At 35.3% G+C, this 60342-nt stretch overlaps 8 protein-coding genes across 12 annotated transcripts; 6 read left to right on the forward strand and 2 right to left on the reverse strand.

Annotated features, from left to right (window-relative positions):
* The first annotated feature begins 2579 nt into the window (after positions 1-2579).
* On the forward strand, positions 2580-8805 carry LOC111805001 (uncharacterized). The gene is made up of 16 exons (XM_023689857.2): positions 2580-2728; positions 2834-2862; positions 3012-3123; positions 3254-3351; positions 4005-4101; positions 4180-4269; positions 4365-4427; positions 4525-4599; positions 4676-4741; positions 4837-4914; positions 5607-5717; positions 5797-5874; positions 5955-6074; positions 6997-7037; positions 7110-7156; positions 8595-8805. The coding sequence occupies exons 1-15, from the start codon at positions 2627-2629 to the stop codon at positions 7138-7140; spliced, it is 1191 nt and encodes a 396-aa protein (XP_023545625.1). The 5' UTR covers positions 2580-2626; the 3' UTR covers positions 7141-7156; positions 8595-8805.
* A 130-nt stretch (positions 8806-8935) lies between these two features.
* LOC111805512 (uncharacterized) lies at positions 8936-10985 on the forward strand. Its single transcript, XM_087128093.1, has 2 exons — positions 8936-9540; positions 10332-10985. Exon 2 carries the CDS (start codon positions 10348-10350, stop codon positions 10894-10896), a length of 549 nt encoding a protein of 182 aa, XP_086984219.1. The 5' UTR covers positions 8936-9540; positions 10332-10347; the 3' UTR covers positions 10897-10985.
* Positions 10986-11982: 997 nt separating this feature from the next.
* Positions 11983-14502, forward strand: LOC111806063 (small ribosomal subunit protein eS8). Of its 2 annotated transcripts, none has more exons than XM_087128063.1 (6): positions 11983-12096; positions 12883-12931; positions 13022-13094; positions 13411-13741; positions 13918-14087; positions 14217-14502. In XM_087128063.1, exons 2-6 carry the CDS (start codon positions 12928-12930, stop codon positions 14296-14298), a joined length of 660 nt encoding a protein of 219 aa, XP_086984189.1. In that variant the 5' UTR covers positions 11983-12096; positions 12883-12927; the 3' UTR covers positions 14299-14502. The 2 variants fall into 2 exon arrangements, with proteins under 2 accessions (XP_086984189.1, XP_086984190.1); XM_087128064.1 differs by having other exon boundaries at positions 12059-12143.
* A 2212-nt stretch (positions 14503-16714) lies between these two features.
* LOC111805504 (VIN3-like protein 2) lies at positions 16715-20254 on the forward strand. 2 transcript variants are annotated; one of them, XM_023690607.2, is made up of 5 exons: positions 16715-16903; positions 17056-17133; positions 17761-18421; positions 18501-18820; positions 18893-20254. In XM_023690607.2, exons 2-5 carry the CDS (start codon positions 17109-17111, stop codon positions 20080-20082), a joined length of 2196 nt encoding a protein of 731 aa, XP_023546375.1. In that variant the 5' UTR covers positions 16715-16903; positions 17056-17108; the 3' UTR covers positions 20083-20254. The 2 variants fall into 2 exon arrangements, with proteins under 2 accessions (XP_023546375.1, XP_023546376.1); XM_023690608.2 differs by having other exon boundaries at positions 16715-16890.
* Positions 20255-21062: 808 nt separating this feature from the next.
* Positions 21063-33255, reverse strand: LOC111806100 (adagio protein 1). Its single transcript, XM_023691456.2, has 2 exons — positions 32434-33255; positions 21063-23320 (listed from the first exon to the last, which is right to left on the reverse strand). Exons 1-2 carry the CDS (start codon positions 32658-32660, stop codon positions 21712-21714), a joined length of 1836 nt encoding a protein of 611 aa, XP_023547224.1. The 5' UTR covers positions 32661-33255; the 3' UTR covers positions 21063-21711.
* Positions 33256-34074: 819 nt separating this feature from the next.
* On the reverse strand, positions 34075-37159 carry LOC111806099 (uncharacterized). Its single transcript, XM_023691455.2, has one exon. The coding sequence runs from the start codon at positions 37011-37013 to the stop codon at positions 34485-34487; it is 2529 nt and encodes an 842-aa protein (XP_023547223.1). The 5' UTR covers positions 37014-37159; the 3' UTR covers positions 34075-34484.
* Positions 37160-38692: 1533 nt separating this feature from the next.
* LOC111806101 (homogentisate phytyltransferase 1, chloroplastic) lies at positions 38693-50981 on the forward strand. 2 transcript variants are annotated; one of them, XM_087128407.1, is made up of 13 exons: positions 38693-38920; positions 39202-39258; positions 43072-43346; positions 43527-43610; positions 43701-43775; positions 44190-44273; positions 44886-44975; positions 46616-46717; positions 48209-48304; positions 48571-48642; positions 48733-48828; positions 49466-49570; positions 50718-50981. In XM_087128407.1, exons 1-13 carry the CDS (start codon positions 38881-38883, stop codon positions 50757-50759), a joined length of 1218 nt encoding a protein of 405 aa, XP_086984533.1. In that variant the 5' UTR covers positions 38693-38880; the 3' UTR covers positions 50760-50981. The 2 variants fall into 2 exon arrangements, with proteins under 2 accessions (XP_086984533.1, XP_086984534.1); XM_087128408.1 differs by having other exon boundaries at positions 39205-39258.
* A 1494-nt stretch (positions 50982-52475) lies between these two features.
* LOC111805814 (lysine--tRNA ligase, cytoplasmic) lies at positions 52476-59684 on the forward strand. 2 transcript variants are annotated; one of them, XM_087128717.1, is made up of 17 exons: positions 52476-52777; positions 53015-53096; positions 53357-53413; positions 53509-53674; positions 53767-53860; positions 54978-55063; positions 55330-55448; positions 55519-55581; positions 57290-57415; positions 57515-57797; positions 57923-58019; positions 58121-58277; positions 58456-58599; positions 58710-58778; positions 58885-59028; positions 59153-59207; positions 59408-59684. In XM_087128717.1, the coding sequence occupies exons 1-17, from the start codon at positions 52659-52661 to the stop codon at positions 59518-59520; spliced, it is 1974 nt and encodes a 657-aa protein (XP_086984843.1). In that variant the 5' UTR covers positions 52476-52658; the 3' UTR covers positions 59521-59684. The 2 variants fall into 2 exon arrangements, with proteins under 2 accessions (XP_086984843.1, XP_023546816.1); XM_023691048.2 differs by having other exon boundaries at positions 52478-52777; positions 59485-59684.
* The last annotated feature ends 658 nt before the right edge of the window (positions 59685-60342 follow it).

Below are 60342 nucleotides of genomic sequence, written 5' to 3' on the forward strand. Positions count from 1 at the left end.
CTAAGCATCCCAAACGCCCAACCGCGAAATTAGGAATTGTGGTGATGAAATAAGGAAAACGAGTGTTTCCAATACAAACGTGCTGACACTTTCAAGGCCACAAATTCTTCACCCAATCCCCCACCTTCGCCTGCCCTCCTGTCCTCCTCAAGTCAACCACCTTTTCAAAACATTATTCTCCCGACCTTATTCTTGTGAACTCAAATTATTTGACTCAAAACGGTAAAAATTGGATTCAATTGTAATTTTGAAAAATTAAAAATTTAAATTAGTTTGTGTATTTATGTTTTCTTAGTTGAGCGTTAGACTCAACCTGTTACTACTTTTAAAATTATTATGAAAATTAATAATTTTTTACATTTGTAAATGACACGTGAATGTTTGATATTTGTAAAAATAAAAAAAAAAATTTATACCGACACAAATTTCTAGTTAGTTTGAAAATTTTTGTCGGTGTGGGATGCGTTTACACTGACACAAATTTCTAGTTAGTCTGAAAATTTTTGCCGATGTGGGATGCATTATGACACGTGAATGTTTGATATTTGTAAAAAAAAAAAAAATTGACACGGACACAAATTTTTAGTTAGTCTGAAATTTTTTGTAGATGTGGAACTATTTTTTTTTTTTTGTTGGACTTTTATTTGTAATAAAAAAAAACAAAAAAATTTACACCGACACAAGTTTCTAGTTAGTTTGAATTTTTTTTTTGTGGACGTCGGACTATTTTTTGTGGGACTTTCATCATCCAAAACAAAAAAAAAAAAAAAAAAAAAAAAAAAAAAAAAAATTACACGGACACAAATTTTTAGTTAGTCTGAAATTTTTTGTCGATGTGGGACTATTTTTTGGGACTTTCATCATCCGACACCTCCCCTCGAACAAAGTGCGCAGTCTCTTTTTCTTTTGGAGTCATTTGTGAGGATTTACCAATCTATTGGCACGACTAAGTTTAGGGCATGACTATGATATCATGTTAGATGAACACGACTCTTCACAATGGTAACTCTCGTGGTTTTGCTTTAAGCTTCCCTAAAAGGCCTCAAAACAATGGTGAGAGTATTCATTGATTATAAACCCATGATCATTCCCTAAATTAGCGAATGTGGGACTTTCATCATCCAAAACGTATTTTGCTGCCCAATTCTTCGTGATTTCAATCCATAACTAATGGTTTTAATTTAGTTTAAGAGTATTTTATTAATTTAGTCATTATTTCTTTTTCTATTAACATGGATAATAAATCGATCTATTTTGATGTAGTGAGATTTTGTTAGAGGACGTGTATGATATCAATCATAATATAGTAATTTTTTTTAGTTCAATGACATGTGAGATTGGGACGATTCAAATCTCTAACTTCTTATATTTATGATACACTTATAAACTAATTGACAACTTTTTAGAATATTAACAAATCCAATTAATTAATTTTGTTTGAATAATCAAATTATTACCAAATAAAGAAAAAACAAGGTAAAAATCAATAAATAATAATGAAAAAGTGAATTATGAATTATGATCTCAATTAATTAATCACTCAAATTCTATAGGTCAAAAAATTTACAACACAAATCCGGAATTAAAGGGACTAAAAATATAGTTTAACACGCTTACTTAAACAAACAATATTAATTTGTTAATTAATTTGACTTTTAAGCATAAGCCATTATTTAATTCATTGGTTTTTTTAGGCATAAGACTTCAAATATAAAATAATTAATTATTTTTAGTACTCTTTGTTTTTGGACTTTATTTGAAAGATCGTGTTTAATAAGAAAATTATGTGGTCAAATATTATTGTAAATGGAATGATTCTAACGTGGATCCTTTTCTCACCTAACCAAAATATATTATGTCACTAAATGTTAGAAATGATTGCAATTAAAACTTTAAATTAATAACTTATCAATTTAAATCCTAAATTTGTTGTTAGCTGGGAGGAGCAGCCCTGGCATCACCATTCATGAGACATGTTGGTTGTATCCACTTGGCAGAGTTACCCATCTCTTTTTTATTTTATTTATTTTAAATATCTTGTTGTTTTAAAAATACCTTACATTTATTTGAATTTTCAATTTAAAAATAAGTGTTTAAAAAATACCCTTTCAAAAGTTTTATTAATATTCTTAATTTTTTTTAATAAAAATTAAAAAATACTCTTGAATTTAGAAAATAATAATAAAAAATTTGAATATAATTTGTGAGGGTATATCCGTTACCGTAAGAATTTTTCGAACTTTTTTTTTAATAAAGGTAAAATGTGTTAATATTATTTTAAAAATTTTAGTAGTATTTTTTAAATATATTACAATGTAAAAGTATTTTTGATAAATTAAAAATATTAATGAACTTTTTTCTACACTAATAAAATTTTAAAATATATATATATTTTGTAAGATAAGAGTTTTATTGAAATTTTTTAATAAATTAAAAAAAAAATTCTTTTATTGATCTACTATTTTTTACAAAAATAAATCCATTAATACTTGTCACTCGAACTCCAAGTTTCAGTCATATAAATTTCGTACAAATGAAACGACGTCGTTAGTGGAAAATTTTACTAGTTCTCTTCCAGCTCCAAAGTTCGTTGTACTTTTCTTTTAAATTTCTTCACCGCTCCGCCATGGATCTATCCCACCTGATCCGTCCTTCTTCCAACTCCTCCTCCTCCTCCTCCTTCAACGTTCCAACAATGGCAGCAACCAAAACAGACTTTGATCTCAGTGTAAGATCCCTTACGAGCTCTCACACTGCAATACACCGGTTCATTGCTTTTCGTTTTTCTCTGACACTGTTTTGGTTTCTCTGTCTTTTGTTTCTTTCTTTGCAGCCATCTCCGCAGTCTATCTACTCGGTCGGGTCAGTTTCCTCTGCATTTTAGGGCTGTCACTCCTGTTTTTGTTGTTGCCGAGCTTTGTCTGTCTACATTTGCATTTTTTGTATGGTAGCTGGTGTGGCGAGTGTATAGGCGAAATGTGTTGATGCTTTGAGGTTTTGTGTGTTTTCAGTGACTATACATTTGCGGATGTCACTAACTTGGACCATTGCGCTAAGTATTTGAACCAGACGCTTATCACATTTGGATTTCCGGCTTCGCTCGATCTTTTCTCGAATGATCCGGTTGGTTTTTTACCTTTTAGTCAATAAGCTGGTTTCTTCCTTTCTTTTTAATATACATATGCATATATAATTTTATTTTGTTTGCTTATGGAAAATGTTCGAAGTTTGATATGTCTACTGAAATATGTAGGTGTCTATCGCGAGGACGTGCAATTGTATATATTTCCTGCTTCAACAGAGGCAGCGTGACATTGACTTTAGGGAATCTGCTAATGAACAGAGACAAAGGTAACGGCATTTTTTAGGATTGATTGATGATATGGCGCCTGACATCACCGAATGCATCAATTGTGAATTAATTTATACGACTGTGCTAAGACATTCTTCAAAAGATGTTCTGTTTGGTTATGGTATCGATGTTTATCTTTTTTTATTTATTTATTTATTTATTTATTTTATTTTTTATGTTCATAACGGAAACGATTTCATTAATAATTGAAATTGAATCATCAGCCTTCAAATCAAAGGAGTTACAAAAGATTCCTCCAATTGTCACATTTCAGAGATTGCTCATAATTACCGAAAGGTTTACCTAGCAAAACCCTAGAAGAGAAAGTTGAACTACAATACTCTTTAACAGTCAACACGTCTCTTACTTTATCAAGTCATTTGAAGTGCTCTAGAAAACTTTCTATGTGTGCAAATGTAAATCTTTTTTCCTGGATTTGAAGTGCTCAGCTCTTCATTGTTCTATATTTTGGAAGATATTCACACCTTTGCATCTAATCTATAGCTTGACTTTGTTCTTAAATTTTGATGATATTTCTGTTCATTTATATGATGGAATGACTTATTCTAGTTCACATCATGTCTCCTTGAAATACTATCATGTCAATTTATCTTTCTATTTGTCCACATTTCCCTTTATTTTCTTGTGGTAGACTACTTTTAGACATATCAAGATTGGAGACTAAAGTTGAGAGGCTGGAGTCAGTAATACAAGCTAAAGATAGGGAGATTGCAACAATTACACGAACAGTACAATCTCAAGACTTCTCTAAATTCTATAATTTCTCTATCTTATTTGTATTGAACAAGGAAATATTTTCCCATTAGGAAGCCAAAGCTAAGGCAGCTTTCAAAGCCCAAATTGATAAGCTTCAGCAGGAAAAGGATGAGTTTCAAAGAATGGTTATTGGCAATCAGGTTAGGGTAGTTGGATGCTGCGTGATAGATAATTGTTTCTATGTGATAATGTAAGTGTTGATGATGAAATATACTTTCTGTTTATGTGACCAAAGCAAGTAAGAACTCAACAAATGCATGAGATGAAGAAGAAAGAAAAGGAGTATATCAAATTGCAGGTGGGATATCTTTGAGATGTTTTTCAGCCCTAGAGTAGAGTCCAACTCTGTTGGAGAAGATCAATATTTACAAAGAGATGCTGTTGTATATCTGCAGGAAAGGCTAAACCAAGTTTTAATGGAGAAAAAGAAAGAATCTAGATCAGGAATGGAGATAATGAATTTGCTACAGGTATATTGTAACCATTTTAATGTTGTATAGATAATGGATCATTCCAGTCATTTAATGGCTTTTATGATATGAGCAGAAAGAAGGGCGACAACGTGGAACTTGGAATGGCAAGAAGACTGATAATGATTTCTATAAAAAGATAGTATGTGAACAAGTTACTTATAAAAATATTTGTGAGTGAGTACTCTTCAGTGATTTTTGGTGGTTAAAATATTCTTGCAAATATTCCGCGGTCAGGTGGATACTTATGAAGTAAAAAATCAAGAATTGATGTCGGAGAATGCTGATTTGAAGGCATTGTTGCGATCAATGCAGGTTTGCAACCATTTTATAACTATCTGCACTATTAGTTTACTGAAATTGTTGTCCTATAAATTTCTGAATGGTGAGCATGCAATAAAATTAGGTCTCTGAATACGTCTACAATCTGTTATGGTGGATTCTGTGATACCGAGGTTTTCTGTCATTCTTTTATTAAATTATTTTTAATTTTTAATTTTGAAGTTCATTATTTTATTGGTTTATTTCATTATTTTGTGAAAGTATTTCTCTCTTATATTGTAAATATTAATTTATTGTTGGATTTTATTTTTTCAGAGCTCTAACTTTTAAGTTGGAGTTTCGGAAGTAATTTTCTTATTTATTAGCTTTTACAATGGTTGTGCCGATTGTCTACAAGAGTGTTGATTTGTTCCAAAGAGCTCCAATAGTTCACCAAGTAGGGATTTTCTCCTTCCGAACTTCATTAGTTTAATTATACGATGTTTGAACCTGTTCTTTATGATTATGATAGTCGTTTGTGTGTGTGCTCCACTTACTTCTCAACAAGTTGGATTTCCTTTCACCTTCTCATTAAAAGTGGTCTGTGACTTGTTTCTTGAATCCTTGAATTGTTGATCTACATCTCTTTAGTAGCTTAAACTCATATATAGTCTGTTTTGTTGTAAGCGTTTGAGTTATGCGTTTGTGACTCTCATCTGTACTTATGACATCTATGCGGTTTGCAGGTTGATATGAGGGATTTCCTAAATGCTCCAAATGGACTGCCTAAGCAACCCCTTGCAGTTAATGAAAGAGTTGAAAGTGAAGGTGCACGGTTTTCCTTTGGTGGGAGGACGGTATGGACCAAACTATTCTCATGTGGTCACCCGATTGATACATTGGTAACATGACTTATTATTTTTATTTTTTTTGCAGGATGTTTTTGACCTTCCGTTTCATATGGCTAGAGATAAGATTGAAGAGAGCCTTCGGAATAAGATGGCTTCTATAAAGGTGAATTGTTTTTCATACTACATCACTTTCTTCTAGACAGAGATGGATATTTATTACTGATAGTATCTTGAAATTTGAAGGAGCGGATGGGTGAGCTGCAAGATGCTCAGAAAGAATCTGAAGTTACTTCTGAAGCTACCGAGAGGGAATTTGAGTTAGAAGCACAACTTGTAGAGGCAAGGAGCATAATCCAGGAGCAGGTACTCTACTTTTCTTGCTCAGCCAATTAAAATCTGTGTCATATCTTCAATTTCAACGAGCTTCTCTTATCTCAAGTTTCCAATTTGCTCAGCAAGTCAAACTACAGGGTTGGGTCTAAAATGTCCCTAAACCCAATCCACTAACACCCCTAGACCTAACTACTTAAAGATTGGCTGGGCTGCTGGGTTTAAAAATAATATGGGTTGCCAGTGCTGGGTTTAACAATATGAAATAATATGGCCACTGGGCCCGCTCAGTTCAATTCAAAATTTCAGGCCCTCAACCTAAGAACCGAGCCAACCTACTCGGAGGAAAAAAAAAAAAAAAAAACTCAACCCAAACCATATTATTTTTAAACCAACCCAAACCAAGTGGGCTAGGTTGAGTTGCTCAGTTTTTCGAGTCTTCGGTTTGTCTAAACACCCCTAGTGAAAGCATTCTATTTTTTATTTTTTATTTTTAATTTTATGAGAGCTTTCAAATTATGTAAATCAGTGCAATTTGTGAGTGGTCCTTTGGATCTATAGTTCTGACACATTGAAAGCACGAATCTCTCTGAATTTGGTGTGCTCGTGAAGTTTCTACCCGTTTGGAAATACAAGAAATTCTTTTGCATGGTATTTAGATTGGAGTTTCCTCTGATTAAATTTATGTGTATCTCTCTGAATTTGGTGTGCTCGTGAAGTTTCTACCCGTTTGGAAATACAAGAAATTCTTTTGCATGGTATTTAGATTGGAGTTTCCTCTGATTAAATTTATGTCTTAGACACAATGTTTGGACTTTCTTCTTCTTCTGCCTAATTTGGGCTATGCCATATATTTTTCTTCTATCGATCTGATCAAACCAAAATATTTGTGATCTTTTTCGAGAAGCTTAAGTTTATATTAATTAATAACTGTACAAATTGGCTTGTATTTCAGGCATCAATTATGTCTAAACATGCCAAATCTGAGAGGCCAAGGTATTAATGCATTTCCTTACACATCTTAATGTAGTTTGGGTTTAAATTGATATACCACCAACATCTTTTCAGGAGTCTTAAGGGCCCTTTTGATTCTGGCTGAGAATCCATCATTACAGGTATCATTCAGATTCTTGTCAACCAGACACTTTTTTGTCGTTTGTTCTTCAAATTTTAATCATAACTAGCATTTGATTTTATTGTGTGTCATTATGTGTTCGTGTATATATAAAAGAAACAGGGTACCGTTTTGTTGAACTTATGAAATGCTCATGCAAAAAGCCAAAGGGGTTTCAGTAGATGCCTTCATTTGGCACTAATAGATGAAAGATGATAGTTATAAAAGAATATGTAAGGAGCTCCAAGAAGAAGTAAAGAAAACCGACCTCCCACAAAATCTTAAAACATCTATGATCCCATTTGAGTATTTTATTTTTTTCTCTCTCAACATATTTTTCATGGTAATACTTTACTAGTTACAATCATTAAGAAATCAACCATCTGTCTAGCCCTTGCCCTTCCCATCCAAACATGCTAAACAAGTTTTTTGTGGAGTTGTAACTCCAGAATCACCATTAACGAGTCATGTGATAGTATGGGCTGTGGTGATTTTGGAATTTTTCAATGCTTCTTCAATAGGTGACTACTATATTATATGTTAGCTCTCAAGTAGTTAAGATAACCGGGACAAAGCCAAATCTCTTTGGTTAACTTCTCTCTTTGTTTGTGCCCGTTGGCAGTCCTTTTTAGAACTTACTCTCTTGTGGTGGGTTTTTTCCCCCTTCATAGTGCGAGCGGTCTGATGGTTTTTGTTACTGTGGTTAGTTTCATGTCTACGCATATATTGTAAAAGTGCTTTGAGAATGCAATGAACTTGTTTTATCATCCCTTGTGTTTTAGTATTCCAAGACGTGGGGATGTTTTTCCCTGATGTAATTCTAGTTTTCAAAATATGGTTAATGCCGTTAATACCATCATTTTAATCATATTAATGGCTTACTTGTATATCTTAGGCTAAATTATACAAATTACCATTGGATTTTGAAAAGTTCTATTTTTACCTTCGGACTTTGAATATGCTCCCAAAAAATACCATTGTAGAGTTTTTTATTTTTATTTTTTTATAATGAGAATGAAATTCATGTAATTATGACATGCATTCATAACATTATTGAGATAACTGTTGATGTGTAAAAATTGATTATGCAAATAATGTTAACGATATCTTTTCATCTTTTGGGGTGAAATGAATGGTAAACATGTTTTTATTCTTCTATATAGTTGTAAATAATGTTACGTATATCTTCTAATTTCTACACATACTTGTCACATCTATTTCTGTCCTTTATTTTATCAGAAAATGTAAAGTCTCAGGGCATAATTGAATTATACTCCTTAGATGGGTAGAGGGATGTTTTGTTTAATTTAACCAATTGTATAGATGTTGTCTTATCTGCTTTCATTTGTAATTCTTTTGTCTACCTTAGACCTCTCACAGTGTTCAATTTTCATTTTTGCTTGCATAACTGGTCTCGTTCTTTCTGGGCACATGTGCAGGCAATAGAAGACAAACAAGCTCAGTGGCTGTAGAGTATTATAGAGTTGAGTGGCCGCATGGACAAGAAAACGGTAAAACGTCCTTTGTACAGCAATTCTTAACCAGGTGATTCAGTAGACCTGTTCTACTTGTTTGATACACACACTAAAGGCATGTATAACTCTAACCTTCATTACTAGTATAATTAGTTTATAACCTTCTCCCTCTAAATTATTGATGCCATTGCTTGCTACTTCCATTTATATTAATTTTTGCTTTGATTTCTTAAATTTTATAGGACACAAACCATAAAACTTTTAGATAGGATGCCTAGAAATGAGGATGAAGAACTAAGGGTATGTTTGGAAAGTGTGATTTTGAAAGGGTTAAAATTACTTTTGTCATGTTGAAATTGTGAAATCACTCTCAAATGTACCTTTATACATTCAAGATCAATTTGACATTTGGTTTTACACTTCTTAACACGATTTTCATACAAACATAATTGATTTTGCATATTCCTAAAGTGATATTAACCATTCCAAAATTATCCCAGTCATATTTTCAGTGCATTAGATTTTTCCATAAACAACCTCAAGCATAGATAGAAGTTGAATGAAGATATATTCTTCCGAACCAATTAAGATTGCTGCTAGGGATGGCACAATTTCTTCTTGGGACTTTGGGTGTGGGATTATGGCCCTATCTTTGAGTTCAAATTGTAATTTTGTTTCTTGGCCTATATATTTTCAACCTTTTGTTTGAATGTTTGAACTTTACATTTGAATTCTCTCGTCTTTAACTATTTATATAAAAATAATGCTCAAGTTTCCACAAGTCATTGCAAATCTTTCTCGCAAAACTTTGATGTTGATATCTTGGCGTATTTCCAGGAGAAACACATTCTGGGGAAACTCAAACTTAGATTGAGTTTCTAAGCTTCTTTGAAGGGGGCCGTGAAAGAAGGTTGATAGTTTAAACTTTATGTTTTAATTTGAAGGGTTCCCAATATAATACCAAAAAGAATGGGGTTGCTTTGCTTTGCTTTTTACGTCATTTTCTTCCCTTTCCTCTTGCCCTTTCAAATTATTGTTTCTTATATCTCTTTGTAAATTAATCATGTTCAAACTCTTCAAAAGTCAACTCGAGAAGGTCAAATCATTAAAACGTGCCCATTTTGGTGGCCGACCCGACATTATTTCAAGGCTTTAGGGTATGGGGAGAAGGCTAGTATAGGGAGTGTTTAGTTTATAAGTTATGCTATGTAACTTGAAAGCAAGAAAGTGCCTTTACTTATGTTCAATAATCTCATTTTATTACCGTGAATTTTTTAGTTTCAATAGCCATAATACTTAAATATATGTCAAGAATCTATAATGTGTTATAACATTGGACGGTTAAATATAAAAGTTAAAACTAAATAGGATGAAATGAGGTTAATTTTTACGTTTATGCTAGAGCTTTAAATTCTAAGAGAAGAAATGGAAATAATATACTCAAATATGAAGAAGACAAACCAAAGAAGAAGGAAAATAGAAACTTTACAGATGTTATAACTTGCAAATTAATCCTCACAAGAACAGGATCATGTGCCATAAAACTCCATCAAAACCCTGAAAAATAGGCCTACCAATGCACATTTCTCTATATATACAACCTCAAGAAAGTCCCTTTATCTCATACAAATTTTCAGGAAAAAAAAAAAAAAAAAACACTCGGAAGTCCTATAAAACCAATCAAATTCTGTCACTCTCTAGGGAAAAAGAAGAGAAAATGGATGGAAACTTTCATTGGGATATGAAGAGCAAAGTGATAGCAAGAACATCTTCAATAGGTTGTTCTTCTCGCAGCACTTATTACTGTGGAGCAGCTGAAGGAGTCCCTTTCGTATGGGAAACACAGCCAGGAACCCCCAAAGATCCACCCCCTCAAGACTTGCTTCCACCCCTCAGCCCTCCACCAGCAGTTATCAGCCTCGGGTTACCGCTACCGTGCATTGAGAAACCAAAAACCCGACCCCGACCCACGATGAAGCTTAGGTTCTGGAGGAGGGTCAAGAAGAGTAGGGATGGTGGGAGAGCTGCCCAAGCAACAACTATAGACTATAGCAATGATAAGTTGGAAACATTTTCATTTCTCAGCTCGGACTGCGAGTTCATGGCTTCTCCTCGGGATTCTATGTCGTCGTCGTCGTCTTCTTCATCTCCGTCGTCTCTCATCGAGTCGTTAACTGTACAAAATATGGGGAGGGCGTCGCTTGGAAGGCCTTCTAGTTGTAGTACTGCTGGAAAAATTCATAGAATTCTGGCTTGTTACCATTGATAGGGGATTTTTAGTATGAATTTATGTTAGATATAAGTGATATCAATTATATCAATTAATAAAGAAGATTTAAGTTATTTAAGCAATAAGGTTAATGTTAATCTTAATGAACATATTTTCTCATTTACCTAATTTTATGTCATCCTAGTATACTAGTTTATTTATTGGATTTTTTTTTTCTTTTCTATTTTTTTTTAATGATTTCTAATTTGTTTGAAGTATTAATAATTGTTGATTTTCCATCAAATCTCAATATTAAAGTATTAAATATATGGCATAAGGACATTATACGAACTAATCCAATTAATATTTCATTTTTAAAAAAAACATTATCGAAAGAAAATATCTTAAATATCTTTAGACTTACATCAAGGCCTAATAAAATGGCCCAAAACGAAGATAAAACTAGATAAACAGCCCACCCATTAAAAATACTTACATCAAGGCCCAATACAGAGCCCATCCCATTAAAAATACTTAAAATGGCCCAAAACGTAGATAAAACTAGATAGACAGCCCAGCCCATTAAAAATACTTACATCAAGGCCCAATAGACAGCCCAACCCATGAAAATACTTAAAATAGCCCAAAACTAGATAAACAGCCGAGCCCATTATAAAATACTTACATCAAGGCCCAATAGACAGCCCAGCCCATGAAAATACTTAAAATAGCCTAAAACTAGATAGACAGCCCAGACAATTATAAAATCTTACATGAGGGCCCAATAAACAGCCCAGCCCATTCAAAATACTCACATCAAGGCCCAATAAACAGCCCGTCTCATGAAAATACTTAAAATGGCCCAAAAGGTAGATAAAATTAGATAGACAGCCCAGCCCATTAAAAATACTTACATAAAGGCCCAGTAGACAGCCCAGCCCATTATAAAATACACATCAAGGCCCAATAGAAGCCCATCCCATGAAAAGTATTTAAAATGGCCCAAAACGTGGATAAAATTAGATAGACAATCCAGCCCATTTAAAAAACATACATCTAGGCCCAATAGCCCATCCCATTAAAAATACCTAAAAATGGCCCAAAACGTTGATAAAACGAGATAGACAGCCCAGCCCATTAAAAACACAGCGGAACAAACTGAAAGCAAATTAAACCTAACCCTCGCCGCATCAAAACCCCTCTCAGTCCCCTACAATCTCTTCCCTTCTATCTCCCGAGTTCTCTCGTTCGCTCAAGGTTCGTTGCTCATTGGATGTGTTTTGTTCTTTTCAAGATTTTCTTAGGTTCAAAACTTGTTGCAATCTTGATTGAATGTTTTTTTTTTTTTTTTAATTTGCTCAGTCGTCCTTCTCGCAGTTCCAGAATGTTGTTTGAATGTAAAATATTGGAGAGTATTAGTAATCGGTGTCCTCTTTTTGCTCATGCTGATTTGATGGTTATTGTCGCATTTCAGTTTATTAACTATGTACATTGCGATAACTTGGTGGTTCTGGCTAATGGCTCTTTGATATAGTTATTGATTACGAGCTTTAGGTGGTCGTTTTAGCGCTATCAATTTGCCGATTAACTTTTCGTAGGTTTTTGTTCATGTAATATCAATGGTTTGGAGATTTACCATAGTAGTTCCAAGGTAACTTGTGACTTTGATGGTTGTTGGTCTTAAGGAAGTTTAAGAAGTTTTGAATTCTTATTAATAGCTATTAGTACTTTATGATATACGTGATATTTTAATTTTAGGAGACTTAATTAATTCATTAACATTTTAATTTTCAACAAACAGTTGGGTTGGGTTAGGTCGCTGGTTTGTTATATAAATGTTGATCATGGTTCATACACCCAAACGAAATTAACCCTCGAACAGCCTTAATTATCTCTTATGCTGTTGAATTGAACACTGGGAAATATTTGGCCAAGCTCAGATAACTTATTATAAAAAAAAAATAAAAAATAAAAAAAATTAATGGGCATTGTTGGGAAATTTACTCTTGTTCTCAAAAGGGTTGTTTGATTTTTCTTTTTCAGGAACTCTAAACTTGGCTTCACGCCAAGAGCTCTCATCTCAGCAACATGGGTATGTCAGATACAAAATCCTAGATTGTTTACATATCTTGATGTTTTACGTTTTTTTGTTTTTGTTAATCTGAGAAGGCTTCATTTATAGGTATTTCTCGTGATTCTATGCACAAGAGGCGTGCCACTGGAGGCAAGAAGAAGGCTTGGAGGAAGAAGAGAAAGTAACTCTCTTCTTATATTTTGCTGCGTGCATATTGATCAATCAGTTTTCTTTCCATTTCTTTTCATTAATTGCTAATAGTTCTATGGTAAAGTTTGTGATTATCTTTCTTTGCCTGGTTTTCAGTACTAATCTGTAATTTTGTAGCTGAAATTTTTTATCTTTTGTTTGTAAGTGTTGTAGTTGGTGGCAAGGTGTAAACTCTCATCTTTTGTAACTATCACAGAAGAAATTTTGTCAATCCAATTTACAACTTTCATCTGCTAATGTGTTTTGAAGCCCTCTTGCTATTGTTTCTTACCTCATTGTTTGTGAAGGTATGAGCTCGGAAGGCAACCTGCCAACACCAAGATATCCAGTGACAAGTCAATCAGGAGGATTAGAGTTCGTGGGGGTAATGTGAAGAGGCGTGCTTTTAGGCTTGATACTGGAAACTACTCTTGGGGTAGTGAGGCCGTGACTAGGAAGTCACGTATTCTTGATGTGGTCTATAATGCATCCAACAATGAGCTTGTTCGTACTCAAACCTTGGTGAAGAGTGCCATAGTTCAAGTTGATGCAGCACCATTTAAGCAGTGGTATCTTCAGCATTATGGAGTGGATATTGGACGGAAGAAGAAGACCGTAGCATCTGCTAAGAAGGAAGAGGTATAGGAAGATTTATAGCTCTCATGATTGATTCGGTTTACGCAATTTCCAATTTCAAGTTTTTTTAATGTTTAATTAAGTTTCTGTCTAATGTTATGGCGTTCCTAACAGATACCATTTAGTTTAATGTGATACGACACTCCATCCATAACACAACTGATTTGTATGGTTGATAGGAAGGTGATGCTCCAACTGAAGAGGTAAAGAAGAGTAACCATGTCCAGCGCAAAATAGAGAAACGTCAGCAGGACCGTAAGCTCGATCCACATATCGAAGAACAATTCAGCAGCGGTCGTTTGATGGCTTGTATCTCATCAAGACCAGGTCAATGTGGCCGAGCAGATGGGTAAGCATTACGACACTCTTAATGATTATAGATTCTACCGATGTTCTTTCCAACTTGGTTTCACACAATCATTGAAGGTGAGGAAGGATTGTTGGGTAATGTTACTGAGGTATTTCAAACTTTTGACAGATATATCTTGGAGGGCAAAGAGCTTGAATTCTATATGAAGAAGCTCCAAAGAAAGAAGGGAAAGGGAGCTGGTGCTGCATAAATTATTTTGTAATCGAGTTTTTCTTCAGCCCATGTTTCCTGTTCTTTTTTTCTTTTCAAGCTATTTTGGAACTTCGATTTTGTTGGTAATAGTTGCTACTTTTTGACCTTTTCGTGATCACAACAGTTTGTTTATTAGCTGAGTTTTCAAGTTTCGAAACCTTTTGTCCTACTCTTTTTATGTAAGCTAGTTGGTTTGGTGTTTGATCTACAATTTTTACAGAAAAGTTCTAATGGATTAGGTCGAATGGCAAACAACTGTGTTTTTTAGAAAAATTAGGCTCAATGCTTGTTAAATAAATGCTTAATTGTTGTAATTAATAATAATAGCTAAAATAAATATTTTAAAATTTTGGGTAATAAATGTTGATACCAATTTAAGTTAGTTTGGCACCTATTAGGCCTATTAGATATTACGGAGTTTAATGATATATTAGACCTAAATTTAAAATATTAATAATAAATTAGACATTTTTTAAATATAATGGACTTGCGATTGTGGTACTCACTTTCTTAAGCCTAGTCGTTCTTGCATCGTCTACGGCCAAGTGACGTATGCCTGAGCCTGTGATCCCGGTTTTAGATTTCGAAAAAGAGTTTTGAAAGCAAGATTCGAGAAATTGAAATTAGTGTATAAGAAAATGTAAGCAAAAGGCAACAACAACGGCTTACTGCATATAACTATCGGGTGGGGAGAAGTTGATAACTAGTTTATCCTCCTATAATACATTTTGGGGCATTTTTGCCCAGGCGGGTATAGACGTGATTTTGGTGAATGGTCATACACCCCCGTACTGACCCGATATGAAATGGTAAAAGCCTATGAAATGGTAAAGGCCTATCTAAGATAAAAGCATAAGAAAGGGGTTTGGAACAGACATGCAATCATAGGTAACACGCCTTGGACAAGCATGACCGTGACATACTCCCCTACTCAATGTTTGTCAACCGACTTAAACAAGCAAGACTGAGACATCTGTCATGCGGTTATAAGCAACATGCTTTGGACAAGCATGACCGTGACATCCTCTCTGTCAACCGACTAAGACAAGCAAGACTGAACATCTGTCATACAGCCATAAGCAACCAAATAGTCTAAAAAATTTAGATATCATTTGGGTCTTCAACTATCAAAATGTTAATTATGGTCGGGTCAACTTTTCAATTTATTTCATTCATAAAACAAACTTTTAGAGCGAACAAAAGTATAAAATTCAATAGAGGATTGACACTTTCAAGACCATCTCTAACCCAAAACTATAAGAACTATATCAGATCAAAACTTACAAAATTATTGAAAGAATTAAACTCAAATCACACTGCCAAATAGGTAATTTTACTCCAATCACAAGGACAAATAGGTAATTTTAGTAGTAAGTAATGATTCTATGTGGCACAACCCTTAAAGTCAACCATTGGGAGGGTACTCAATAGGAAATTTAATCAAAGATAATTTAAAAAATAATATATAGTTTTAGAAGCAATAATGAGCATTTGGATGACTCACTTTTTGTCTTATAATATTATCTCTCTTTATTTGTTAGGTAGCCATCAATCATATTTGCAAAGATATTATAAAAATTTATTTTTTAAAAACAAATAGTTACAAATATAGCATTTTGTTAAACCTCATTAAATTAAATAAATGAATTATTTTTTATAATAAAAAAAAAAAAAATGGAGGCATGTGCATTTAAAATGAAGAAAATGATATATGCCTAACACATATTGACATAAAAGATAAGGTAATGAATGCCAATAGAACTGCCGACAAATTAGGATACATTTGAAGCCCTTCTCCTATTTCAAATTTGCATTCCACCTACACTCCTTTTTGCTCCTTTTATTTCCTGACCTCGACGTGCAAAAATTTAGTCATCATATTCTCAAGATCACTCTCATTGGAATGTGGTCTCGATTCATTCATGTACACTTCTCTTACTTGAGTATAACAAATAAATTCTTGAACTTTTCATTCTGTGTCCAATATGTCACTGAACACAATGAAGTCTAAAATTATAGTATGAACTTGGACGTTCATAAATGAATGAATGCTCATCTTGTTCTTCATACAAATTTCATAGCAAATTTTTCATTTTAGATGATTTTTCTCACCTTATTTGAGATCGAAACAGAAAATGAAGCAAGAACGAAAATTAAAAATTCTCACAAAGTCAAAAACTAGAGCGTATCTCGTATCTCGATATCGCCTCATATTGATCCCTGCATCTTACATTGACCCATTGAGTATAAATGCAAAATCTGTCAAAGGGAAGAAATTTAGGAACTGTTTGGAAAATGGGTTCTTGGATTTTTGCATTACAAATTTCCCAAACTCCTAAATTTTGCAACTTTTTTTTAAAAAAGAAAAAAAAAATTGTATTTTTAATAACAAATTGGTCCCTTTTTTTGTTGGGTGTTCTCTTTTTGCTCTCTTTTCCCTTTGCTCACTGTAAGCCTCTCTCTCTCTCCCTTCTGGGTTTTGGTTTCTGAAAAAGATTAAAAAAAAAAGACCCATAAAAGAGTTAGAGAGAGAGAGGTCTGTGAGCCCTCCGCCGTCATGATGGGATCTTTAGTGGTGGCGGAATACAAGGTGTCCTTTCTTGGTACTTGTGATTCCGCTCTTTCTTTCCATCTGAATATACCTAATTTTTTCTTCTTCTGCTCTTAATTTTACGCTTTCCTTTTCCTCTTTGCTCTTCTGTGTTCACGAATTGTATATATGTTCTTCTTTTCTTTTCCTTTTCCTTTTTGGCAGGTTTAAAGATGTTCGTCTTTTGGTGGTAATGTGGAGGCTTCAACACTTCCGCCATGGCTACTGATTCTTCCTTTGATGGTACCCTTTTCATCCTTTTTCCTCCAGATTTTGTTTTCTCTTCCATATCTTTCATTTCAATTCTTCTGGCTTCTGGGTTTTCGTTTTGCTATCTCTCTGGGTTTGGTGGTACCGATGGCTTTCTTTTTTAGGCTTTCTAAGGGTCGGATGGTTGTCTTTTGCATTAGAGTTATACCACAAGGACAATTTCTTGTGTCTGTGAGGCTAGATTTGACCCATGTTTTGGTTTTAGTGGCTTTTTAGTTCATTGTTCTTACTTTTTATACCCAGAACTTCCTTGTTATCTATCTTTAAAGTTCATCGAATTAGAGAAAGTGTATGCTATTTCATATAAGAAAACCATCAATATCTGATAATAGCATAGGCGTTTTGGGAGATCTAATTGAGTCAAATTAGAATCATACAGAATCTGTAGTGACTTAGAATGGTTAAGCAACAAGAGATTTGAAGTTCTATTTTTTTGATCCTATGCATAAAAGTTTGTGTTCATTTTGCCTCTAAATCTGGCTGTTCTTTGTTTCTTGCCTGTTTTCTTTGGTGTAATTAAGTGTTAGTCAATTTGTTTTCGTATGATGCTCGTTTTATTTGCTGGATAGTGATATGTATATCGGTTATACTACGTTCTAGGTGCTATTTTCGACTCGCCGAAATGTAGTAAGTTGAGTATGCAAGAGAAGAGAGAACTTGTTTATGAAATTTCGAGGTCACACGGTGCGTGTGAGAAACTGCAGTCATGGAGTCGTCAAGACATTCTACAAGTCCTGTGTGCAGAGATGGGGAAAGAAAGGAAATATACAGGCTTGACGAAGCAGAAAATAATAGAGCATCTTTTGAGACTCGTATCCGAAAACAAGTCATCGGTGCCTGAGGTTTCGAAAAACGTTGAGCCACAGTCTCCTGCAAGTGGCCATAAAACTACCAAAAGGCAGAGGAAATCCGATCATCTAGTTCCTACAAGTGACTTTCCGAGCACTAGTTCTCATAATGATTCGGGTCATACGGTGAGCTGCAAGAACTTGGCTTGTCGAGCAACTCTAAATCCAGAAGATACGTTTTGTAGAAGGTGTTCTTGCTGCATCTGTCGTCAGTATGACGATAACAAGGATCCTAGCTTGTGGATAAGTTGCAGTGCGGAGCCTCCGTTTCAAGGTGACTCGTGCAACATGTCGTGTCATCTCGAATGTGCTTTAAAAGATGAAAGATCGGGCATTTTGAAAGCCGGACAAAGCAGGGGAATTGATGGGAGCTTCTACTGTGTGTCTTGTGGGAAACTAAACGATTTGCTTGGGTAATAATCTATTTTGGTTCCAAAGGTCCTTCAATTGTGAGACCTTATATGTAACTTTCCTGTTATGTTCATTCTTCAGGTGCTGCAGAAAGCAACTAGTTCATGCAAAAGAAACACGAAGGGTCGACATACTGTGTTATCGTGTCTCTTTGAGCCAAAAGCTTCTCCATGGAACTGAAAAGTATAAAGTGCTTTATCAGATTGTTGATGAATCAGTGAAGAAGCTTGAAGCTGAAGTGGGACCAATAGCTGGTGCACCAGTAAAGATGGGTCGAGGTATCGTAAACAGGCTTTTATCGGGACCCGACGTTCAAAAACTCTGTGCTTCTGCTATTGAGATACTCGACTCGATGCTCTCCAGCAAATCCTTACATATTGTGCCTAATCCTGACATTCAAGGTAAGATTATATTAAGCAGATCCTTTAATAGCTTGTCTAGGAATCCTGTGATTTAGTTAGCTAGCTTTGCAGATGCAAGTTTTGTTCCGACAAACATGGTTCGTTTCGAAGATGTTCGGTCGACATCCCTCACTCTGGTTTTGAGTTGTGAATATGGATCATCCTCTGAGAACCGGGTTGGATTCACGTTATGGCACCGTAAGGCGGATGATGCAGATTATCCAACAGAACCAACATATATTCTACAACAACCGAAGGCGAGGTGTGTCGTGATGGGACTATCACCTGCTACTGAATATCATTTCAAAATTGTTTTGTTTGAAGGGACAAGGGAGTTGAGGGAGTTTGAAGTTCAATTCTCAACAATTAGGGAGGTAGAAGAGAACCCAGGTTGTTTAGAAATTGAGAGAAGCCAAAGCCATGCAACCAACTGTAGCGACCTTTCGAATCCTTCTTCGGTTGAAGACGAAACTACCGACATTCTTCCCTATAGTGATCGAACCGATAACGTAGGAAAGAACTCGACCGCCCATTCAAAGGGCATGGAAATGCATTCCTCTGCTATTTTATCCACTGATGCTTTTAACCTCAGTGACAATGGTGAAGAAGGAACAGCAGCAGGAACAGTACCTGTGCTGGATGAGGCAAATGCTGCTGGTATTGTATGTTTGATTCCCAACTCTGTCGGATCAAAGCTCGAGAACAGGCATGGACCATCTGCGCCGAAACTCAACGCCAATAATCAATTAGGCGCTCTTGTTCGGTCTGGAATGGAGCGCCAGCCGTTCGTTGGCTGTTCTGAAGATGGCTTGCCTATTACACCCTGCAAGCTTGAAGTGCTAAAGGACAGTCTTGGTAGGGGTGAGAGACTGGAATCCAACTGCAAGGACATTGACAACAGGACTCGAAAAGGTGGGGAACCTCAAGATGGTGGCACGTCGAAGATGCGAACTGGGGAAAGACAGGACGATAAATGTACTGAAAATGGTCTTTCGGATCGGGATTTTGAACACTATGTGAAGGTTATTAGATGGTTAGAGTGCGAAGGACATATCGAAAAAAATTTCAGACAGAAGTTTCTTACTTGGTACAGCTTGAGAGCATCCCAACAAGAAGTGAAGATTGTGAAAGTGTTTGTGGATACCTTCATTGAAGATCCAGCATCTCTTGCAGAACAACTTGTAGATACTTTCTCGGAATGCATATCGAGCAAAAAACCGACGACGACACCGCCTGGGTTCTGCATGAAGCTGTGGCACTGATTTCTGGTATGAAGTTCAATCTGAAACTGTTGAAAAGTATGATGGTAGCAATTCTTTGGACATGAAGAAGGTATTAGCTATGACCATGTAAATATTGGTATTTTTCATTTTACTATATAGTCTGTTGGATTTGGTTAATAATGTGACAGGATCAGCATTGTTTGATTTCAAAGTCTGGCGTTTCTTTTTGGTACAAAACTGACTTATTTGATCACCATGGGTTGGATTGGCCGAATCATTAGTGGCCATTTACATAGAAATCATGGATTTATGTATGATTCTTTGTTAGAAACCATGGGTCACATTTTATCAAACAAGATGTGCGTGTTTTGATTGGTACGTATACTATTATTGAGCTAAAAAAAAATGGATAGAGCAACCAAATTATCTTAGAAGAGCTCTCATATTAACCACTTCCATTCCTCTCATTAGACCATCTGTAACACTCATAGTAAGACCATGTATGGTGGCTAACGCCTGCCCAATGACAGAGCAATTGACAACCGAAGCCCCGGTAAACGGCCGCCATAACTATAATGGTCCTCAGGTAACAAAATTCATTGTCGGGTAAGTTTTGACCCACCCGAATGGCATAACGATTTGGGTACTATCTAAGAAAGACTCAGTGAAATAGACATGTCTGTGAAGATGCTTACTACCTGCACCTAGACAGAAAGATCCTATGAAGCTTCACTGTTTCCTAGGATCGACTTTGGGCCTTTCCTGTAGAGAGCGAAAAAGACCCCCTTCCAAGGGACCCGGGCCATCAGTGATATATCACTCTAGAAGAGCTAGAATTCTAAAAAGAATGAAATAGAAATGGGACTCATTCGATTAAATTAAAAAGTGGAAACAATAGAGATTAATTTGAAATATATATAGATGAAGTTATAGGGAAGCTTACCTGGTTGAAAATAAAAGGTTAAAGAATGGAAGCAGAGAAGAGAGGAAAAATGAAGGGTAGAACACAGGCAACCAAAGACAGCAAAATATATATAATAAATAAGATAAGCAGCAGAGTGTTACTTGTACAGAAAAGAGAAGGGGTGGGGGGGTTTGCATGGATGCCTTTTTCCTTCTTCCTTCAGTGGCTGAAGGAACTGAACCAGCAGTGGTTGCCTGTGTATTTCAGATCTTGGTTGTTCCAATCCTGGGCAGAAAGTTATTACAGACAGACATGGACTCACTCCCTCTTTGCTTCTTCCAATTCCAATTCCAAATCCTACTACTATAGAATCTGAATCATTAGAGACCAAAATATTCTTATGATACTAAGAATATGCACTTATATATAGATACCTATCCCTCTATCAACATAATCTAACCCCTAATATGGAAGAAAACATTCTTGCTAAAACTCACACCCAACGCAAGAATCGGTATTGGCATCACTCGTTTCAAACTGAATTTTAAAGTTTTATTCTGAGTCAGAACAGTTCCATACAAGAATAATATGATGCTCTTTTGGAACAAACATATCTAATACAGAGAGTCCTGACCAGACCAGACCAGACCAGAGCAACAACATTTCTCCCAACACATCAATCAATCTCTCACCATAATCTTGCAATCCATGGCTCTCTTTCTCTCTCTCTCTCTCAACTGTTCTTTGTTTCTTCCCTCTTCAAATCAGATGAGAGAACTGGCCAATGATAGTTCATGAAGCTCACTTAGCATCCACTCCTCTCCAGTTTGACCTCCCAGGACTATTGCCCTCGTTCCCCCTACGACACACGTGCTGTGTCCCCATGCGAACCTTGGAGGCCGTCCAGGTACTTTCAATATCCTCCATGTTGGTTTCTCTTCTGTTGGATCAAGGAGGTAAAGCTGTGACGCAGAGTGAAGACCCGCCACTGAGCCACCAAATATCAGTATTCTGCCACCAGGGAGACTCACAGCGACATGGTCCAGTCTAGGCGGAGGTGCTACCCCTCCTGGGTTTCCAGCACCCGGCACTCCGCTTCCAGCTACACATCTCCAACATGGCTCCTCCTCACTTAAATCCATTGTAAAGACATCACTTGATCGAAACCGTAACGGTCCACTTTTTGCTAAACCTCCAAACATCAAAATCTTCCGGCCACCATATACAGATAATGTGTGCCCCAACCGAGAGGGAGGAGTCCAAGTTACAGGTATCTCCCTCCAAATGGGTTTCTCCATTGAGAGATCGAGCAGAAAAGTATCACTCAGAAGTACTCCAGAATCTGCACAACCACCAGAGACTATCAACTTGGTGCCGTCAAGAGTGCAGGAGCTATGCCATGATCTTGGAAGCGGAGGAGCCAATCCAGATATTTCACGCCAGGTTGGAGGATTCGCATCCAAATCCAACACGAAAACGTCATTAAGCAAGCCCTGTCTACCACAACCGCCAAAGACGACTAAATGAGAACCATTTACACAAGAAAGAGTATGACCCCATCTACCAGGAGGTGGAGAACTAACTTGAACATGCTGCCACTCTGGTTTACTAGAATTTAAATCCAGTACAAAGGTATCATTCATCGGTTGCATATTAACACCCTCCCCACCAAATAATACAACTCTATTACCAACTGCACAAGCACTGAAGTTGCAACGTGAGGGTTCGACAGATCCCCCTACGGTTAGCTTCCTCCAGGCAGCATCTTCGAGAGTTGTCAATTCTCTGGCTAACCGGCCCCAGCCAAGAGTTTTTGCACCAGGTACAGTCTCTAGTACACGTGTTGTTTCACTACCCCAGGCATTTTGGCAGACCATTCTCCAGAGATCCTCGTTCTTCGTCAGCTCATAAAACCGCCTACAAACAGATCCTACTGACGCTATATCTCTGGGCGTCAACCGTGAGAGTATTTTCAACGATATCACCTCATCACTCAATTGGAGAATACCACATACACCACGACAAATATTTCGGTCCCCAACAGATGTAAAGCGAAAAGATGAAAGGCCAGAACGGAACTTATCAGACGATTTTGCTAACTCCTTCGTTGTAGAACTGGTCACAGGTCCCAAATCAATATCGGCTTCAGTGAAGAACTGGATACCAATAACATGGGTTACTGTTTCATCATCTCCATAGATAGGTGTTAACCTCAATTTATTCATCAATGGGGTACCATCTTTCCTAAAGTTCAACAATTCGCCTTGAAATTCAGTGCCATCCTCTAGACATCTTCTAATTTCTGAAACCACTGAAGAGTCAACCAGTGGGTGCCTTCTTTTTGCAAATGGACCTCTACATTGCAAGAACCGACTGCAAGAACATCCCAACTGTGTTAGTAAGCAAGTATCACGTATTAAGTATATATGAATAGAAAGATCAACATGGAGTGTAACGATAGGCTAGGGTAATCCTGCGCTGGCAGATAGAGAGAGCATACACATGCATTAGAAAACCGAAGCATCATAACATTAGTGAAATCATATAATTCTAATCATATTAGGTCGGGCATTAGGCGTCCAAGTGTTCTGAAATCTTACATACAGAATCGAGATCTTTGAAAGTTCATAGAGAAAAAACTCTACATAAGTTATATGTAGATACATCAGATCAAATCGTCAAGTATACTGAAAAATAATGTTACTTATACAAAGCAGGCCATAATTCAGTTAGTGACAATACTGTTAAAAAAACTCATCCTCAGTTATTAGTTTCTACTGTAAGATGTCCATTTAGTACAGTATCAAAAACTAAGTAGAAATATAACTAATGTATCCTTCTAGCAACGGAAGGTATCGGTCACTCAAACCAAAGGTTGAACTTGTGTTGCTCATGATTGATCGCCCCTAAAAACATACGGCTAGAAAACAACACTGGTTATACTCAGGTGTATGGAAATGTTGCAGTTCGTATATATGTAAAGTTTGAATAGTTTACTAAACATATTATAACTTCTTCCATTTTTCCCCCCATAAAACCTCTTAGGAGTAGTTGCCCTCACCAAGAAGGAAGTTGCAGCTGGTGAGCGTAAGAGGTCCTTGGGTTTGGGATAAATGGGGTGCTCTCAAGATTGAAGCATAGATAAAGTGGGCATGCATGACCCACTAATCAAAGAACTAAGCTACAAATTTAGACTCCTTGAACCCAAATAAATAATAAATTCATGTGTTAATACCATGAATTTTTCAACTCCAAATATTGGAAGGTTAAACTCCTGAAAATTGATTATTGATTTATATTGATGGCCAGTTGGACTCTTGAGTTGGAGGAAATGAGAAATGTAAGCGTTGCTTTTCGAGCTGGATTTCCCTTTAAATGATAAACGACTTTACACTACGAAGATAATATTCAAGGAAACAACCTTCCAAAAAGAGGAAAACAAACAACAAAAAACCAAACAAATAAAATCACCTAAAAAGAATCTAAAAGCACACCATAGAAAGCCCACGAGCTAACCAAAACAACCAAAAGAAGAACAAAGAAACTCCTTCCACACAACCAAGAACATTTAAATAAATGAATAAACAAAAGTACCAGAGAATGGCAGAAACATTGGAACCTTCCAGCCGTTTTGGAATTGTAATTGTCATAGTTGCCCTTGCAATTGATAGGAACAAGAGTGATGGCAGCTTGATGAAAGTAATCTGGAAAATTGAGTTTTTCAAAATGATAGGGATAAAAGGCCTTGGAGTGACCATTTTGCTCAGATCCAGATATATTCTTGAAAACGAAGCCAGATCCAGATATATTCCTCGTTGAAAAGAGAGATCAAACAACCTTTAATGAAGTCTTCTAGAAGACCAGTACTAAAATCTTCAATAAGGGTTTCTTCATCAAAAGACATGTAACTACTAACACTTCCATTGGAAAATTCCTCATCATCCGAAAGATCATTCCCTAAAGTGGAAGTCTTATTATTAGAACAAAAGATAAAGACATGCCTCCCACAATATTCTTTAAGATAGACTTGAACCTGTTTAGGGACCTTCCACTATAAACAACAGGAGGGTCCTTCGACAAAGGCCACGTGGAAATCAGAGAACATAAGGGGGAGAGAAGGCTGCATCAGCCAAGAATTCCCTTTATTTAATTAAGGCCACTATATTAAAAGAGGAAACTTTATAAGAAGACTGCTCATCTTTCCAAACTTTCTTAGCTCAAAGGACATCTCAAACAATGGTGAAAATTTGACCTTGAAGAGGGAGAATCAAAAGTAAAGATTTGAACCATCACTTTTCTAAGAAACAGGAGGGGGTCTTTTTCTTTATGATGTTTGTCATACGAAGTCTATGTTTCCAGAAAAGGTGTACTCTACCAACAAATCTAAGACAATCCATCTTTTTTATCTGTATCCATAAGAAACCCTCTCCCATTATTGGGATGCATTGTTAAAATGTTGTCCTACAGGCGTATGCCTAAGGATTCTCCAAGAGTTAGAGGAGCCCCTTTAGAGATTTGATACTAGAGAAGAAAAGCTTACAAGATAAAGCGACAGTCAATGAACAAATTATTTGTTGCCTTAGAATGGGTGCACCCTCCCCAAAGAATTGTGAAATTACCCTTCCTTTTTTTAATAAAGTGAATGAAGAGTAACAACAAAAATCCTATTTTTAGCTTGATTATCCAAAGAGACAAAGGGTTCCAATCAAGGCCTCTTTTGCGGTCGCATCCAAAGTTCTTTCTTTTCACCATCCACCAATTAAAAAAAGAAGGTTGATTTTCCTGGGTGACTGTTCTTGTCATGATGTACTCATTTTATAGCACCAGCAACCGAAGTCGAGCATACATAAAACGATTTTCATTCGTGAATAGTCAGGAGGAAAGAATGGGCAGCCAACCACTTAAACATAGAGTTCCACCCATTCTCCACATAAATGAAAAGGGTGGTCCATCCACGTATTTTTTAAAATGAGAATGATAAAATTTCCTAGATGGGGAAGATTGAAGAAGTGATCCCTCTCTCTCTCTCTCTCTCTCTCTCTCTCTTTTTCCTTACAGGAAACAAAAACATTCCCTATGAAGAGGTATTTACAAGAAGCTTGTGCATTGTGGAGCGAGAGTAGTTAAGTTGTAATTACAAAAAGGATGTTTTATCTTCCTCCAAGATAAAGCTAAGAAAATGATAGAATCTACAAAAGTTGGTGTGTTATGCTTCTTTACATTGAAGATACGACCATTCCGCTCAAGCCAACAATTCCAGAAGAATGCCCTCATGAAATTCAACCAAAGTGTCTTCTTCTCATCTTTGAAAGGATGTCCCATCAAAACACTAGAAAGAGAAAATGTCACCTGGGCGAACCAAATCCCAGTCCATAGATGATAAGTTAAAGCTCCAAAATTCATTGGAAAAGTTATTTCTAGATCCACCATATACAGAGGGCAGCTTGAGGGAGAGATGTACAGCCAAGGGGATTTCCTTTGAAGAACATCGTGGATGTTGATACTCGACAAACTAGGTTCCCAAATAAAGAATTTTATCCCTATTTTGGATAAGAACCTCCCCATATATGTTTGTAGAGAAACTCTCAAATTTTTGTAACCCAACCGACCCAATTTCCCTTGTAAGGGATTTGGTTTAGGAAGAGCCCATCTTTTTCTAAAAAACCAGCAGCATTCATCCACATTTACAGAAGTGATCTTATTTTCCATTTTCTTGAAACAAGAAAACAAGTTCTTCAGTGTTACAACCTAATAACAGACCCAAAAGACACCACCGCTAAAACCACCCAGATAAACGATCCAAGTAACTTAAAAAAACCACCCCAGTTAGAATTGATTGTAAAGGCACACTATAATTTCTAATCACTTCTAAGGAAACGCACAAATATACATAAGCTAACTCAAGTACTTCTCGCAACCTCCCGTTTGCCCATTGAAAATTATGGTGGTTTCTTTCCTTCCAAATACACCTCCAAACAAATTTCAAGGTCTTCGTACAAAGTTTCTCTGTTTTCCTCTTGAAAAGGTCACTAAAAACAGATTTTGAAAATTCCATGATGATTCAAATATTATTAAACAAGAGCACTAATCCTCCATAAACTCTAACTATGAGACAAGAAGATCAAACAAATACTTCTTTTTGGGCTCAAACCTTCAAGCCTTCACAAGCTCCAAAGTGAAGACAAAATCTTGATGGGTCCGAAGCCAACATGGGGTGTTTCCTTTAAAGCTGATAAGTATTTTGATCCCGAAGACAAGCTGATCAAACAAAGACTTCTTTTTGGGGCACTTTCTGTTTCAAGTTTTCTCGAAGAAATCTTCAGCAAAACAACTTTTCGACTATCTCAAATGATAAAACAAGATTTACTGGAAAAGACACCGGAAATATGAATATTTCAAGTCCTCACATCTCTTCCAACCACAATGGTTAATCTAAAGTAGCTTTACAAGATCAAAAAACTCCTTAAATTGAATTTCCTCCATCTTTCTCCAAGTCAGAATATCCCAACTCGTCAAAATCATCCCAACAATCAAATGCACATTCCCCAGACAGTTGTATAAAGATTTGGAAATTTTAGAGCAAATGGTTGAAAATAATCTAAATATCCTGATTGTCAAATTTGATTCACTTCCCATTTCCAAATTTGATTCAAGAGTGTTCTAAGACTATGTTTTTCTTTTTATCATGGAAATATCCACCAAAAACTTATGTGCTTCATCCTTTTTTTCTCCCTAGTTAACCACTCCTCCATTGGCCTATATATACTAGTGATCACATTATGCCAAACTTTGTCAGTTTCTCTGAAATATCACTACTTCATTTGCCATAAAATTTCACACCTTTTCAAATGTCCAATTCGAAATTTGCCACCTTACCATGCCAAAGGAAGTTTCTTATATTTCTTTCCACATTTACTACCACTCTGTTTGGTATAGGAAACATTGGCATGAAAAGGGTTGGTAATATAGCTAGTACAAGTTGATAAATAGCTGAACTACCTTCAAAATGACATTACTTCGTCCATTTACCCAATTTATGCATAACTTTCTCCACCAACAGCTTCCAAAGATCAATCTACTTTTTACTTGTTAAACATTAACAAAAAAATCACAACCTGTCATATTTTATGCTTTCTCGAGATCAATTTTTGTTGGCTTGCCCCTTTTCTCTTCTTTTCTTACACAAAAGAGTAGAAAATGGCATACAGAAAGACGGCCCATTGGATTCAAACCAAACTAGCTATACAAGAAAGGGTTTCAATCCAAAAGAATAAGCCGAAGCAAATAATTACAACCATCTCCTGTTCTTCTTCTTCTTCTTCTTCTTTTTTTTTTTTTTTTTGGAAACTAAACCATCTTTCCCCCTTTCGATAATCTTTTTTTCTTTTTTTTTTTTCTAGTAAGAAACCAAGTTACATTGAGGAAGATGAAAGGATTTGTATCATTATTTCATTTTCCACAAGTAAAGTATCAATTATTTGTCTCCCCTCTCTAGAAGCAACAAGAAAGGACAACACTGTAGAATCCAGCACACCAACTAACCTTTTAACAAATACATTTGTTACTTATTAGGGGTAGCAAATTATAGACCAAGCCCTTATTAATAATGAGGATATTGAGGACTATAGAACTCCCAAACAAAAGAGGGTCACTTTAAGACTTCAAGAAGGCACAGGATCACATGAATAGAAACTTCCATGACAAAATTTAGCGAAGAGAGACTTCAGGTGTAAATGAAGATGGCAGATTTGGAGTTGCAGCAAAACAGTTACGTACTTCATTCTCATTAATGGTAAGCCACCATAGCATTTGAGCCTTGAGAGGTCTTATACATGGTGATCCTCCTCCTTTTCACTCTATGCTCACAATGGATATTCTTAGTAGACTTATTTCTCAAGGTCGATGACAATATTCTTGAAAGTTCTGCGATTGGAAAGGATAAAGATCATCTCATTTTTAGTTCACTGATGAAACCATCTTTTTCTACTAATTCAAGGAAAGGTTGTTCCTCAATTTGAATCACATTAGAGCAATCATCAAGACTATGTCTGGGCTTAAGATTAACAAAGACAAGTGTTAGATTTTGGTTTGAATGGTGACCCTCGGAAGGTGGATGGATGGGCTACTCTTGCGGTGCAAGGTTGGCTCATTCCCTTCTTTCTATTTGTGGCCTTCATCTTGGCTAAAACCCAAGAAGTTTCTCTTTTTGGATCCAGTAGTGGATAAGGTTCATAGAGAGTAGCCTCGTGGGAGAAAAGCTACTTTCAGAAAGAGGTAGGATGACTTTTATTTGTTCATTCTTGAGTTGTATCTCAGTATACATTTTTTCCATGTTTAGATTCCCTAGTACTGTTAGTAAAACTTATGAAAAGATCACAAAGGATTTTGGGGTGGAGAGGATCGAAGAGGGGAAGGGACTTGTCTTATGCAATGAGAGGTGGTCACAAAGCCAATGGACTTAGGGGGATAGAATTAGGGAATGTAAGGGCACGAACCGAGACCTTGTTGGCTAAATAATTGCAGTGCTTCCCCTTGAATCTAAGACCTTATGGTACAGAATTATCACAAGCAAATATAGTCCTCACCCTTTTGGGCGAATGTCCATAGGGCTAAATGCACTTCCAAAAATCCTTGATGAGCTCCCCTTCTTTTCTCAATTTGTTCAATTTTTTGTGGGTGATGGGAGGGATACTTATTTTTGGTAGGATAAGTGGTTGGAGGATAGACCTCTTTACCCTATGTATGAGAAATTGGGTGGCAGATGGGCTCTCTCATTTTGATTGGGGTTTTGTCATCTATCTTTTGATAAGAAACCAAGACATTATGGCTCTTTTATCCTTGATTGAGGAGTCAGAGATTAGTTGAGGGCGAAGGGATATTCATCTTCAGAGTCCAAATCTCTTATAATTCCCTCTTTTGGCGTACAGTGAACCACTCTCCCTCAAATGTGTCTTTCTTTACTTTATAGTGGAAGGTGAAATTTCCCAAGAAGGTTACGTTTTTCACATAACAGGCCATTCACGAAAAAAGTTCGACATCTTGGATCGATTAATGAGAAAGTTGCCCAGTAGGCTCACTTTGATGCATTCTTTGTTGGAAGCAAACAAAGAACTTATCATAATTTTAGAGTTATGACTTTGTTGGAGCGGTTTGGAGTTGTTTGTTTCAAGCATTCAACTTTCGGTTTGCTAGACATGTGGATTGCAAAGAGATGGTCAAGGAGCTCCTTCTCCATCAACCCTTAAGGGAAGCGGGGCCTATAAGGATGAATAATAGGAAGGGACTAGAGTGATGTTGTAATCAACCTTTTAAGTCTATTTTACTTGACTGGAGCCTATTTATTTAGTTTTGCTCCCTTTTTGTGCGCTTGGTTTCTTGTACGCCTTTGTATACTTTCATTTGTTCTAAATGAAAGTTCGATTATTCATTAAAAAAACATGATCTTGCATATACTAAGAACCAAACTGATTGCTGAAAAAATTCCTTACTTCTTTTTTAACCATAGCTAATGAAGTCTCTTTATGGGGGAATTCAAAATACCATTCACCGGGAAATCCTTTAACACCTCCATGACCTCATCCTTGAGAAAGAACCAAAATTTTGTGAACAATGTCGTCTTTCAAGTCAAAACCATCTTGACCCATGCTTTTGTATAAACTCTTCAAAGCTAATAAAACATCACCTCCTTCAAAGGGTGTTTCGAGCCAAATACTTCCATTCTAGAAGATTGGCTACCAACACACCACTTCCCAAATAAATCCGCGAGATTACTAGAAAAAGCCATAAGTTCATACTAACCTATGAAAACTAGCTGAATTGTCATCTCACTAAATCAAACCAACCTTTTTTTCTCTCTTTTTTTGTAGAAATCTTACTCCCTCTTTGCGACTTAACTCCACAAATTCCTATTTGAGAATAATTTCTTCTCCTTGTCCTCAACCAAAAACCTAACCAAGAAGTATTCACCAAATTGATGAACCCTAGACTCCTTGAAACTCAGTAACCAATCATTGAGACTCTTTTTACAATCTATTATTACAATTACATTATGACTTCGTAACTTGTTGTCCTTTGCCTAGATTTCGGGTTTTACTGCTTTTTATACAATCCATCTATAAAGTACTTTCCAGTAAAAAATCTCCACCAACTTCAAATATTGAAGATACCAAACTAAGCATGAAAAATAAAGTCCATCCTTCAGAGAGCAATACACACCTAGATCTTCAAAATACCTAAAACCTTGCTTCTCGGAATCATAAGAATCCTAAGAGTTCCATCTTTTACAGCCTCAAAAGAAGACTAAATACCTCCCCTTCATAGCATGACAAGAAAAATTATAACAATAAGCCTAATCCTCATTCCAAGAATATTGTCATAGTACAATCCTGAGGTTGGTGCTTCCTTCCTCAAAAGCAACGCACATCTTCTAAATTTTGCAAATAGAAAAGCTTTAGCATCAAAAGATTTCTATAGTATGCTTCTAACTATCCATGCAAACCTTTTGAATTTCTTTGGGATTCGGTTTGCTGTATAATCGGGCGTAAGAAGTAGCGATTACTAGATAAGAAAAACACTTTGACAGCGCCAATATTCCACAACCTCCATCAAGACAATAGGGAAAAAGGAAACCTAGACGAGATTTCTTAGCTGAAATGAGAATAATAGAATCTAAGAACAAAGAGGTCATTCTTGTATGCCACATAAAATAGAAAATGATGGTACAACAACTTGATAAAAATTGCAGAATATGGATGTTAAGGAGCAGAATGGTTTCTAAGAAACCGGCACTAATTTCATTGCTCCCTTTCAGAGACAATCACTTCACGGTTTGGGAACAAAATATCCATCGTTGTAAGGAAGCCTTTTATTTATGATATGCCTTCTTGTAAAGGAGTGTTCATTTACATAAGCACAAGATTACTCATCTACCCTATCAAAGTATCCCATCCTTTGAAGATTCGTCTCATATTGAGACGTTCATTTCCGTAGGCACAAGACTACTCGTCTACCCTATCGGAGTATCCCATCCTTTGAAGATTCATCTCATATTGAGAAAAGAGACCCATTATGGAGACTTGTATGAGTAGAATTCTTCAAACGTTAACTGATTACAAAAACTCACAACGAAGCTAAATTGTCCCAAGAAATGAAATGCAAGGATGTCGATCATACCTTCCAGAGAACACACTACGGTTTCCAGCAACCTACCCATCAGCTATATACACAGACCAAGAACTTGCCAATCCATCCAACATTAGGCTAACTGACAAATTAAAGAATAACTAGGCCCAAGACTTCCTATTCGCCCAAGAAACCACAACACATAACCATCAAAAACAAATGCCAGCCCGTCTCTAACCAACCGAAATAACCCCACCCCAACAAAAGGAAGAGAAAATACGCATTCAACAGCTAAATAAGGTCCAGAATTATAACATAAATAGCAGTGAATCAATATAATACGACTATTTTACAAATAAACTGACCAATTGCGACCAAGCACTTCCTCCGCCCGATAGCCAGAAACCATTTCGAAGACGGTGTTGACATAGATGATGGGATGGTCAGGTTCAAGAGAATCGGTGACGACGAACCCACATGGCGCAGTTTGGAACAAGTTCTCCACAGGAAAAGGAAGAGGCCCACCATCGTTGAGTAAGAAGCCCTCGTCCTCCTCGTCTCCGCTCAGATCCGAATTGCTGTCCCACTCCATTTTCCTCGCTTCCAAAACCCAAATATTCTCTTCAACCCATTTACAGATATCCAATTAGGAAGAAAACCCAGAAAAGAATCCGGCGATCGGAGGCCAAAAAATAGGGTTTTAGCACAAAAACGAACAATTAAGACGGTGGCAACACTCGACAACCGAAATTGAAGAAGGTTGGGACGGTTCACACAGGAAAAGATAACGAGTGGTTGAAAGGGTTCGGCAATTTAGCTAAAAGTTTAGCTCTTCGATAGAAAGAGATAGAAAGAGATAGAGAGAGAGAGAGAGAGAAAGAAAGAGATTTTTGGTTTGACGGGGTTAATAAAAACTTGGTTTGGTTTCGTGTTCGCTCTTCACCGCCCTCTGATGAAGAGAAGTCAGGGATGGAGAGGCTACTACTGGGTGGTTGAGGCTTCTGGAAAGGAATAGCCTTTTTGCCGCTTTTACGAAATGAGGATTTTACTGTGGCTAAGGCTGGTGGATCGAGGCTTGGCTTGGTTCGATCGGGCTTACATGGAGCTTTAGGTCTACGCTAAGTCTTGTTCAGGAAAAAGGGTATCTCATTTCCACCGCTGTTTTTATCTTCTACCATTTTTTTTCTTCCTTTCATTTCCCCACACTGCTTGCTCCACTGCCAGTTCCCTCACATGTGGGGTAATTGATAGAAATGGTTCAAACATCGCATCTCCTTACTATTTTTGGTGTTTCTTTGTGTGAATATACATGCTTGCCCTCTTTTCAAATTTTTTATTTACACTACCCTAACCAATTCGTAAATTAACATCAACCTAATTTGACGTTGAATATATTAATTTTGAAGTCCGGGTTCATATTTATTGAACTAAAAAAAGTTAATAAGTGAAAATTAAAATCTACGAGATTTTTAATGTTCTGACAAATTAAGGCATATCGAGAGGTGAATTGCTAAAAAAAAATTGGTGGGGTTTTGTTTCTAAAGTTGTCACTCTCTTTGGCTAAAGTGTATCTATAGCATGTTTTTTATATGGTACTCAGGTCCTACACGAGTATTGTTGGGTTGCATACATAATATCTATTATTGTTGATTTTTCAAGAGAAAATATCGAAGTTTTTAAGAGAAAATGGGAAAGTTATTGACCATTCTCCTTATAAATACATCATTATAACCTCATATGAGGCAATTAAAGTCTCAACTTCTTCGTTATACATAACTTTCTCCGTCTCTTACTTTGACACGTGAGTCTTTTATCTCCCTTTTTGCAGGTCACCTCTCTTCCAAACTACGTGCTGCAAGTTTTCTCTTGCTAAATTTAGACATCGACAAATATGATAAAGTTATAAAATATTATCTAGATTTTGCATTATCATTGAATTAGAAAGTAAATTTTAAGAACGATGTAATTTAACCGTACTGCAAAAGTGAGATTTTGACTATTACGAATTCGTAAAAGGGAATTTGCTTTATACTATTAAGGCAGTATAAGATGATGACAATAAATAGCCATGTGCACATAAATGGTTTTTTGGAGTTGAAGCCTCTAAGTGCAATATCCTTACTTACACAACATGTAAAAGGGATAAAAAGAATACAAAAATAGACATCTTCAACGAGGTTGTGAAACTGAAAGGACAAGTTGGACTTCATCAATGTCTACAGCCCAACTCCAAGGCCCATTCTGGCCCAAACTCCAAGGCCCACTTAACCTTTAGCCCATTTCAAATGACAAACCCCTCCCATTTATGAATGAGCTGCTAAGGTGTTTGATGTTTTGCAATGGCTATTAAATATTTACAAGTACTTCTCTATAAATGAACAAAGAAATAAACAAGCAGGAATACCTCCCAGAGAGATCAAGAACTCATCATCTCCCTTACATGGGAAGCAAGTCTTTGCGTGGAATGATAATTGAACGAATCGTCGATGTTCTTGATCCCGAACACGAAATCCATAGCTTCTTGATATTTTCTTGCTTTACAATAACCGTCCACGACGACCTTGTACGTAACTTCATTGGGTTTGCAGTTGTTCTGAATCATGTAGCTAATGACTTCATCTACCTCTGCAAACATTCCACGTCCTGCATACCCCGACACGAAAGTGTTGTACGTAAATATGCAAGGATGAATCCCTCGAGTTGTCATCTCGGACATAGTTCTTATTGCTTCTTGTATGAGTCCTTGTCTGCAGAAGCCTTTAATTACGGTGTTGTATGAAATGAGATCGGGTTTTAAGCCAGATTTTATAAGTCCCTTGAGGATTTCTTCTGCTTTCCAGCATTCTCCTCTTCTGGCATACATATTCATTAAGCTATTGTAGGTGACGAGATCCGGTTGCAGTCCACCTTCACGAATCAAGTGAAACGTCTCGTGGGCTCGTTCATACATGTTGTTTTTAGCAAAAATCGATAGCATTGAGTTGAATATAACCATGTCGGGCTTGTATCCATTCTTCATCAGCTCCTCAAATGCCCTTTCCATTCCTGCAACTGCTCTGCACTTGATGTTTGAAAGAATGAGTGTTCTTAAAAGAACCCAGCTGGGGAAGATCTGACCATCATAGATATCTTTCTCAATCCTCTTTAATCCTTTCACATTCCCCCCTTTTGCATAGCAATGGAGCATCAATGAGTATGAGGTTTCATTAGGTTTGAATCCCTTGTTCTTCATATCCAGGAACACAGATTCCGCTGCTTTCCAATCCCCTCGTCGAGCCAAAGCGTTCAGAAGCGCGTTATAAGTCATAATACATGGTGTAAATCCAGCTTTAATCATCTCATCGTACATCTCTGCTGCATCGATCTTCGACCCACAACGGCCATACGTGCTAATCAAAGTGTTAAACGTGTCTCTGCCGGGTTCAAAACCACAGTTTTTCATCTCCCTAAGAACACGGTTCACAAACTTGTGATTCCCCTTATCACCACACATGGCAAGCATCGTGTTCCATGTTATTCGGTTTGGTGAACATCCATTCGTTCTCATATCAACGAGTATCTTTATCATTTCCTCCGACTGCAACTTCTTTCCCAGAAGTGCAAGAATAGAATTATACGTGCAAACATTAGGAACACATCCTGATTTCTTCATCTGGTTAAACAGTTCTAATGCCTTCACCTCCTTCCCTGCGCTACCATAGGCATTTATGAGAGTTGTATAAGTCACAGCATCTGGCGTCACACCTTTGCGCGTCATTGTGTCGATTACATCAGCTCCTTCCTCGTAGAATCCAGCCCGAACGTAAGCTGCTACGAGCTCATTGTAGGTAATAGAGTCCGGGGTGCAATAATTATCCTCCATTTCTTTCAAGATGTTTAAAGCCTCTGAATACATCCCAGCTTTTCCAAATACTTGAAGTAAAGCATTGTAGGTGACAGTTCCTGGCTCATAGCCACTTGATTTCAACCCAAACAAGAAATCTTTTGCTTCATTCATCAAACCCTCTCTTCCACAAGCAGATATCACAGTGCTACAGGTGAACTCATCAAATTGCAAACCTACACTCCTCATTTCATCCAACAAACCTAAAATTTTATCCCAAGAACGACCCATTTTCCCATAAACATCAAGCATCACATTGTATGCAACCAAACTTGGAGAAAGGCCACAGTCCTTCATTCTATCAAACATGGCAATGGCTTGCTTATACTCGCCATTTCGAGAATAAGCGTGAAGAATGGTGGTGCAAGAGCGAACATCAAGCGAGTATTTGTCAATGGGTATTTCGTCGAACAGCTTGAGTGCAGTTGAATATTTCGATTCTCTTCCAAGAATCCTTATCATAAGTTCAACAGCTTTATTATCTAGTTTCACATTTCCAGAAACAGAGTTCGACACAAACCATTCAAACAACAAAATAGCCCTCTCGCTATGCCCCGAAAGGTCTAGCGCTTTCAAGAGACTGACCAAATCAATTTCAAGCAACTCAAACTTGACAGAATCAAAATAAGCATTCAAGCTATCAAAAGGCTGTTCAGCGATTGAATTAAGCAAGCACATACCCTTTTTGGAGAGAAATTGAAGAGGCCCAGCTCGAATCTTCTCGTCATTGTACACAATTTCCGGAGCTGAATTCAAGACGGGTTTCTTCAACTGAGGCCCTTTGCTCCGTTTCTTAGTTGAATCCACTGAAATTTGAAGAGAAGGCAAATGAGCAACATTCTTTTGCGCAACCTTTACATGTTTGAGCTTGTGGAGAGTGTCATTAGGAGGCAGAGACAATTGAAGAAGATGCTGAAGAAGGGTATCGATCGGAAACGAGGAAGAGGGCGGCGATGGAGGAGGAGGAGGAGGATTCGTTGAATTAAACTTCAAAGATTGATTTGGTGGAATGGGTCTGTTCACTGGAAGTGGGCATCTGTTGGGGAAGAAAGCGCCTTCCATTCTCACACTAAATATGTAACTCGAGGTTCGAGGTTCGAGCTTCTCGGTTAAATAAAAATGGCGGAATTGAGCTCGATTGTTGACGGAGGAGACGGATAAGGAAACTAATTCCACTTAGTGAAAGACTTAGCCGGTGCATTGGGCTTAAGTTCACAGGAAGTGTGAGGGAGAAGAGGGGCCATTGCTCTCTAATTTTGAATCACACTATAGCCGTACTAGCCTAATTTTAGCTCTTACAACTATACCATTTGTAATAATCACCTATCACCACGAGTAAATATTATCCTATTAGAGAAATTTAGGACACTATATCCGTACTAGCCTAATTTTAGCCTATGATACCATAGCTTTTCCGCTTCTTCTAGCCTATGATACCATAGCTTTTCCGCTTCTTCTTTAAAACGGGTCTAAAAAAACCTTAAAACATATTATTTATAATATATTAATTTTTTTTAATAAATTGAATTAATAAAAATAAATTAACTTCTAACAATTAATTATTTAAGCAGTAAATCCATTGGAAATAATTAAAAGAACTAACGAATAATATTTATTTATATAAAATTTTGATAACATTCTATCTCTTATTTCATTTTATTTTAAATAAATTTAACTAATTATAGATCTTCCAATAAAAAAACAAAAAGAATTTTTTGATATATGACAATAGTATGAGTATCACTCCATTAATTAAATGTCACATCAAAATCTTGAAAAAAAATATAACACTCATTCTGCCACATTAAATAATTTTTTAAATAAAAAGAAGAATTCTAAAATGAGCGTAGTTATTATAAAATTTTCATGACGTTGATCACACACAAGAAGTCCTGGGGGACCTTGTCTCCACGAAAAGATCGACACTCCCACAAATAAATTCCAAACAAATCTAAGTACTCGATTCAACTGATTTTGTTGAAATTGTTTAAGCGGTAAGGTTGGAACGAGACAAAAGTATATCAAAATTTTGGATTAAAAAAAAAATTGTAATCCATAGCTAAAATTATTATAGATAACCATTGTTTTGCAATATTTTATTTTCATTTTATATTTATTTCAATATTTTGGATATATTTTGATAAGGTCTGAATTTAATTTATATTTGATCTATTTTTTCTAAATTTTACAAATGACAATCTTTAATTACTTGAGTTAAATTTTAATTAATTAATTTAAAATTGTTATAATATGATTCTTCCAAAAATAATTCGATTATAATTAAATCAATCATCTAAAAACTTACCACAAAGAATAAATGTGTAAAATCTTAAAATTAATAATTTATTAAAAATAAAATTTAAAATTGAATGGTAAAATTAAATACTTGGAAAAATCAAAATTAAAAATTATTTAAATTCTCTAATTTAGTTTAACAATTTCTCAAGTTTTTTAATATTTATTGAGTCCCAATCTTTTTTAAATAATCATTTTGATTATTGTTATTATTTTATTATTTGATATTTACATATGCAAATCTAAGTAGCTTAAACTTATAGTACCACATATTTGTTACTTATTTATTTAAATTACATTGTTTTTTAAATCGAGAAATGACAACACAACATTTAATAAAAAATTTAGAAATATATTTATTTTTAAAACGAAACGATGAAAATGATAGTTCCAACAATAATATTTTGACAAAATAAATAAATAAATAAATAAAAGGAGTGAAAAGGGGAAGAAAGGAGAATCAATAATTTACAAACGCCTTTCAGCAGAACTGCACTTCTGGACTTTGGTTCAGTTGTTCAGAGCTCGGGCGGAGAAGGCGAGAGAACGAGCTAAGTTTGCTTCTGCATTCTTCAGAGCTCTGAATCTCCACCATTTTCTTTTCCTTCTCAGAGGGGGGGAAACCGTCTTGGCAATGGATTCCGTGTTCGTTAGAGCCTACCGAAGTCATGTTGGTATGCTGTTTGTTTTTCTTACAATCTTAGTGGTTTGAGACTGTTTCAGTTCAGTTCAATCTTAGTTTTCTCCGCCGGAAGTTCTGCATTTTGTTTTTAGCATTTTTTTTTCTTTCTCGTTGATTGGTGTGTTTTTGTTTTCGAGTCTGTTTTTCTTTTTTGATGCTTCGCTTTCATTTGCGCTTGAGGAGTTACTCGATGATGTTCTCGCGATTCTCATCCTATTCCTTGAATGAAGCTGATTTGAGTCTAGTTTTGTCTGATTCGCTGTTTCTGTTCAGTAGGTGGGATTGGAAGCGGCTGGACAAATCGTGACGTCAACAATGTTTGGCTTCCAAGTAAGACCAATTCGTTTTTGAATCCTTATTTTCTTTGCATCTATCGCTTTCGATTCTCGTCTTCTCTGGCATCTTTAATTCGTCAATCGCACACGCAGGATTCGTGTATTTTTGCTTGATTTTTGAAATTTCATGTTTGGTACTGCTATTGTCAAAAGACTGTTGTTGATTGTGCAAGTTTAGATGAATTGAACTAGCGGAAGAGATTATCCGGGCGGCGGGTTGCCATGTAAGCTTGGAGGGGCTATTTGAGAGTTGATGAATTTTAAAATTAAACAATAATTTCAGTCGTATAGAAACATTTAATGTTTTTTAGCCAGATATTGGGTCGTAATTTTAGAAATTTAATTCGGGAACTACGATATAAAATTACCTGCCAATAGCCTTTAAGTCTGAAGACAGCATAAACGCCGGTGTCGATTAAAACTCTGAAAGTGCACTTTACTTCACAGCAAAGTCATTTTAGAACTGAAATTGATACCCATTTTAATTTTTTAATTTTTTTTAAAATTATGCTTGTTTTCTCACCATTTTTTAAGTAAGTTTTTCACATTCCCTTGAAAATACATTGAATTCTAAGCCAAATTTCACAAACCAAATCAAGTTATTAAGTAATACTTTTCTTATTTTTTAAATTTTGACAGATTTTTTAGAATGCTTTTAAAATATAGGTGATAAAGTTAGGAAGCTAGACGCTGAAGTATTGGTTATAAGCTTAATTTTCAAAATCAGAAAACCATAAACAACATGTTATTGGAACCTAAGATTTCAATTCTAAAAATTATTATTATTATTATTATTATTTTGTTAAGATTGAGAATATTTCTATGCAAAAGAAGATAAAATTATGGTATCTTAATCAATAGTTCAATATTAAGTAAACTTTCAATAATATACAAATATATCTATATCTATATATATACATTGGAATAAGAAATAGTCCTTCCAGGGTGAAAGAGTATACGAACTTGTACAAAAAGACAAGCTCACAAAAGGAGTTCTCAACCAACTACAAGAATGGACTCCAGTCCAAAAGAATAACACTCGGCTGATTATTACAAAAAAATAGGTTAACAAATAGATAGCTATTGTCGAATATCCCTGGAAAAAGGTTGTACACACGTGTGAATCTGCGTCTATTTCTATTATATATACCTCTTGTGTGTGCACGTGTCATAAGAGTGGGAGGAAGGTGCGGATCAATTTTAAGGAAGTACCTTCATGTTTATTGAGTAGATTTAGAAATCCGAAGCGTTGAGTTTGTTTTCTGTATGATACTTTTGACACTTGTTCAACATGGTCATGTCAGATGAACACATGTTGGTTGATTATTTGGGCACTTGTTCAACATTTTTATGGCTCCTTCCTACACCTTACATGTATAATCAGAGCACAAGTTTTTTAGTTTCTCTCCTTCCTATACATTGTTCTAGCCGTTGAATCATTTCTCCCATCCGGCAATCGTCGTGGATAATTCTAGGATGAGCATTTTTACAGTCTCTATGAGCCTGCACCCTTAGTTTGGTTTAACAGGCGCACTGCTTGATATTTGTTGGATGTCTGTTGAATACTCGCTGAACATGTGTTCTAGTTTGATACTTTAAGCACTTGTTCAACATGTGTCAGATGCTGATGAACTCGTGTTGGATGATTATTGGACACTTGCTAAAGTGTTCAATCATTACTTATTAGCTTATGTTTGAAACTAGTAATCGATAAAGGAAAATAATAAAATTTGAGTGAAAATATTTAACTTTTTTAAACATATATTTGAAGACTTAATTTTACTACTAATGAAATTTACCAAGGAACATAGTTGATTTACATTTCTTTCCTAGGATAGGTTGAATCATTATAAAAAAATATTTCTGTTTAATCTTTTGACTTATGCTATAAGGTGTTAAGATCATGAGAAATACACAATTCATTTCTTCCATTTCTGGAAAGATATATTTTTTTTCCTTAGCTTATTTTACACATTTAAATGTCATCATAAATTTAAACAAATTTATGTGAAAATCATGGAAATGTGTGGATATTCAAATATATCTGAATTAATGCATAGTCTGATAACATATCCTAGCCTTTTTAAAAATGATGTATTGTTGTATTTCAATGGGTGACTTTATCCTCTGTTTACGTTCATGTTTTTTAGTCTAGCCTTTATAAATATAGCTCCTTGTTTTGGACGAGATTATGGGAAGATGGGGTGCATGAGGTTTCCTAGTGTACCGATAATGGGGTTGTTTAGATCACTGCTCGTTCATGTGTTATCTTTTAGCCTTTGCAGGCATGCAAGTGATGTTGTGCGAGGGTGGATATTTATTGGGTTGAACCTTGGTGTGAAAAGACTATAGTTATTTCTGCCTTTGTAGCTCATCTACTCTCATTGCCGGTTGGAAGAGTTTTTTTTTTTTTTGTAATTCCTTTCTCAATGATAAGAAAATATTCTTTCTTGAAGAGATGAATACAAGGATAGTCTAAAAGGCAATTATCAGGGAAACAAAATAGGAATGAAAAATCACGTACAAGAGAAAAAAGACCAAGCTCAATCATTCATTTATCAATTAGGAGCTAGTTACAAATAAAGAAGTAAATAACAAAACACAGAAATAGTTGTACAATATGATTTGACACCTTTTGTTAGGAACGTCTTTTCCCCTTCTGTAAGTTTGTCTCATCAATGAAATTTAATGAATCCGTTTCTTTTGAAAAGAAATAAAGAAAACAAGATAACAGGAGAATTGTTTCCGTAATAGTAATAGCATACAGAGTCTAGGTGGCATTCAAACCACTATCTTTTGGAAGTTCAAATACTACTTTGGCCCTGCACTTTCAAAATGTTCATTGCGGTTCCTACACATTCAAGTTTGGTTTAATTTGGTCCCTATACTTTTAATATGTCCATTTTGGTCCCTGTAATTTAAAAAAGTAACCATTTGTTTGTTTTTTTTTTTGTCTGTAATACATCGATAGTTTCTTATAAAAAAAAAAAATAATAATAATAATAATAATAAAAGTTACAGAAGTTTGACTCTGCAACTGTGCTTCTGTCCATTTCATTCTTGCGTTGTTTTTCTAGTAGAGAGGTGGATGGATGTGCCCTTTTACCATCCATTTTGAGGGTTTGGTGTAGTCCCATGGGCGTCATTTAAGGGTGCAGTAGGAAAAAGTGGGCTCTATTCTGTGTGATTCTCAGACAGACTTCTATTCATCTGTGAGATTCTCCTCTGTGACTAGTTTTCAGCAAGGTCTTGTGGAAAGATCAAGTGAGAGCTCTCTAAGAACTTGATTAAAACCAATCCTTAAGATGTTGAAGGAAATTTTTTCCATAATTCAAGACCGCAAGCTTCAATAAGAGACACAAATTCTGAAAGAATATTTGGTAGTTTCTGTGGTCATAACTTTAACAATCAAATCTGGTCACAGGATGACTAAAGTCTGGTTTTGTGAGAGTTATAGATAGAGTAAAATAGAAGGATGTTTAATGATCCTAAAAGAAGCATCCAAGTGCTGTGGGAATTTATTGTTTGTTTTTTCTTCCTGGAGTCAAAACTATTTCTTGATATTTTTAAAGCGGATTACCTTTGTTGGGTCTTCTTTTCGTAAAATTCATAATTGAGATGTACTTCATGAAGAGATTCAGAAAAGAAGAAGGTTGGTTCCCCCCCCCCCCCCCCCCCCCCCCCCCCATTTTCCTTTTTTTGATATGTGCAATTATGGCTCTTCTGTTGTCTTATGATTTGAAAACGTAGAATAATTAAGGAAAGAGTTCAAGAATGCTTGCTTATCGTTCACATGTCCCAATTGAAGGTCCAAGGCCTGGAGCACTGAAGATTTTTAAGAGGTCCAGTTGTGTGGAGTCTGAATCTAAATCATATCATGTTGAATGTGTCTTTAGAAGACATTGGGAAGGATACACCTTCTGTCAGAAGAAAGACAACCGAATTCAAATTAGAAGTGCAGCCTCTAATCAGCCTTTTGAATCAGAATCGGAAGTTTTACATTCCAAAAATTATGTTGACTCTGTAAAGAGTTTCTTGGATGCTTTCTATAGGTTTTCACGGCCACACACAGTTATTGGTACAGTTACGTTTAAAAACTCATGTCCTTTTAGGTCAATACCTTTTTGTTTCATCTCATTCTTTGTGGGAAAATTATTTGATGTAGCCACCACATTGTGGCTGCCACCATCTAAAGTACTGAAAAATTACTCTCTCTGAAATATATATGTATCTTCAGCTTATGCTTTCCTTTCATGCTTGCAGGCATTGAGCATTGTATCAGTTTCTCTACTAGCCGTTGAGAAACTATCAGACTTGTCACCATTATTTTTAACTGGGGTGTTGGAGGTGATGTTTCAAACAAGATTTATAGTTAAATTCTTTTTTGTTTTTTTGTGCTTTTGTAAATATTTAACACATTTGCAAAAAAATTTCCAGGCTATAGTTGCTGCCCTCTTCATGAATATTTATATTGTAGGTCTGAACCAATTATTTGACATCGAAATAGACAAGGTACTTCTTTTGTATTCTTTTTCCCGTAGCAGCATATTAAATTAGGTCTGCTGTCTTAATTTTTAGCGAACTTGGAAGAGTATCCCATGAGTAAATTTTTATCAGAATGATGTAGCAGTCTTGGTTTTGGACCTATTTTTACATAGGCATTTCTGGCAGGGTATCATGCCCATTTGTGTAGTGATCTCCTTATTTGGTCATTACCATAATCTTTTTTAATTTACCAGTGTGAGCATTTCAACCATATATATCTTCTAAAAATGTGTGGTAGCACCATGAGTGTGCAGAATAAGCTATCATATGATCTGACCTTCACTTAATAACATTTGAATAATAATAAAAGCGGAGCTTGCAATATTCTTTCTTGTAGCCATCAAAGAAGACCTTAATGATTCCTATGTGTTTCCGTTGCAGATTAACAAGCCATATCTTCCATTAGCATCGGGAGAATATTCTTTTGGAACTGGCGTTGCAATTGTCTTCACGTTTTCTATCCTGGTATTACTTTTTATGTGCCACATCATTCGCAAGACCCTTTGTTAGAATTTTTATTTTAATATCTTTTGGGGTTTATTTGAAGCAATTTAATATGTAGAAAATATCTGCATACTATTTTTTTTTTTTTTTGGACAAAATAACCTTTTGGTCCTTAGGTTTTGAGTTTAGTTTCTGTTTGGTCTCCACGTTTTAAAATGTTGTACTTTTATTCTTGAGTTTTGATTTTAATTTCTATTGGGTCCCTACACTTTTCTAGACCATTTTAAAATTTTCATTTCATTAATTATAATCTTATAATTTAATATTAACTATAAATGATTAGCAATTACAGTTAAAGATATATTAAAATATGGAGGGAGAAATACGTATATATTGAAAAGTGGAGTGCAAAATGGGTAGGTAAGTTTCTCTCTTTTAACTCTTAATATGTATATACAGTATAGATACTATTTCTTTTAGTTAGGAATATCTGTAGATGCATATAACTTTTATTATAAGCTTTTAATAAATATTACTTCTTATGGTTATTTCCATTTGTGTATCTGAACTACGTATAATGGGCGCCAAGATTCCATTCTTAAACTACTTTACTCTCCCTATGTTTTTGTACAGAGTTTTTGGCTGGGATGGGTTGTTCGTTCATGGCCATTGTTTTGGGCACTTTTGATCAGCTTTATTCTTGGGACTGCTTATTCCATTGATGTGAGTGGGTACCTTTATTTTATCATTTATTTTCAGATTCTTATCTACCAAAAAGCCAAATCAAGTATGTCTATCTTGTCTAAACTGGCTACAATGTCCTTTAATTGGAGTGTTGAAACCACTCTTTTCATAATTAAATGTGAGATAACATTAATGATTATTGCACAGGGTCCAAATAGGTAATCAATTTTCACATTCTTTTCCTTTTCATGACCACTGCTTCCTTTGTCTCTTTTTAATCCAATAGAGTTGTTAGATAGGAGTTGCATTTGCAAAACTAAAGAAGCAAGTAAACTCTCGTCTTCCTTTCTTTTTCAGTGCTACTGTCACTTGAGGTTGGGGGGTGTAAAGAAAGTAGGTCGGTAGGCTAGATAAGACACCTTTACAATGGGTTGACAGGACCTATCTTTAGAAGGGCAAATTGTTTTCCATTTCCAAACGAAATATGAACGTTTAGAATGGTTCTTGTCCAGAAAAGGTTGAAATGTTTGTATGGTTAGCATGTTTAGATAGTATAAAGACTGCTGAGAAAGTGCCAAAAAGACGTGCCTTCTGGAGTTGAAGTCCCGTTCGATGTTTGCTGTTCTGTTTGGACACTAAATATAGGTCCTATCAATCTTTTCTTATTCTTAATGCAGAGGAGTGTGGAGTTTCTTACTACAAGCGACAGGTTCAGGTTTTTTCTGTGAATGAAGAGTGAGGCCTTGGGGGAGGTTCGGTCCATAGCTAGCTCCAATGCCCCCCCTTGGGTTTCGGTGGCTAGAGATTTTTGTAGTTATCCTTTGTTTCTTATTCTTAATAGTTGGAGGTCGTTCTTGTAATTTTTCGTTGGCTCGTTTTGTTCTAGGCTGACTTTTTGCATTGCCCCTGGTATATCCTTTCTATTTTCTAAATCAAAGTATAGTTCTTCATAAAAATAAGAACAAAAAGGTTGAAATGTGAAACATTTGTTATGTGAGATACTTCAAGGTTTCTCTAGGTCCCATCTTCCAAACTTTCTTCTTTCGTCTTCTGTAGTTCTTCCCCCATTCATTGGCTATCAAAATTAGACCAATAATTTTTCTATCACCTACAAATCCATTCTAGAAGACAGTAAAAGCTGTACCAAGCAATAATGTTGTTTACCAAGCTATATCTTGGTGTAAGCCATCTAATATTTTTACTTATAATTATTCCTCTCTCATTATAAATTGGAAAAGTCATTTGTAAACATCATGGATATTATATCCCTTCTGTAAATTTCAATCATCAATGAAATTATCTCGTCTGCATTAAAAAAAAAAAAAAAAAAGAATTCTCTTCTATTTTTCTCACAATAATTTTTTTCATACATGGTAGATTTTTTATAGAAAAGAATTATTTACAAAATTTTGAGTTGCTTTTGAATGGAATTTCGTGAAAATAATTTGAATGATTGATCGAGGATCTAAATTGACTCCCTTATGGAACTTTTGAGTTGATTTTGTCCTTGTTCACAATTCTGAAATTCTACCTCCTTAATTGTCGATTGATTTTGATGTTATATATTGTGATTCAGGATGATGTAAACTAAATATTTTTGCGAGCATAGTTAAGTAATTGAAAGAAGAATTGATTTTGATTAGGAGCTTGATGGTCTTTTAACTTTTCTGTCATTTCAGCTGCCACTGTTGAGATGGAAGAGATTTGCTGTGGTAGCCGCTATGTGCATTCTAGCTGTTCGAGCCGTGATTGTTCAACTTGCTTTTTTCCTACACATGCAGGTTAAAAGTACCTCTTATTTTGAATAAATAATGATTGCTATCCATGCTCTAGTCATGTTGTGGCATGTTAATTTTTTTTTTAAAATGTTTATTATATAATAATATTTTATGAGGAATATCAATATGCATGTATGTTGACTTCGTGCTCATAGGTGTATTTCTATGCACAACTGTAATTAATTTTTCTAGATTGGAAGCCAGGCCACTGATGTAAGTATAGACGTGGGTTTGAATATGCATGTAGAAATCTAAATAAGACGGACGAATGGGGACACAAAAATCATGTTCAATAAACAGAAAAGTTGGTGGGATCAAAAGATTAGATACTATTTGAACGGGGGTAGATAGATTGATGGCAATTTTTTATTTTTTTTCAGAGAAACAACTTCTCATTAGGAAAGAATTAAAAATTCAAAGGATACAAACTCCCAAAAGGATTGAAAAGGAAAAACTAAAAAAATATAAAGATAACCATATAAAAACAATCATGAACAAAAACTTTTTATAAACCTAAAAATACACTCCCCTATAAAAAGGACTATTATTTACTTCTGCTACCATTTTGAGAACTTGAGAAAACTAGGGAGGGACTTCCAAACTGCTGTTATAGCTTTTACTTTGTACTTCTTAGAAATGACGTAGTAAGCATCATTGAGCTCTTGTTTGTATTGGAGAAATCAGCTCTTTATATTCTACTCTGCAAGGAACCATTCCATCTCCCCTACTCTCTTCTATAGAGTGAATAAGAATTTGAAGGATCCCATGCGTCGATGCCTTTGACTTGCGATGTTTCGACTTCCGTAATTTCAGATTCAACTGTTATATTTGTTCCCAACGTGGTCTGAAAAGCTTCAAGAGCCATTCGTTTTGGACACTCAGAAACTCGATGAGTCACCTTACCTATGAAGCAAGATGAGGGTCCTTGGTTGTAATTATTCTATTGATACGACCCTCACCATGAGATTCCACCTCTTTATTGGAAGGGCCCACAAGCTCCCCCTCCAGTTCCAAATTTGTCTCCTCCTCAACCCTTGAGAGAGTTGGATCGACCTCACATAAGGAAGTCTGATTCCACCTCACATCTTGAGATTAATTATTACTGTGGTCGAATAAACGCTCTGCTACTGTGTAGCCAATGAAAAGATTTTAAATTCGTTAATCATATAGTTTGGACTTCACCTATGGCTTCAACCTTTTGATTAAACAGAAAACTCTGTCTTTTTTTAGGCATATCACATAAGTGTTACATCAACCCACATAACTCTGTAACAGAAAACATCGTCTTTTTCAGACATCACATATGTCCAACATCAACCCACAAAAAATCTGTAATGTAGTTTTAGATATTTCACATGTATTCCAATTCCCATGTGCTCAAAATATTGATAGTTAAGTTTTACACACTAGCATTTGTGTTAAGTTGTTTCAGATCTTCTTTGTTTGGTGCACTTATATGTTTGGGGATTGACTAATATGTATCAATGTTTACAGACTCACGTGTTCCAAAGACCTCCTGTCTTTTCACGTTCCCTGATCTTTGCAACTGCATTTATGAGTTTCTTCTCGGTTGTTATAGCATTATTTAAGGTAACAATTGATTTAAATGAGAATTGAATTTCAAAAGTTTATTTGTTATCTTTTCATATTTTGTGACTTGTAAGATTTAAATTCTAGGTAAAAAATTAACATATAGCTTGAACTCATTCCATCTAATTTCTTTATTACTTAAAATGACCGTTATTGACCATTAGGTCAACCAGGGTGATTTATATTTAGTGTAATAATAGTAACATTTACTCTTTCAACTCCTACTCAATTATTCTTGTAACTTGTTATTGTACTTGAGTTTTTAGGATATACCAGATATTGATGGAGATAAGATATTTGGCATCCGTTCTTTTACAGTACGTCTAGGGCAAGAGCGGGTGGGTATTCAGTAATTCCATCTTTTTGCTCAAATTTTGGCACGAACATGTACAGTCATATATCCTAGCATGATGATTTCACTTCTGCAGGTGTTTTGGAGTTGTATTTCCTTACTTGAAGTAGCATATAGTGCTGCCGTTGTAGTGGGAGTTGCATCTTCCTCCCCATGGAGTAAATGGCTAACGGTAAATCTCTAGTTCCTTAAAACGCATGCATAGACAACGTCATAGTTCTATGAAAAGAAAAATAGATTAAAAATAAAATAAAAACGGTTCTTGCAACTAGTATGCAAGATGAGATGACAACTTATATTTTTTTCGAATATGATGTTAAAATATCATTTTGATCTTAGTTCTCTGGAACATGATCTATTTTAGTTCTTGTACTTTCAAATATCCAAGTTTAGTTTTTGTATTTTCAATAAATCTTAAAACTATCGCCTACTTAACTTTTCAAAAAAAATCTATATTAGTCTTTTGTCTATAAACTTTGGAATCATATTCACATTATGTTGTTTTTGAATGAAAATTGTTACTATCATTTTACCAAGTTTATACAAGTTTGATATATATTAACTTTAGACATGACCAATTTTAATATTCATTGGAAGTATAGCACTAAAATAAGAAGTGATTCTGAAAGTTTTACAGTTACTTTGTTATGTTTAGAATTACTCCTAAATAAACATTTAATTATTCAAAATCAATGATGACAGGTTTGAGAGTGTGATTTTGAACCTGACAAAAGTGATTTTAACTAATTTAAAATCGATCTCAACATAAGTACTTTCTAACTCATTTAATATCCTTATACATTCTTTAGGTTGTTGGACACATCACTTTGGCTTCAGTTCTTTGGATTCGTGCCAAATCAGTTGATCTGAAGAGCAAAGCTGCCATAACATCCTTTTACATGTTTATATGGAAGGTAGGAGCTTATCCTTCTAACTCTATTTGGATTCACTTTTTAAATGCTTAAAAAAATACTTGTGAATGAAAAAAAAAAATGTTTTAAAACCATTAAGAAGTCAATCGAAACAGACAATAAATAAGAAATAATTGATAGTTAAATGAGCGTCAATGCCATGATGGTAAGGTGCTCTAAGGGGTGGTCTAACTTGTAGTCTAGTAACTATAAATTTGAGATAAAATAAATGTTTATTTGTATCTGATGTCTCCCGAAAAACGTGTGAAATAATCAATCACTCTATGAGTTTATGATGTTGGATTCAATATTGATTCAGTCAATTTTAATAGCTATAAATTCACTTCTGAAGTAAAAGAATATTTCATTGGAAAAAAGTCAGTTCTCGGAGAATAATCTACTTCGTGTATTCTTTTAAATGCTTTTGGTGGTATCAGTTTGTTATATGTTTTATTAAGGATGAGTCAACTGCTTATTTTTTAAAAGATTTCTTGGTGGGAAAGAAACCCCTAGGTATTTTATTGACCGGAATCTGGTGAGGTGGTCAACCTTCTTTCTATTATTTCTGACCATCGTGGGAGAAGGGACTTGGGCTCTTGGGTTCTGGAGGCCCTCAAAGGGGTTTCTAATAGGTCTTTCTTTTGAATTCTTTGAAGAGCCCTTGTGTTTTCCTCTCTTTGGAGGCCTTTTAGGTCTGTTATTGCTGCAGGTGTTCCTATGTATTATCAATTTGTTAATGAGTTTTTAACGCATTACTTCAAATCAGTTATGAGCAATACAGAATTAAACCATTCTGTATGTGGGCATTAAAATATCTTGGTGAGTACTCTTTTTCGTTCAATTGGAATCGGGTAATTTAAACGTCTATCTCTTGATTGATGGGACGTGTTCAAACCAGTTGAACTATGTTTAAATTAATTCGATGAGTACATATATATGTTAATTGCTATATACATATATATATATATATATTTTGACAAATAGCACCCATTTGCTTTTCGTTAGCAAAGTTGACATCTCGGTAGCTAGACGTAGTCTACTCGTCTCTTATCTTTTATAAATAGTTTGCTTTATGAAAGTTATTGTTATTATTCTTGCTTTTTTAAAACTCTCCCTCTCTCTGACCGTCTATTGATGTTCTGGTTTGCAGCTTTTCTATGCTGAGTATTTGCTGATACCGTTTGTTAGGTGAGGGGTTGAGCAAGAATGTGATTAGGTAGAGTGTGTATTGTACAAACTCCTTGATAGAAATGGAGTAAATACGTTTCTGTTAAATTTCCAAGTCACAAAAGCAATCCATTAGCAATCTCCAATTTGAATAATTAGATGATTATCTTCGTAACATTTTAACATTGGGACTGACATTGCAAAAGAGGTGTTAATACGGAGAATATGTTTTCTGTTGAACATTTAATCTTTCTGGATTATATCATACAACATGCATAAGCTCTTGTATTTAAAGATTAAATTTGTAATGTAATGAGATGATTTACATAGAAGTCATAATAAACCATCATGAGAGTTAGTACATGCATTACAAAATTCACATGAATAGCATAATAATTTAATAACATGCAAAAAAAAATCACAAAGATGGGTTATTCATGCAATAGACAATGTCATCTAGTCTAGCTTGTAGGCATTCTAATAGTAAGTTCACTTACTATATTTGCTTAAACCAGCAAACCAGTGTTCTTAAGTTTGGTAAATTGATCCTCCCCGGACCTTAATTAAAGTAGCCTTTGTTGGGTTGGTTGTGCGCTGCATAGATGGGCTCCGTGGATCGTGAGCTGCTAGATCTCGAGTAAGGTTGGATTGATATCTCGCTAGAGATCTCGTGATTTCGACTATAATATTATATATGCAGCTCACTAAGTTGCACAAAATTAATCTCTCTCCGAATGTTAATAAACATTAATTTCAACTAAAAAAAACACTATTAAATTTAAAATCAAGTTGTAAACCGAGAACAGTATGAAAAAAAAAACACTATTAAATTTAAAATCAAGTTGTAAACTGAGAACAATATGTTGGTCTAATAAATTCAAGATCACTGAAGTGACAAGGTTGAGGAGCCATTGTTGGGAGTTGTTGCCAATCCCAAATTTGTAGGAGAACCATGGGCCCAACAACAATTTGAGCATCTAATTTTGTTGCCTCACAAAGTTATTCATACAACCACGTTATGAACACTCCACCCCAAGTATATCGTGCTCTACAACTTCAAAGTATGGAGCAGTAGAAACATCATAGACATCAAGTTGTTTTAATCACGAGAGAATGAACTCCCATCAATTAAGTGCATATGTATGCTCGAACATACTTCACAACAATATCTTCATATGCATCGTCATTTAATCCTGAGAATTAAAATGCTAACTAGGGTAAGCTTAATCCCGAGTCCTTAAAAGCATTGTTATTTAGAGTCACATAAAGTAATGAATGACACACGTACTCATAGTTCGTCGACCTTGTAATAGGCTCGCCGTCTACAGACAATCCAAGCACGAGCTCCATGCCTTGTATAGTGATAGTATACTCCCGACCAGATGTGTGAAACATACATGTTCTTAGTCTTCTCTCGACAAATGCGATAATGAAATGCTCGTTTAATTCGATGAAACCTAATCTTTGTCACTCTTAAAAAAAATTTCAACAAGTAGTATTGGCAGTATAAGATAATGCAATAAGACGTCGAACAACATGATCAATTATTTATAATAAAAAATAATAATTTTGATTATTTTATTTACCGTATAATACGTAATATTAAGAAATAATTAAAGGTTGACAATAATCTCCCATTTTTAAAAACAATAGATAATAAATATAAATTAGAGAGTTTCCTACCAAATTTACCAATTCTCTTTATTATATTTTATTTTACTTTTTCCACTCTTTTTGAAATATTTTAGTTTCGTCTTCGTGGAAACCCTAAAATTGAAACAAACTTCCCAAGTTTGCTGTTAAAAATTCCCCTCGGCTGCGCCTTTGTCTTAGTCAATTCTCTCCTCCAGACCTTGCACTCCAAGGAATCAGTGTGCTTTATAACCTTCTGCCCTTTGGAGCTTTGACTATTCATTGTCTGAAAATGGCGGATTCTGTAGACGGAGCTGCGAAGGCTGTCTCTGAATTAGCATTGGGTTCCGCTTCTGCGGCTTTAGACATGGCCGACTCTGCTCCAAGTGCTGAAGAAACTATAAGCAAGAAGTGAGTGTTTTGTTGAATTTTTGTTCATTGGTGCGTTTTTTAGCTAACGTGTGGAAATGGATGTTAGAGTTAGCTTATTTGTAGCTGGGTTTAGTCTTAATGAATAGATTTTTCCTGAGGTTAAATTTGATTATGTCATTGCCATTTTTGTTCTTTTAGTTTTGTTATTAGTTGGGTAGTTTTTCGTCGAAATTACGATTTTGAAGTTGTAGAGTTTTAACATTGTAATGTTTTCAGTGCACGCAAGAAGGAATTAAAGATGAAGCAGAAGGAAGAGGAAAGGAGGCGTAAGGAGGAATTGAAGGAGAAAGCAAAGCAGGTACTAGCAATCACAAATGGAACACCTATAGATTGAATTGTTTAGAATGCATTAATTAAGAATAGAGCAGGGTGAAATAATTATCCATTCTCGAATGAGAATATCAAATATGATACTTCTGATTAACAGTCAGTTTAATACCTATGCTTGTATGAAAGGAAATGAATTATAAATTCTGGTGGCCAGATTTCATGTTTTAATGTTATTCTTGACTACTACTACAGAAAGTTCTTTGCGACTGAAATGTATTTATGTACCAGGAAGCATCCCAGAATAAGAAATCTGTAGCGGTAGATGATGAAGAAATGGACCCCACGGTACAACTATTAAGTTCTTATTTTGACTTCTATTGCAGAACTTTTAGAATCGTTGTCATACTGATTTTTCTCCCCCAATTGGTTTGTGTTTGCAGCAATATTTTGAAAATAGGCTGAAATATCTTGCATCTCAGAAGGCAGATGGTGAAAACCCATATCCTCACAAGTTTCAGGTTTCAATGTCTCTCCTTGAGTATATTGAGAAATATGGAAGTTTAAACAATGGTGATCATCTTGAGGAAGTCATGGTTTCTCTTGCCGGTAACTAGAACCAAACTGATACCTTTTTTGTGATTCTTTTTGTTGATATCCCAATCATTTTCTCATTTCTCTTTCTTTTTTCTTCATTTAAGGGAGAATAATGAGCAAAAGGTCGTCCTCCTCGAAGTTGTTATTTTATGATCTCCATGGTTCTGGAGCTAAAATCCAAGTTATGGTGGATGCACGGTATGGAACTATTTTGTATTTCTCGCTACTTTAATTCTCTAGTTTTTTTTTTTTTTTTTTTTTTTTTTTTTTTTTTTTTGTTTTGTTTTGATAAGAGACAACTTTAATTCTCTAGTTCTAGTTATGAATATTAAGGGTCGTCTTAATAACGTTCTTGTTTCCTATTTTCTGTTTTTATTTGTTTCTCATTTCTTGTTTTTTAAGAGCTAAATACAAAAAACATGTTTGATAACTATTTATGTTTTATTTATGTTTCTTGTTTCTTTTAGAAAAGGCAAAAAAAAAAAAAAAAAAAAAACAGAAATGTGTTTGATAATTGTTTCTTATTTTTTGTAGTTTAATTAAAATTAAATGCATGTAATATAATAAAATGTATAACATGCATTAAAACAAATAAAAACACTCTAAAGAGTGTGTAAAATACAGTTTCAGCCCCCCCCCCAATAATAAAATTTATCTTCCAAATGTTATTCAAATTTAATTCGCAATGTCAACTCTCATTCTAGCCAATTCACCTTAAATGATGTCGGCTGACATGAGTTAGTTTAATTAGACTAATTTTTACACAAACTTTGTAAATTTTTAATGATCATCAATTTATTGGATACCATGCTATTGATATATATATTTTTATGTCGATTTGGTAATGAGCCATTTATTGGATATCATGCTTATAGTATATATATCTTTGTGTGTCAACTTGGTTATTAGCCATTTATTAGAGTAGAGATAATTGAGCATACCCACATTTATTTAAATCAGTAGTAACCTTTTTTTCCCTTTAAAATGCATGTGTTTTTCATTATACATATGTATACATACACACACATAAATATTCATGATTGTACATTATAATAAGAGAAAGTTATTTAAGTTCTTGGGAAATGAAATGACAAAACATCTGTATTTTAACGTTCTAGATTCCATACAAATTTAATTTTGTAGATCCTATCAAACCACCCAGTATGATCTATCTTTTATGAATTTGAAGTGCATGTGCACCAAAGTTGTTGTCAAGTCTTATTTTGTGCTTTTTATCCATTGACACCTACTTGGCTCCTATTTTTGTTCTTCAATTCAATACAAAGGTTATAATATTTCCACTTTAATGATGCAGTAACTCAGAGCTAGATGAAGCTGAGTTTGCAAGGTTTCATGGCGCTGTCAAGCGTGGCGATATTGTTGGTGTCACTGGGTTTCCAGGTTGGGCTGCAAGGATGGGCTTCACCTTTTTTTTTTTCCCACTAATAATTTCTCTATATTTTGCTGAAGTCTAGTTTATGATGTTTGTTCGTCAATTGTCTTTTTCCTTTTTAGTCCCTTATGTGTGCCATCATTATTTGAGAGAGAGAGAGATCCATGGCTTGACGTTTTCTTCCTTGAGCTTCTCATTTCTTTCTATTTCATTACTTTTATGAATACCGAAAATCTATTTTCTGGAGTAAGCTTAATATGTTCTATTCTTGCAGGAAAAACAAAGAGGGGAGAGCTCAGTATTTTTCCAAAATCATTTATTGTCCTTTCTCACTGTCTGCATATGATGCCAAGGCAGAAGGCGGCCCAAGGGTCTGAGAATGCAAATTTGAAGGTAAATGAACCTAGTTTTTATGTCTGGGTTATTTGGATGGCTTCTCATTGTGTTCTCATTTTTGGTTCAGAAAAATGACGCATGGGTCCCAGGTTGTACCAGGAATCCTGAAACCTATATTTTAAAAGACCAGGTAACTATTCTATTTGTGTTGCGCACTTCCTTTTGTTTACTTACAGGAACATCTGTTTTGTTTTATCTTTTTCTATTTTTCTTGGGTGGAAAAGTTGCACTTTTATGATCGGTATTTTAAAAAAGCCCTCTCAGGCGAGCACAACACACGTCTATGCATGGGTCTGGTGCTAATAATAATTGTGCTTTCACCACATTCTAATCTCCATTTGATATTGCATTTCTGTCTCCATAGACGATATTCCCTTAGGATTAATTCTTGTAATTTGGATTTCAAAATTGATTTTCTAATGGAAGTCTTGGCTTGAAAGCTGCCGGCTTGACTATTAAACGTTCCAGGTTCAGATAGTAATTAACAAGCTTACTTTTAGTTTACAAACGGCTTGGGAATTTTCACATAAAAACTTGTATGCCCCTCATAAAAACTTTTGGTTTGTTTATTTATGTCTTCTTTGAACCCAAGGACACGTGTACAACCTATATAACACATCCTGTTCAAGTAAGTTAAAACACTTATTGATTATTCCACTCCCTCCAGAAACTTTATAAAAGGTCTACAAGAAAAGTGTTCCAATTGGTGGCTAGAAAGTATACACGTATTAGTTATTGTGCCCAGTGCTAAATGCTCTATCTATGATCACAAGAACAATATTAGCATAGCGGTTGAGGAAAGATTAAACAATTCAAAGAAATACAGTAAACTTGGAATTTGAGAGGACATTTCCACAAAGCAGCAGCAAAAACAATTAGATCCTAATTACTTCCCATTGTCCTCCAACATCCAGGAAAATACTTCAATCTTTTTCCAACCAACCTCCGGTAGAAGCCAACTTTCGTTATGATCCAAAGAACTTTTTGAAGCCAATTTTCTTGATGATTAAGGAAAGTACAAAAATTAGGGCCACCAATTATGTGGTATGTATAATCGGAGCAATAAAAAAAAGCCACTAAACAGAAACAAAATATTTACATTAAGAGACTCCAATTGTTCAACATTAAGGATAACTGATAATCACAAAAAAATATGTTTGAAGAAACCACGCAAAGAGGCATTGAGGTACACTCTAACCTCCTTAGAACCCTCTATTATACCGTTAAAAATATCCTTTTCTCTTGAGCCACCCACCTAACCACCTAACCCAAGAATCTGTTTAGCATGTTTATTCAAGGTTGAATATTGGATACTGCATGATTGGGTTCAACTCTAAATTTGAAGGTTTCTGGTTATATTTGTTGAAAGTCGACCTTTAGATTTTATGTGTCTACATGAATTTGCGTCCAACATTGAATTTTAAGGTTGCTTAAGATTTGTGTTAAGTATATCAATTTTCTTGGTAGTGACTTCAATTCTGATACAACTTTGGAAGTACCGAATGAGTTATAGGTTGTTTGAGATTTGTAGCTATCTCATCAAGTCATTTCAATTCTGTAATTTCTTGGACACCATTAATCAAATTTCTAAATAATAAACTAACTATACATACCGCAATTCCCTGAATTACATTTGTTATGAACGTTCATACAGCTTTTGTATTGTACCATGAACATCTCAATCTCTCTGATTCATGTATTTTCTCCCAACTATATACAACATTTTAGTTGCTGACACTCTGTCCCTGGGTTTGTTGAATTCTCATCCTTGGTTAAACATTTTGAGACAACGCCTTCCAAATATTATGGTATTGATGTGTTCAATTTCATAATTCCAGGAAACTCGTTATCGTCAACGATATCTGGATTTGATGTTAAATTTGGAAGTGAGGCAAATATTCAAAACCAGAGCTAAAGTAATCCAATATGTTAGGAAGTTTCTTGATGATCTCGACTTCTTGGAGGTTTGTTTACAATTGACAATTGAAATTTATGATTTTTGATTAAATGTGCCTGTAATTTTTTTAAAATTTTATTTTTTGTCTTAATGTCTTAACCCTTAGGTTGAAACGCCAATGATGAACATGATTGCTGGAGGAGCAGCAGCCCGTCCATTTGTGACCTTCCACAATGATCTTAACATGAAGTTATTTATGCGCATTGCACCTGAACTCTATCTTAAGGAGTTAGTTGTTGGTGGATTAGACCGTGTATATGAGATAGGGAAGCAATTTAGGAACGAGGGTATTGATTTGACTCATAATCCTGAATTCACCACCTGTGAGTTCTACATGGCGTTTGCTGACTACAATGATTTGATGGAGCTCACTGAGAAGATGCTAAGTGGTAATTTTTAAACTTCAGATTTTGCATGCATATTAACTCATATGGATTCTCCACCATCGCCTTTCCTAATTTCCATCCTTTTCTACTTGTATCTATTCTTCTCTGACATTGTTGACCTTAAATAGGGATGGTGAAGGAGCTTACAGGGGGCTATAAAGTAAAATATCATTCAAATGGGCTTGATAATGATCCGATTGAGATTGACTTCACTCCCCCTTTCAGGTTTGTTTGCAATAATTTTGTTTAGCTCGTGTTTAAACTTGCACTGCGCTGACCAGAATCTTATATTAAATTATCTTGATTTTTTTTTTGACTTACTGCAGGAGGATTGACATGATAGAGGAATTAGAAAAGATGGCAAACCTTGATATACCCAAGGACTTATCCAGTGATGAAGCTAATAAATATCTTAGAGCGGCATGCCAGAAGTTTGAAATCAAATGTCCTCCACCTGAAACAACTGCTCGCTTGCTGGATAAAGTAATCCTCTTTATCTTATGATTTTATCTTTTGAAGCTAATCTTGTTTAGCTAAGAAATATTATATAGTAAGGTACGGAAATGCATGGGAAGAGAGGACAAGTAGTTCTTATTTCTGGAAAATGTACACTAGGAGTACATTTTTCTCAACAGTATTTTAAAAGTAATTATTTTGGCAGCTTGTGGGGCACTTCCTAGAAGAAACATGCGTGAATCCTGCTTTCATCATCAACCATCCGGAGATTATGAGTCCCCTGGCAAAGTGGCATAGAGCAAGACCTAGTCTAACTGAACGTTTTGAATTGTTCATCAACAAACATGAAGTATGCTTCCAAAACTTAATAATACTCTGTTTTCTGTCCTTTCTTCATCATACACGTGTCTGCTTGTGCGTGCCTTCTGTTTCTGCTGTTAACATTTGATGACTACTCAGGTATGTAATGCGTACACTGAATTGAATGATCCTGTAGTACAACGCCAGCGGTTTGCCGAACAACTTAAGGTATCTTACCCTGTAATAAATAGACATCTACAGTCTTGAGTTATAGAACCTTCTGAAATCTAAACGACAATTTATTGGATTTTATTGTACTTGTTTTTTTTAATAGGACCGACAGTCGGGTGATGATGAAGCAATGGCTTTGGATGAAACGTTTTGTACGGCACTCGAGTATGGATTGCCTCCTACTGGTGGCTGGGGAATGGGCATTGATAGGCTAGCTATGTTGTTGACGGATTCACAGAACATTAAGGTTTGTGCTTCACACCTCTCTTTTTTGTGTGACCTCGATTGGCTGCTTGATTCTTCTGGTAAATGCATACTCTTCAGATCTCTCTTTTTTTTCTTTCCTTAAACTGTTCTTTTTGTGAAAATAGGAAGTTCTTCTCTTCCCAGCCATGAAGCCCCAAGATGAACCACCAGCCCCCAAAGGTACATACTATATTATTCCTGGTCTCTAGCTATTAACTTACTTTGATTGTCAGTATTTTGATGAGGCCTATACCTAAAAACGGAACCTGTTTAATCTTTCTAATCCTTCAGTATTTTTTTTAAAATGAAAAATTGCATTAATTGAAGCCTGAATTAGAGGAGGAGATCTTAATCCCTGTTTCATATTGTTATGCTCTCAGATGTATTGTTGGTTCATTCTGCGCCTTGTGAAAGTTTTTTTTATGATAATTTCCTTCATTTACTTTTGTATTTTCAGCCTCAACTGGAGTATAGGTATGATCACATTATATGAGGAAATCCAAGAGGTGCGTTTGCGATGAGGCAGTTATTTTAGGACGTCAAAAAATTTGGGTCGTATTGTTTGGCCTCCCTGCTGCTGGAGCAGGGGCTTTGTTGGAGACATTTAACATGTATGAAATTGTTCTCGTCTTTTATAATATTATCATCATTACAATTTTTTGTCGATGCATAATTTTTTAAATAGACATCTTAAATTCTTTCGAAATGCTCTTGCTATCATCCTTCTGGATACGATATAACCCAGAATCAAACTTGGGCCAAATGTCCAAACTCATTTGAGATAAAGCTGAGCTAATCTCAGTAGATTGTTCTTTTTTGAGATTTGGTTTAGGATTGATTCCATTTAATCCTTTAAGCTATGGAGAAAGGCTCTAGCCTGGCTGTTCTGCCTAGTGCATGTACTATATAATGAAGATGGACCATGAGTTTGATCCAAACTTAGAATTATGTTTATTTTTTATAATTTACACATTTTGTCCCATGTTTAGGTCAGTGAAAATAACCATTTATTTTAGAGATCTTGATTAATAATATAGTTGTAATGTTATTATTATTTTCGTTGAGAATGGATTAGTGTTTTGTGTATTGTAGTACAAGATCGAAAAGAATGTATATTGTTCCAAGTCTTACAAAGAATCTATACCACTCTTGCCTATACAACTCTAATAACGTTTTATTGAATAGAACAAATACTCCAAGTGAATGTCAAAGGTGTTGATTCTTTCATGATAATAGACTCGTGAAGAGAAGTATTTGACCATCTTACCTATTTTCACCACAAAAATTAATGGGAATAAAGAGAGAGAGAGATGGA

This window comes from Cucurbita pepo, chromosome 11 (genome assembly GCF_057944985.1).
Source record: "Cucurbita pepo subsp. pepo isolate OVF chromosome 11, ASM5794498v1, whole genome shotgun sequence".
Taxonomy (NCBI): Eukaryota; Viridiplantae; Streptophyta; class Magnoliopsida; order Cucurbitales; family Cucurbitaceae; genus Cucurbita; species Cucurbita pepo.

What these genes read in the sequence shown, in the direction of transcription:
- LOC111805504 (XM_023690607.2), top strand. Translation starts at nt 17,109, where the DNA reads ATGGCTACTGATTCTTCCTTTGATG. An exon ending in TACTGATTCTTCCTTTGATG is followed by an intron (nt 17,134 to 17,760) that starts GTACCCTTTTCA and finishes ACTACGTTCTAG; the next exon opens with GTGCTATTTTCGACTCGCCG. An exon ending in AAACTAAACGATTTGCTTGG is followed by an intron (nt 18,422 to 18,500) that starts GTAATAATCTAT and finishes TTCATTCTTCAG; the next exon opens with GTGCTGCAGAAAGCAACTAG.
- LOC111805001 (XM_023689857.2), top strand. Translation starts at nt 2,627, where the DNA reads ATGGATCTATCCCACCTGATCCGTCCTTCTTCCAACTCCTCCTCCTCC. An exon ending in AGGAGTATATCAAATTGCAG is followed by an intron (nt 4,428 to 4,524) that starts GTGGGATATCTT and finishes GTATATCTGCAG; the next exon opens with GAAAGGCTAAACCAAGTTTT. An exon ending in AGATAATGAATTTGCTACAG is followed by an intron (nt 4,600 to 4,675) that starts GTATATTGTAAC and finishes TGATATGAGCAG; the next exon opens with AAAGAAGGGCGACAACGTGG.
- LOC111805512 (XM_087128093.1), top strand. Translation starts at nt 10,348, where the DNA reads ATGGATGGAAACTTTCATTGGGATATGAAGAGCAAAGTGATAGCAAGA.
- LOC111806101 (XM_087128407.1), top strand. Translation starts at nt 38,881, where the DNA reads ATGGATTCCGTGTTCGTTAGAGCCTACCGAAGTCATGTTG. An exon ending in GGACTGCTTATTCCATTGAT is followed by an intron (nt 44,976 to 46,615) that starts GTGAGTGGGTAC and finishes CTGTCATTTCAG; the next exon opens with CTGCCACTGTTGAGATGGAA. An exon ending in TTGTTATAGCATTATTTAAG is followed by an intron (nt 48,305 to 48,570) that starts GTAACAATTGAT and finishes TTGAGTTTTTAG; the next exon opens with GATATACCAGATATTGATGG.
- LOC111805814 (XM_087128717.1), top strand. Translation starts at nt 52,659, where the DNA reads ATGGCGGATTCTGTAGACGGAGCTGCGAAGGCTGTCTCTGAATTAGCA. An exon ending in CTGAGAATGCAAATTTGAAG is followed by an intron (nt 55,449 to 55,518) that starts GTAAATGAACCT and finishes TTTTTGGTTCAG; the next exon opens with AAAAATGACGCATGGGTCCC. An exon ending in CTGCTCGCTTGCTGGATAAA is followed by an intron (nt 58,278 to 58,455) that starts GTAATCCTCTTT and finishes TTATTTTGGCAG; the next exon opens with CTTGTGGGGCACTTCCTAGA.
- LOC111806100 (XM_023691456.2), bottom strand. Translation starts at nt 32,660, where the DNA reads ATGGAGTGGGACAGCAATTCGGATCTGAGCGGAGACGAGGAGGACGAG. An exon ending in GAAGTGCTTGGTCGCAATTG is followed by an intron (nt 23,321 to 32,433) that starts GTCAGTTTATTT and finishes ATGTTCTTGCAG; the next exon opens with TCGGTTCTTGCAATGTAGAG.
- LOC111806063 (XM_087128063.1), top strand. An exon ending in GCTTGGAGGAAGAAGAGAAA is followed by an intron (nt 13,095 to 13,410) that starts GTAACTCTCTTC and finishes TTGTTTGTGAAG; the next exon opens with GTATGAGCTCGGAAGGCAAC. An exon ending in CAATGTGGCCGAGCAGATGG is followed by an intron (nt 14,088 to 14,216) that starts GTAAGCATTACG and finishes AACTTTTGACAG; the next exon opens with ATATATCTTGGAGGGCAAAG.
- LOC111806099 (XM_023691455.2), bottom strand. Translation starts at nt 37,013, where the DNA reads ATGGAAGGCGCTTTCTTCCCCAACAGATGCCCACTTCCAGTGAACAGA.